The 72,089-nt window shown below is 37.6% G+C and overlaps 1 protein-coding gene across 2 annotated transcripts; it reads right to left on the bottom strand.

The window, feature by feature from the left end:
* Positions 1 to 40,430: 40,430 nt before the first annotated feature.
* On the bottom strand, positions 40,431 to 70,062 carry COQ2 (coenzyme Q2, polyprenyltransferase). Of its 2 annotated transcripts, XM_077142973.1 has the most exons (7): positions 69,772 to 70,055; positions 58,663 to 58,829; positions 52,460 to 52,581; positions 51,048 to 51,133; positions 49,221 to 49,354; positions 46,767 to 46,955; positions 40,431 to 44,758 (listed from the first exon to the last, which is right to left on the bottom strand). In XM_077142973.1, the coding sequence occupies exons 1-7, from the start codon at positions 70,031 to 70,033 to the stop codon at positions 44,594 to 44,596; spliced, it is 1,125 nt and encodes a 374-aa protein (XP_076999088.1). In that variant the 5' UTR covers positions 70,034 to 70,055; the 3' UTR covers positions 40,431 to 44,593. The 2 variants fall into 2 exon arrangements, with proteins under 2 accessions (XP_076999088.1, XP_076999089.1); XM_077142974.1 differs by lacking the exon at positions 46,767 to 46,955 and having other exon boundaries at positions 69,772 to 70,062.
* Between the last annotated feature and the right edge of the window lie 2,027 nt (positions 70,063 to 72,089).

Here is a 72,089-nt window from a genome sequence, read left to right as displayed (position 1 = left end):
AGGACCATTTGTTGAATTTTTGTTTGTTTGTTTGCTTGTTTGTTTTCTTGTTTCAAAGAAGTGCATGGACTGGGAATCAAACCCAAGTCTCCTGCATGGCAGGTGAGAATTCTACCACTGAACTGCCCTTGCACCTCCAAGTATATTACATTTATAAATGCACTTTTTAAAGTTTTGGGGTGTTTATTTCACAATTTTTGTAAATGGGACCAAACACTACTTAAGGCCCTTCAAAACAGTTATTGATATGTGCTATATTAAAAAAAAACAGTAATTCTAAGTTGAACTGAGATCTTAAGGTAAATTAAGATTTTAAATTACAACTTTAGAAAATTATATATTAATTTTTAAAAGTAAAGTAACCTCTGGATGATCTTTTTTTAGGCACAAACACACAACCTCAAGGGCCTCAAAAGACTCACACTGATTGGTGCACAGGTGGTTCAATGGTAGAATGCTCGCCTTCCATGTGGAGACCCAGGTTCAATTCCTGGACCATGCGCACCCCCCACCCAACAAAAAAAAAGAGAAGAAAAAAAAAGACTTGCACTGATGATATATATTAGAACTCTATGATGCCTAAATAATGCATGATGTATGTACTCTTCTGGCATTGGAAGGACCAGATGCAGTGGGGCTAAAATGTACTCAAATATGGAAAAAAAAATAGCATTTGTGGTTACTCTATCCCTTCAAATTCTGACTTCTCCATTTCCTCTGGTAAGAAGATGGGATGGTGGTGTGAAAGTAGAACAGGGAACAAATTCTTTCCAATTTAAGATAACCAGAGACTACACTTTTGGTTTAACTCATTTCTTTGGGTAAGTGTGCTCAGTCTTTCAGGAATTTCCCTCTCTCTCTCTTCCCCTAGAGAAGATGGTATCTGGAAGGCAGAAAACGTGTGTATTTATGTGGTAATGGGTAGAGAGGTGACTGCTCCACATTGGGTCTTTGTTCTTTCTGGTGGGCCCTTGCTGGATGCTGTTTGCAGAATCTTGTCTCCTTTGGGTCAGGGGGTTAGTCTCTGATATCTGAATCCTGAATCCTCCTGACTGAAGTGGCATCCTTGCCTTGACTCTATATCTCCACTAGGCCTTTTGCACTATCCTACTTAACCAATGCACACAGAAGGCATCCTACAAAAGGACACCTCCTTTTGTCTTAGAGACACTTCTCAGGCTCCGCATTTGAACTATTCTGTCTGTTTTGTTTATCTTCTATTCCAGAATTTTCAGTTGGGATAGAGGTCTTATCTTCTTGGACTAGGCTCCTTATAACAGGCTTAAAGCTGCCCTTATGCGGGTGGAGGGCTTAAGTCCTCTTCTACTACAACCCTTCTGCCCTGGGCCAGCCATTTCCATTTCCAAGCTGAGTCTTGGATCCTGAAACCCAAACCTCAGTCGGCACCGGGCCTCTATTTCTTGAGGTTTCAAAGCAAGAAATGTCAAATCTATGAATTACCAGGATTCTTTTTTGTTTTATTTTTTAACTTTTTAATTGTATAGTATAACATATATACAAAACAAAGAAATAATAAAAAAGCAGTAGTTTTCAAAGCACTCTTCAGCATGTAGTTACAGGACAGATCCCAGAGTTTGTCATGGGCTACCATACCATCCTCTCAGATTTTTTCCTTCTAGCTGCTCCAGAATATAGGTGGCTAGAAGGCTTATCATCACAATTGACCTTTTTTCTTTCTTTTTTTTGTGAAAAATAACATATATACAAAAAAGCAATAAATTTCAAAGCACAGCATCACAATTAGTTGTAGAACATATTTCAGGGTTTTACATGGGTTATAATTTCATAATTTTGAGTTTTTACTTCTAGCTGCTCTAAGATACTGGAGATTAAAAGAGATATCAATTTAATGATTCAGTATTCATATTCATTTGTTAAATTCTATCTTCACTGTGTAACTCCACCATCACCTCTGATCTTTGTATAAAGATATAACTTTTATAATGTGACTGTGTGATTTTGAAAACCTTGTGTCTGATGCTCTTTTTATCCATGGTATGGGCAAATGAGTTAAAAATTATGGAAAATAAATAATAAGGGGGACAAAGGGTCAATGAGAGGGAGGGGTAAGGTGTATGGTATATACAAGTTTTTTCTTTTTATTTCTTTTTCTGGAGTGATGCAAATGTTCTAAAAATGACCATGGTAATGAATACACAACTATGTGATGATATTGTGAGCCACTGAGTCTGCACCATGTGTGGAATGTATGTGTGTGAAGATTTCTCAATAAAAATATATTTAAAAAAATATGTGTTATGGGTGTCCCAGAAGGAGAAGAGAAGGGAAAAGGAGCAGAAAAACTAATGGAGGAAATAATCACTGAAAATTTCCCATCTCTTATGAAAGACATAAAATTAGAGATCCAAGAAGTGCAAGGCAACCCAGACAGAATAGATCCAAATAGACCTCCACCAAGACACTTACTAATCATATCGTCAAATGTCAAAGACAAAGAGAGAATCATGAAAGCAGCAAGAGAAAAGCAATCCATCATATACAAGGGAAACTCAATAAGATGTGTGGATTTCTAAAAAGAATCATGGAGGCAAGAAGGCAGTGGTATGATATATTTAAGATTGTGAAAGAGAAAAACTGCCAAACCAGAATTATATACCCAGAAAAACTGTCCTTTGAAAATGAGGGGGAGGATATTAGTGACAGACCCTTCCAATATGAAAAATTTAGAATTGCCATAGCCCAAACAATCCCAATAAGAGGTATGGAAATATTAAAGATGATGGTGGAATTATACATAAAAAATAGGACTTAACAAATGAATATGAATGCTGAATCATTAAATTGACATCTCTTTTAGTCTCCAGTATTTTAGAGCAGCTAGAAGTAAAAATCTAAAATTGTGAAATTGTAACCCATGTCAAAGTCTGAAATATGTTCTACAGCTAATTGTGGTGCTGCGCTTGAAAATTTATAGTTTTTTGGTATATATATTATTGTTCACAAAAAAAGGAGGGAAAAAAAGTCGATTGTGATAACAAAAAAGTATTTAAGCCCTCTAGCTTCCTATACTCTGGAGCATCTAGAAGAAAAATATGAGAGGATCATATGGTAGCCCATGACAAACTCTGGGATCTATCATTTAACCACATTTTGAAGAGTGTTTTGAAAACTATTGCTCTTTTATTTCTTTGCTTTGCATATGTGTTATACTATACAATAAAAAAAGTTAAAAAAAAAGTGAGGGGGAGGACAGTGCAATGGTGGCTCAATGGCAGAATTCTTGCCTTCCATGCCAGAGACCTGGGTTCAATTCCCGATACCTTCCCATGCAAAAAAAAAGTGAGGGGGGGGGAGATTAAAATATTTTCAGATAGTCGCTGAGAGAATTTGTGACTAAGACACTGGCTCTACAAAAAATACTGAAGGGAGCACTAAAGCAGATGGGAAGAGACAGGAGAGAGAGGTTTGGAGAAGAGTGCAGAAATGAAGACTTCAGTAAAGGTAAAAAGAGAAAAAAATTAGATATGCTATATAAAATCCAAAAGATAAAATTGTATAAGAAAGTACTGACTTTATGGTAATAACATTAAACGGTAATGGATTAAACCCCCGTTCTAGTTTGCTAGTTGCTGGGATGCAATATACCAGAAACGGAATGGCTTTTAAAAAGGGGAATTTAATAATTGCTAGTTTACAGTTCTAAGGCTATGAAATTGTCCAAATTAAAACAAGTCTATAGAAATGTCCAATCTAAGGCATCCGAGGAAAGATACCTTGATTCAAGAAGGTCAATGATGTTTAGCATTTCTCTCTCAGCTGGAAGGGCACATGGCAAACATGGTGGCATCTGCTGGCTTTCTCTCCAGGTCTCTCGCTTCATGAAGCTCCCTGGGAGGTGTTTTCCTTCTTCATCTCCAAAGATTGCTGGCTGGTGGACTCTGTGGTGCTCTTGTTCTTCTGTCATGGTCCTGCATCTCTCTCCTCATTCTCAAAAGAGACTCCAGAATGTCTCCTCTTTTATAGGATTCCAGTGAACTAATGAAGATCCATGTAGAATAGGTGGAGGCATGTCTCCATCTAATCATGTTTAGTACCCACAATTGATTGAGTCACATCTCCATGGAGATAACCTAATCAAGTTCCAGCCTATAGTGCTGAATAGGGATTAGAAGAAACTGTTACTCTTACAAGATTGATAGGATTAAGACATGCTTTTTCTGGGCACATAAATCCTTTAAACCAGTACCCCCCCTCCCAATCAAAAGACATAGACTGGCAGAATGGATTAAGAAGTAGGACCGATCTATATGCTGTCTACAGGAGACTCACTTTAGACACAAGTACAAAAATAGGTTGAAAGTGACAGGTTGGAAAAAAGATATTTCATGCAAACAGCAACCAGAAAATACGAGGGGTAGCTATACTAACATCTGACAAATTAGACTTCAAATGTAAAACAATTAAAAAAGACAAAGAAGGGTACAATTTAAGAAGAAGACACAACAATCACAATATTTATGCAGGGCTAGAGTACTCCCAAATTCATGAGGGAAACACTGACAATACTGAAAGGAGAAATAGACACCGCTACCAAGAGTTGGAGATGTCAATTCACCACTCTCATCATTGGATAATACACCCAGACAGAGGATCAATAAGGAAATAAAGCTTTTGAATAATATAATAAATGGACCAAACTTAACAGACATTTACAGATGATTACATGCCACAACAGCAGGAGATACATTTTCTCAAGTGCTCATGTATCATTCTCAAGGATAGATGATATGCTGGGTCACAAAGCAAGTTTCAGTAAATGTACAAAGATTGAAATCATACAAAACACTTTCTCAGATCATAACGGAATGAAGTTGGAATCAAATAATAGACAGAGGGCCAGAAAATTCACTCTTAAACAACCAGTGGATCAAGGAAGAAATTATAAGAGAAATCAGAAAATATCTTGAGGTGAATAAAAATGAAAACCAAACACATCAAAATTTATGGGATGTAGCAAAGGTGGTGTTGAGACAGAAATTTATTGCCTTACATGCCTATATTTCATAGGAAGAAAAAGCAAAAATCAAGGAATTAACTGTTCACATGGAAGAAGTAGAGAAAGAACAGCAAACTAACACCAAAACAAACAAAAGGGAAGAAATAACAAAGATTAAAGCAGAAAAAAATGAAAATGGTAATATGAAAACATTAGAGAAAATCAACAAAATAAGAAGTTGGTTGTTTGAGAAAATCAGTAAAACCTATTGACCCTTAACTAGGCTGACAAAAAAAGAGAGAAGATGAAAATAAATAAAATCAGAAATGGAAGAGGGGACATAATCACTGGCCCTGCAGAAATAAAGGAGGTAATGAGAGAATACTATGAGCAACTATATGCTAATCAATTAGACAGTGCAGATGAAATGGACAATTTCCTAGAAAAGCATGAACAATCAACATCAACTCAAGAAAAAATAGAATGACCTTAAGAAACCAATCATAAACAAAGAGATTGAATCAGTCATCAAGAAGGTCCCCACAAAGAAAAGTGCAGGGCCAGATGGCTTCATATGTGAATTCTACCAAGCATTCAAGAAAGAATTAGTATTAATCCTGCTCAAATTCTTCAACAAATTGAAGAGGATGGAAAGCTACCTAACTCATTCAATGAAGCCAACATCATCCTAATACACAAGAAAAAAAAATCAGAGATCAATCTCTTTAATGAATATAGAACCAAAAACCCTCAACAAACTACTTGCAAATTGAATACAGCAGCATATTAAAATAATTATACACCATGACCAAGTAGGGTTTATTCTAGCTATGTGAAGTTGGTTCAACACAAGAAAACAAATTAATGTAATACACCATGTCAATAAGTCAAAGTAGAAAAACTACATGATCATCTCAATTGATGCACAAAAGGTATTTGACAAAATCCAGCATCCCTCCTTGATGAGAACACTTCAAAGGATAGGAATAGAAGGGAAGTTCTTCAACATTTGATCAAAGGAATATATGAAAAATTCACAGCTAACATCATCCTCAATGGGGAAATACTGAAAGCTTTCCCTCTAAGATCAGGAGCAAGACAAGGATGCCCACTGTCACCATTGTTAGTCAACATTGTGCTGGAAGTTATAGCCAGAGCAATTAGACAAGAAAAAGAAATACAAGGCATCCAAATTGGAAAGGAAAAAATTGCAGATGATATGGTACCATATGTTGACACTCCCACAAAACCTACAGTAAAGCTGCCAGAACTAATAAATGAGTACAGCAAAGTGGCAGGTTGCAAGATTATTAACACCCCCAAATCAGTAGTGTTTCTATACACTAGTAATGAGCAATCTGAGGAGGAAATCAAGAAAAAAATTCCATTTACAATAGCAACCAAAAGAATAAAATAGTTAGGAATAAATTTAACTAAGGATGCAAAAGACCTATACACAAAAGGCTATAAGAAAATTGCTAAAAGAAATCATGGATGGCCTAAATAAATGGCAGGGCATACTGTGTTCATGGACTGGAAGACTAAATATAGTTAAGATGTTAATTCTACCCAAGTTGATTAATAGATTCAATGCAATACCAATTAAAATTCCAACAACTTACTTTGCAGAAATAGAAAAATCAATAACCAAATTCATTTGGAAGGGCAGGATGCCTGAATAGCTAAAAATATTTTGAGCAAATAAAATGAAGTAGGAAGTCTCATCCACTACCTAACTTTAAAGCATATTACAAAGCTACAGTTTTCAAAACAGCATGGTACTGGCATAAAAATAGATATATTGACAAATGGAATTGAATTGAGTGTTCAGATATAGACCTTCTCATTTATAGAAAATTGATCTTTGATGAGGTGGTCAAGCCAACCCAACTGGGACAGAGCAGCCTCTTCAATAAATGGTATTTGGAGAACTGGATATCCACATGCAAAAGAATGAAAAAGCACCCATATCTCACACCCTACACAAAAAATTAACACAAAATGGATCAAGGACATAAACACTAGAGCTAAGACCATAAAGCTTTTAGAAGATAGTATAGGGAAATTTCTTACAAATATTGTGATGGATGTGGTTTCCTAGACCTTACACCAAAAGCACGAGCAATGAAAAAAGAAATAGATAAATGGGATCTCCTAAAAATTAAACACTTTTGTGCATCAAAAAACTTTGTCAGAAAAGTAAAAAGGGAGCCTACACAATGGGAGACAATGTTTGGAAACCACATACTAGATAAGGGTTTAATATACAGAATATATAAAGAGAGTCTACAATTCAACAACAAAAAGACATACAACTCAATTTGGAAATGGGCAAAAGATATGAACACACATTTTTTTTCAGAAGAGGAACAACAAATGGCTAAAAGGCACATGAAAAGATGCTCAACTTCACTGGCTATTAGGGAAATGCAAATCAAAACCACAATGAGATATAAACTCATACTCACTAGAACGACCATTATAAAAAAAAAAAAAAGAAAATGACAAGTGCTGGACAGAATGTGAAGAAAGAGGCATAGTTATTCACTGTGGGTGGCAATGTAAAATGGTGCAACTGGTTCTGGAAGGTAGTTGGGTGTTTCCTCAGGAAGCTTAGAATTGCTGTATGATCCACCAATCTCATCACTAAGTATAAATTCAGGGGAACTGAAGGCAAGGACACAAATGCATGCTTGCACACCAGTGTTTATAGCAGCATTTTTGTCGATTGTCAAGAGATGGGAACAGCACAAATGTCCATCAATGGAGGAATGGCTAAAAAAGCTGTGGTATATATATATATATATACATATGATGGAATATTATGCAGCTGTAAGGCAGAATAAATTCTTGAAGCATGTAACAACATGCATAAACCTTGAAGACATTATACTGAGTGAAATTAGCCCGAAACAAAAGGACAAATACTGTGTGGTCTCACTAATATGAACTAACATTAATAAGTGAACTTTGAGAGTTAATTTTTAGAGCACAGGTTATCAGGAGATAGAGAGAGGGTAGAGATTGGGCATTTGGTACCAAAGGAATACAGAATGTGAAGCAGGACTGATTCTAAAACTTAAGAAATGGATAGCACAATACTATATGATGGTAGTACAATAATACAAGTGCACTGAATGCAGCTGAATGTGAGTATGGTTGAGGTAAAAGGGCTGGGGCCATGTATGACACCAGAATGAAAGATAGAGGATAAAGTTTAGACTGTATAACTTAGGAATGCCTAGCGTGGATAATGATGGTGATTATATGTACAAATTTATAAACGTTTTTGCGTGAGGCAGAACGAATGAATGTCAACGTTGCGCCGTGTTGGAAATGGAATCACAGACAGGAAAAAATACAATCAATGCAAGCTAGGATCTATAGTCAACAGTAAAATTGTAGTATGCTTCTACTGGATGTAACAAAGGCATTATGCCAAAACTAAATGTCAACAAGCAGGGAAGATGGAGGAGAGATATGGATTCTTTGTAGAAGAAAAGGAAATGTTTTCATATAGATTACAGTGGGAAACGCAAGAGTATTTGCTTAGGTTGGATTGTATGATATGTGATAAAACTGTTTAAAAATGAACAGAGAGAAACAAGTCTGGAGAAAATGTGTAGAAAAAGATGTACCTATTCACTGTTGGTAGGGAAGCAGAGGCGCAGTTCTTTGGAAGGCAGTGTGGTCTTTCCACAGGGGGCTAGGGGTGGGGTTGCCATATGATCCTGCAATCCTTTTGCTAGGTATATACATGGACCTGAGAGTGAGGACATGAGTGGACATTTGCACACTGGTGTTTACGGTGGCAGTGTTCCCAATTTGCAATGGATTGAGTTAGGCTAAGGGTACAACAACTGAGGAATGGAAGGAGGAACTGTGGTATATACATACAATGAACTACTGAGTGGTTGCAAGAAGGAATGAAGTTGTGAGGCATGCAACTAGGTGAATGAAATTTGAGGACAGCAGGTTAAATGAAATGTCAGAAACAAAAATACAAACATTTTCATGCCTTGCTTATATGGACTAACTATAATTTACAAACTTGGAAAACTGAAGTCGAGAGCATGGGTTATCAGGTGCAGCCTATTCTAAAGGGTCCTATATTGTAAGCTCTTATAGCATCACATATATGCAGGAGTTGTAACTGTTATTTCTAAATTCTGAAATACTGAGCTATTTGTGTATAATCTAGTCATTCCTGGAAATGACATCTGAGTCTCAGAGTTAGAGCTCTAAAGTTATTAATGTCAGCATTACTCCACACGCAACTGCTTAAAAAGTTGAAAAATGATCAGACTTTGACAAGAGGCATGAATGAAGCTGATCTGTTAAAAGCCAAGGTAAATGAGAATACAGGGTAAAGGATGATATAGTCCATATTTTATAACTTCAACTTCCATGTGAGACCAAAGCAGAGATGTTTATTTGGTGCAAAATTTATATGTGCATTATCTAATATAACTTGCACAGTCAGTTTATTTGAATACAATAATTAAATGGAATCTTGAATAGGGCATGAGATCTTGTTGGTTTGTACAGGTTAGTGTGATGCCCCAATATATACCAGAGTAATTTATGCAGAAAATAAAAAAGTATTTGCAAACTCCTTGTGGGGGGTACTGAAGAGAAAGGAGGAAATATTTAACTTCCCCATCTGGGGAATTTCTGATATTCTCACAAGAAGTTGGAACAACCAATTCAACAGGCAGCCCTTGATCTTGGGGTTTGACCCTATGTAACTTATTCCTGCAAAGAAGAAGCTAAGCCTACTTACAATTATGCTTAAGAGTCACCCCCAGAAAACCTCTTTTATGGCTCAGATGTGGCTCTCTAAGCCAACCCGGCAGGTGAACTCACTACCCTCCCCTTCCATGTGGGAAATGACTCCCAGGTGTGTAAATCTCCCTGGCAACGTGGGACAGGATTCCTGGGATGAGCCAGGACCTGGCATCAAGGGATTGAGAAAGCCTTCTTGACCAAAATGGAGAAGAGAGAAATGAGACAAAATAGTGTCAGTGACTGAGAAATTTTAAACAGAGTCAAAAGGTTATCCTGGAGATTATTCTTATGCATATACAGATATTCATTTTTAGTTTATGATATATTGGAGTGGCTGGAGAGAGTACCTGTAACTATTGAGTTGTGATCCAGTAGCTTTGATTTTTGAAGAGAATTGTATAACTTTTGATTCTTGCAGAGGATTTTATAACTTTGTATAGCTTTTACAATGTGACTGCATAATTGTGAAAACATTGTGTCTGAGACTCCTTTTACTAGGGTATGGAGAGACGATAAAAAAAATTTTTAATGAATAAATAAATAATAGGGAGATAAGTGGTAAAAAAGATTGGGTAGATTGAAATATTAGTGGTGAGTAAGAGGAAGGAATAAGGGTATGGGATGTATGAGTTTTTCTTTTTATTTCTTTTTCTGGAGTGACACAAATGCTCTAAAAATGGTCATGGTGATGAATACACAGCTATGTGATGATATTGTGAGCCATTGATTGTAAACTATTGATGGACTGTATGTGTGTGGAGATTTCCAAATAAAAATATTTAAATCACACACACAAAAAATCACATTAAAATAGTGTATTTGAAAAAGATGGAGGGACACTTCCTAGAAACATAAAAGTTCTAACACTAATTTTTTAAAAATAGAATTGCAAAATTTCTCACAATGAATTTTTTTTTCTAGTAAACATTTAAGTCTGAAATAGTTTGGAAGAAAAGCTAAGAGAAAGATCCTGGCTACTATTATCGAAATGGTACCTGTGCTGATTTGAAACTGTTACCTACCCCAGAAAAGCCATGCTGTTTTTATCCAATTTTGTGAGTACAAACTTATTGTGGATTGGATCTTTTGATTAAGTTGTTTACACGGAGATGAGACCCACCTCGTTTTACCCACCTCGTTGTGGGTGGGGCCTTTTGATTATCTGTGGAAATAATCCATGGAAATGTAGCCCACCCATTCAAGGTAGATCTTAATTAGTTACTGTTATCCTTAAATGAGCTCATGGAGAAAGAGTTCAGTGCCAACACAGAGAGAAGAGAGATGAAACCAGACACAGACATTTGGAGATGCTTGGAGAGCCAACATAGTAAACCACTTGAATCAGAAGTTAAAAGCAACGCAACCTGGGACAAAGGACCAGGAAATGCCAGCCACATGTCTTCCTAGTGACAGAGAAAACCCAGATGTGATCAGCCTTTCTTGAGTGAAGCTTTAGCAAATTGAAACAGTATGGATGAAAATTAGAGAATTTCCCTCTGAGTGGATACAGGCTTTATTAGAACTCAGCTTGGCTATGCGAAGGAGTGCAGACTAGAATTCAGTCTTGACTCAGTCTTCATCTGGTGGCCCTTGTGCAACAATCATCTTGCCTGATAGGACATGGTGGTCTGATAGAGATGAAGTTTCATGACCTTGGGCTAACACCTCAGCCCTTAAGACCTTAGATGTTTATATAACAAGTAAAGGGGTCATTACTGATCTCTAAGTCCTTTTTATCAACCAAAGCCATGCTCCAGGGAGTTTTTTTTATTATTAGGGAGCTTTCTCAGAAAGTAGAGGAAGTAGGTATCAAATGCTGACCACAAGGAACTGGTCAGAGAAGTGGAAGTGACTGGTAATCTGTGGGGAAAGTTGATTAGGTTATTCTAGAGTTCAGGGAGAGTTGGACTAGATCAGATATATATCACAGACTTTAGCAAGACAGACCTAAAACATTTTTGGTTAAATATTGAGAATCTCTGGATAGAGATTCCCAAAGGGAAAATGATAAGTATTTGGAAGAGTTGCTTCAAAATTAAATTCTAAACCTTGCAAACAAGGATGACCTCAGATAGGCAAAAAAGAGGGGAGTTATCCAAAGAGACACATTTGGCAGTTGATAAACTCGCTAGTAAACTCACATATCAAAGAACATGCACAAAAGTTGGAAGAGGTTGAAATTTCAAGTGTGACTTTAGCATGAAAAAAATTGTTAGGAAGCTTAATCCTTAGAATGAAGAGACACTTCTGAAAATTTTTAAAGGGAATTAAAAATCAAACTTACTGAGATACAATTTGCATGCAATAAAGTGCCTACATTTATGCATACAGTTTGATGAGACTTGACAAATGTATATACCTGTTAAAATATAAAATATTTCAATAACCTCAAAACTTTGCTTGTGCTTTCCCTTTTGTTGCTCAGATGTGACCTCAGTCTCTCTAAGCCTAACTCTGCAAGTGAAATCATTGCCCTCCCCGCTATGTGAGACATGACATCCAGGGGTGAAAATCTCCCTGGTGATGTGGGAGATGACTCCCAGAGATGAATCCAGACCTGGCACCATGGGATCAACAATTCCATCCTGACCAAAAGGGAGAAAAGAAATGTAATTAATAAAGTATCAGTGGCAGATAGGCATTCAGAGTCAAGAGGCTACTCTGGGGGTTGCTCTTACACAAGCTTCAGTTAGACTTTGCTACGTGTCATAACCTGCCAATCCCTAACCAGAACCATTCCAGCCAATCCTAAAGTACACCTAGGGCAATAATATAAGATCCCACAAGGGTTCCATGCACTAGAGTAACTTTTCAGAAACCTACAACCTCCAGATGGGTCCCTGGTCCAGATAAGTCCTGAAACCTAGCCCAGCCTCTCCAGAACATCAGCTAGTTCCATCTCCCCACCCCATATTAGTGACAGACCCTTACAACATGAAAATATTTAGAACTTCTATAGCCCAAACACCCCTAAAGAGAGGGATGGAAAGATCAAAGGTGATGGTGGAGTTATACAGAGAATATAGGATTTAACTAATGAATATGAATGCTAAATCATTGAATTGATATCTCTTTTAGCCTCCAGTATTTTAGAGCAGCTAGAAGTAAAAACCTAAAATTGTGGAATTGTAACCCATGTCAAACTCTGAAACATGGTCTACAACTAATTGTGGTACTATGCTTTGAAATTTATAGCTTTTTTGTATATGTTATTTTTCACAAAAAAAAAAAAGGAAAAAAAGGTCAATTTTGATGAGAAAAAAGTATTGAGCCCTGTAGCCTCCTATATTCTGGAGCAGCTAGAAGGAAAAATATGAGGGATTGTATGGTAGCCATGACAAACTCTGGATCTGTCCTGTAAAATACTTGTTGAAGAGTGCTTTGAAAACTATTGCTTTTTTATTTCTTTGCTTTGTATATATGTTATACTATACAATGAAAAATGTTAAAAAAGAAAAAAATTCCCTTGTGCTTCATGGCAGTCAGTTCTCCCCCAACTCAACCCAGTTACCCACTAATCTTGTTTTCTATTATCATGGATTAGTTTTCCCAGTTCTGGAGCTTCATGCAGATAGAATGATGCAGTAAACACACTGTTTCGGTTGTGCTAACTATGATAAAAAATACCACAAAGGGTTGGCTTGACAACAGGAATTTATTATTAGCTCACAGTTTTGAGGCTGGGAGAAGTCCAAAATCAAAGTATAAGCAAGGCAAGGAAGAGTGTGGTTAATTAAAGGGTAAAGCAAGACATGGTGAACCATCTTGAAAAACTGGACTATCTTGTCATCATGGGAACCCGGAGCTTTACCTCCAGAATATGTTATTGGAAGGGGATTGTGGGAGAGAATGGTGAATGGGAAATAGGAATTTCTAAGGTGCCTTTGGGTAGAAAGAATTTCTCTTCCAATTAGGATTTATACATGCTTGAGTATATTTGGCATGGACAATTACAAGGTGTGGATTTTACTAGATTATGATTTTTTGGGGGGGAGTGAGGCTCTTTTATTTTTGATGCTATAAAAGGCTGTACATTATTCTGCTTGCCAAATTTGCATTAGAACTTCTACATGGCATTTTCTTCCCTTGTTTACACAGTAAAGATGGGATTCTGTACCATTAACTACTACCTCCCCAGCACAAAAAACTTAAAGAAAGAAAGTTCCTCTTTACCCTCCTAAGAAAAAACAAGAAAATTTGGATTAAGGTTAGAGAACTTTTGAACAAGCTGATAGAGTAATAAATATAATATAACATGGCTGGCACCCCAAGGAGTCTAAAAATACTTAAAACAGCTTATATGCCTAAAAACCATATTAATTGGCAGAAACAGAATATTATTTACCTTATTTCAAAATTACAAATACTGAAAATTTTAATCAATTTTAGATTCTACTTGTAATAAAGCGCTGACAAATCCAGCATTCATCTGCTCTAATAGTAATTCCAAGTACTGGTTATGTTGACTTAATAATCATTGGAAGTGATTGAGACCAAGCATTTAAGTTGACATATACACTATCGGAAATGATACAAATGTAGAAATTCAATAATAAGAAGAAACTATTTTTTAAAATTTGTATGCACTTGACAAAAACTGGGATTAATATATGAACCTGTCTATGTCTCTGCTAGCTTTACCCTTTCTCCTCCCTTGTTTTAAAAAGAGGTGATTTGTAGACAAGTTTTGCAGGAATGCAACAATTACAGAGGTAATTATTTAAGTTTTTGAAGAACAGAACCTAAAGAAGCATGCCAAATATAGGATATCCTATTAAGATATATCCTATTAAGTCTTAGACAACATAGGCTTTTGTCTTAGGGAGCTTGAGCCAGCGCAAAGTGCCTTATTTTTATGAATAACCTTGAAATGTATACTAAAACACATAAGGAGGACTATTTCCAAAGAGATATTCATAAAAACTTTGCTACTGACTTACCTTTAACATATGATCTTTAGTAGTTTTCTAGAATTTCATATTTGCTTTCATTTTCTAGAGTATTAAAGACATTCCATGACTATTAAACAGTTAATCAGGTTAAGTCTAATGAGTACTTTGTCAAAGTTAAATATTCACTAAAATAAAAACTGTTGTTATGTTTGGTGTCCACACGGCATCCCTGCAGGGACCATCTCTAACATGATGAATGAGGCAGGGAATTGGTCACGAAGTCGTTCAGTAGACACACAAACTATAACCAGCTCTCAGTACCTGAGGCTCAGAGGCAAGTACCTAAGTGGACCTTGCTTTAGTTCCCCAGCTGCTAAAAAAAAAAAATACCATACAATGAGTAAGCATGAACAGCTTGAATTTTTTGGCTCAAGGTTTGAGGCTAAGAGAAATACAAAATCAATGTGTTGGCAAGGCAATGGTTTCTCTCTGAACAGTGTCGTGTTCCAGGGCTGATTGCCAGTAATCCTTGGGTCCTTGTTTTTTCCACCATAAAACAGTGCATCTGGTGATGTCTCCTTTCCTTTCTCTCTCAAGTTCCATTGACTTCTGGCTTCTTGCTTCTCCCTGTGGTTTTCTCTTTCTGTGTCCAATTCCCTTTGATATGAGAACTTCAGCCACATTGAATTAAGGCCCATCCTCATTCAGTTTGGGCATGCCTTCAACTAATAACATTTTCAAAAGTCCTCTTTATAAATGGGTTCACACCTACAGGATCAGGGCTGGGACCTGAATGTGCCTTTTGGGGGTGGGGGGCATGATTCGATCTTCAACAGGCCTCCTCTAGCAAACGGCAGCTGCAGTTTCAGAATAAAATGGGCATTGGACTTCACCTCAAGCTGGACTCATTTCTATAACTGTTACACAAAAAATGGAAGCAGCATTGAAACTGATGTACACAGTGTGCAAAGAGTGGGTAAACTGGGGCAACAGGAGTGGGGCAGTTTTCCAATATTGAAAGCCTCTTAACATTTTCTCTTTTCAGTTCATCTCCATTTAGGAGAATTATCTTCAGACCAGAAGTAACTGAAGCCCAAGTTATTATAGAAGCCAATTTGCAGTGTAACATGCCGAACAGAATTTAATTCACCAGGAAGTAAGTTCTCTAGAAAAGAGCAGTAAATTTGCTTAAAAGAAATACTTTGAAAAGCCAATAAGGGTGAAGGTTAAGACCTAAGGTCAGACCTAAGCAATAGAAGATGGTTGCAAAATTATTCTCCAACAAAGACAAGAAGTTACATTGCTCCTGAGAGGAAAAAAGAAGGAAATAAGGGAAATTGAAAGGGTAAGATAATAGGAAGAAAAGGGAGCCAGGCAGTAGAATGCAGAGCTAGGCTGCCTGCTATCATTTGTGAGGTCTGGCAGGGCTGCGCCGTAGCCTGCTTGTACTGGCTCAGTAGAGACAATTGCGCCAGCTCCATATACACTGTCATCATATTGGTAGCTTGAAATAACCCATGGTGGGAATATTTACACCATGGAAATTTAAAACACTGTAAATCAGGCTTTTTCTTCCTCTTCTCAGGAAGCCTGTTTACCATCGTAGCTTTGGGTATGGAGCCAGGAGTACAAACAGGCCACATATTACGTGTCTAAATATTTACCAGTTATAAATCAGGGTAACAAAGTGTTACATAGAATATGTTCTATCCTCCTGCCTTGAAAAGTATTTTTTTTTCCTATAATGACCTGGAAGGGCAGGTTTGAACTTAGAATCCTCAGGCTCCTCAGAGTGCCACAACGGAACATGGAAGACAGTTTGTTCCCTGGCCACCAACACCTGGCCTGTAAGGCACTTTCCCTTCTATCTCTACCCATTGCTCCATTCCATGTTGCCGAGGGTCTTGTTTGTGCATGAGTGGACACCCCAAACTGCACATCTGAGCTTTATCTATACCCTCCATAAAACGTGTGCCCTTAGCTAGCCATGGAGCCTAGGGATATGCACTCAGCTGTGTGGCCTGCCTTCGGGAGGACTGAACCAGGAGAGAGGGTGTACAGGCCCAGATATAGGCTCAAGGGTGTGTGGGTAGATACTTCTGGGGTCCTAGGTACCCAGAGCATGGTATAGAGGGGCATGGTGCAGGACCCATGTGGGCTTGTCTCCTCAGTCCCACAGACTCCTTGCCCTGTAGGGAGGTGGTATACTCAGAGAAGGGTCAAACATAAGACCCTATAGAGCATAGAATATAGGGTGAGAGCTCTTCCTGCCCAGGTCTAAGGATGGTATTGTGCTGGGAATTACACAATGAACCCCTCTCTATGATCCTCCAGATTTTCAGTAAATTCTACAAAAATTATGCAATAACTAGGTTACTAGATTTCCTTCCTGGAAACTGGAGAAGGGGTGAGTTCTAAATCATGGGTTTATACAGAACTTAACAGGAAATACACCTGGACAAGAGAGTGAGGAGCTAGGGTTTCAGCTGACCTGGAGTTTTCTAAGTATTGAGTTAAAAACATGAATCCCTTTCCCTGTGCTCTGGGTTGCTTCCCTTCCTGCTTTGATGGGGGCCTTAGTCCATCATCCATCTTCTCTTCTACATTTTCCACATTCTACTCTGATGTTTCCTTCCCACCAATAGTTAAACAATTGTTTTAGATGCCCATGGCTGCTGTAACAAAGTAACAGGCTGGGTAGTCTAAAACGATAGAAATTTACATCTCAGTTCTGGGGGCTAGTTGTCCAAATTCAAGCTGTTGTCCAAATTCAAGGTATCCGCAGGGCCGTGCTCCCTCCAGAGCCTGAAGGGAAAACCCTTCCTTGCCTCTTCCTAGCTTCTGGTGGTCTGCTGGCAATCACTGTTTTTCCTTGGCTAGTGGTAGCATAATTCCAGTCTCTGCCTGGGTCTTTCCCTGTGGGTGCCTTTGTCCAAATTTCCCTCTTCTTATAAGGACACCAGTCATATTGAATTAAGGCCCACCCCAATCTAATTTGGCCTCATCTTCACTAATTACATCTTCAAAATTCTTCTTTCCAAATAAGGTCACGAGCAGGGGATAAGGCTTAGGACTTGAAGATATCTTTTGGGGGGACACAATTCAACCCATAACAAATATACTCAAATTTCTCTCATTCAAACTCAATACAAAATAAAAACTTCCTTCAACTTGCCCTCCACTGTCATCTCCTGTCCCATTTCTTTCCTCCTATTTCTCTCTCTCTCTCTTTTTTATGCTGGGCCAGTGGGAGTCACATTTCATTATTTTCCACGTGAATATCCCATTATCGCACATCTTTAGGGCTCTGTCCTGGTTCCTTTGTTCTTCTCGCTTCATACCCTTTCCTAGGGAAATCTCCTTATGTGAATGGTTCCTAAGTCTTAACTCCAAACCAGATCTCTCTCTTGTAATTTCTAGGTTGGAATAGACTACTCTAGATCCACCCAAAAATCTTGCAGCCACCTCTAACTCAACATATTCAAACCTGAACTCATCATCTTTCCCCTTCACTTAGAAAATGTCATCCTGCCACCCAGCTGCTCAAGCCAGAAACCTGAGTCATCCTTGGTGTCCCTCTTTCTCATGAAGGGCAGACAGGCATGTTGAAAACAGATCTAAATTTATTCATCTGTTAACAACTGTCACGTTCTTGCTGGCAGATGTTAAAAGTTTCCAATAGAGGTAGATGAAGGCTTTATGTCTGTCCCTTAACCAAATTCCCTATAATTTGGCATGTTACTGTGATATCAAGCCTCAGATTGAATTCTGCCAAATTTACCATAATTAGCAAGTAGGCACTTTCTTCTTATAAACTTGGTTTAATCCATTAAGTAATTGTTCTAGTTTGCTAGCTGCTGGAATGCAACACACCAGAGATGGATTAGCTTTTAATAAAAGGGGATTTATTTTATAAGTTCTTCAGAGGAAATGCAGCTAACTTCCATCTGAGGTTCCTTCTTACATGGGAAGGCTCAGGGTAATCACTGCTGGCTTTCTCTCCAGGCCTCTGGGTTCCAGCAACTTTCCCTGGGGTGATTCCTTTCTGCATCTCCAAAAGCCTGGGTTGAGTTGCAAGTGCTGAGATGAAGTATGCCAAGCTGCTTGAGCTATGCTACATTGTGCACTCTTATTTAAACACCAGCCAAGTAAGTCAAACGTCATTCTTTGCAGCAGGCACACCTCCTAGCCGACTGCAGATGTAATCAGCAACAGATGAGGTTCATGTACCATTGACTCATGTCCACAGCAACAAAACTAGGTGCCTTCACCTGGTCATGTTGACAACTGAATCTAACTACCACATGTCCACCCCTTGTCAACTTGGCAACTACATGCATTGCCTTAAACAATATTAAGGTGCAAAAAATTCTCTTCTGGCTGTGGACCTGTAAATCTCAAAACGAACTGTCTGGTGCCAATATGCAAAGGAGGGACAGTCACAGGATCCAAAGGGAGAAATTGAAAGAAAACCTGCAGGGCAAACACCATTGGATTTCAAAGTTTGAAAGTCATTTATCCTTCAGCTTTAGAAAGTGGCAGTTCCACCCTTTCCGAGGGCCTATGCAGTGACCTGCCTCTTTCCAAATCAACCTCAGGGAACACTGAGGAGACCACCTTTTTCTTGGCTCCACTCTCTCCAGGCATCAGGGCCACCCATGGGCTCTCTGCCATTTCTGGGGCACACGCTCAACCCCTCCATGTGGTGGCAGCCAGGCTCTCCCCAGTACCCCAAGGAGCATGCGGTACCTTCTCCAAGGCCTGAGGCTGCACGACTCTTCCACTGCAATGAGGTGGGAAACTTACCCTCTCCATGTATATGGGTAAGTCTAGTCTCCTGCTGAGTTTTCTTGGCTTCAAACCTGAGCTTCCATGGTTCTTACTCTGCAAACTTCATTTTTTTCCCTTTTGTGTCCTCCTTTGTCAAGATTGGCAGTGGTTCCGTTTACACCAACAGTCTCTTCAAGCATTCCAGGACTTCTCCATCATTCTAGTCACGGTTTCTCCAAAATCTTCCCCTTAGCCATCCAAAAAACCATTCCAACATAGCTGGTATTTGCAAACCACAGCAGCAGCACCCCACTCCTGGTACCAGAATCTGTTCTAGTTTGCTAGCTGCTGGAATGCATCTGCAGAGATGGATTGGCTTTTAATAAAAGGGGATATATTTTATAAGTTCTTCAGAGGAAAGGCAGCTAACTTCCATCTGAGGTTCTTTCTTACGTGGGAAGGCCCAGGGTAATCTCTGCTGGCCTTTTCTCCAGGCTTCTGGGTTCCAACAACTTTCCCAGGGGTGATTTCTTTCTGCATCTCCAAAGGCCTGGGCTGAGCTGCAAGTGCTGAAATGAGGCATGCCAAGCTGCTTGGGCTGTGCTACATTGCATGCTCTCATTTAAGCACCAGGCAATTAAGTCAAACATCATTCATTGCAGCAGGCACACCTCCTAACCAGCTGCAGATGTAGTCAGCAACAGATGAGGTTCACATACCATTGGCTCATGTTCGCAGCAACAAAACTAGGTGCCTTCATCTGGCCAAGTTGAAAAATGAATCTAACTACCACAGTAATGTTTAAGTTTGAGTAAGGCAAAGTGGCTCTAACAGAGACCCAACAGTTGTACCGTGGTTTAAAGTAACAGTCCAAGGTGAATGTTCCCAGTTGGCAGGTGGCTCTGCTCTGTGCATTCATTGAGGGACTCAGGTTCCTTCCAACATGAAGTTCCACCATCCCCAGGACGTTTCGTTGTATACACAATCAAGGTTTTAGCCATTCATGAGCAAGAGGGAAAGAAAGCATAAAGGAGCCATATTCATGGTCTTAAGAAGTCTAGGCATATATTCTTTCACTCACATTCTATCATACAAAACAAGCCACATAACCATACCTATCTGTTAGATGACTGGAAGTGTGGTGTAGTCTTGAACCTAGAAAAAAGAGCAGAATAGGTTTTGGTGGACAACTCATTTTCTCCACAACTGGCACAGTGCCAAGTACCTTGAATGAAAGGATTAGTCAAGGCAGACGCAACAATATTCTAGAGGAAGGTTCAGCTCACTTACTAGTCAGAACTGGTAGCAGAATCCTGAGGTCCAAAACAGCCTGAGCCAAAAAGACCACTCTACCAGGTATAGGTGGCCAGGTTCATAAATTCTTATACCCCCATTTGTGAGCTAGAGGCGCCTCTACAGTATTGCCAATAAATCCATATATCTGGAACACCACTCGTTTTGCCAATTAAAAACTGTTTTTATCATATCTTAAGATTAGTAACAATTAGCATGTCAAGATAGCAATAGTTGAACCACTTGTAATTGGTCCTTTGAAATGTGGAGACCTGATAGGACATTGCAAATATATTCTAGAGAGTATATTTGATTAGGGGACTTCAGCTGGTAAATTACTGCCTTTAGATGAAAGCTAACACACACGTATTATATTGTCTATGCTCTTGAAATGCTATGAAAACATTTACACACACACACACACACACACACACACACATTGGAAGAAGACTAGGCACCAGAATTAAGATGATAATTAGCAGGCAGTGTCCATTCTGTCCAGCCATCAACATATAAATATTCCCAGAGGGATTCTATAATTAAGGATTTTATGAAGAAGACAAAAGTATTTTTTTAATCAAGACTGAGACCAGTCTGTACTTCACAAAATTCTAAAAGTCAATTTCTAGTTCCTCCACTCTCAGGAACTAGAGATAATGGTTAACCTCTGTGGCCAGGGGACTATTTCTGGAATGGCTTGGATCCTCTTTTCAGTGTCCCACGGTTCTCTCATCCCACACTATTTGGGACATCTCACTTCCTGTTTCTGGGTCTTTATTATAAATGAAAATAGTTCTTATTTTTTCATTTCAGCCTTGTCCTAAAATACAGCCTTTAAACACTGTGTCTTTTGATCATTATTGCATTATGGGCTCTGGAATCTAATCATCTAGGGCTGAATCCCAGCATCACTATCTACCACTTGTGTGACAGTGCACAAGTGTTACTCACCCTTTCTCCTCCTCAGTTTCCTCACCTGTGATATGAATTAATAGATGCAAAGTGCTTAGAACAGCACCTGATGCAGATTAAGTGCTATGTGGGTGTGGGCTATTGTCAATATTTGTTTCTGCTGATAAAACTGTGGGTTGGGGGACTTCGAATCTTCTCCACTTTATTTTTAAATTACAAAGCAAACTGTTATCAAATAAATGAACTATTAGCAAATATTTTATGCTTTAACCATCATTCCTAATATTTTATATGCAGGACCCCTTCATTAGGTAACCACAGGGACAGGGTCAGATAGCTGTTGGGATGGTTTTGAACCTTGAGATGCATAAGCCTCTGATTTCAGGATAAAAAATATATCTTTCTCTTGCCCTCTAACTTTTGTCTCTCTGTTAGACACCTAAACTGATTATAAGTCTTTCTACATAAAGGAATGAGGGGTAAAAAAAGAGAAATATTTTTTTTAAGAGAAAAATCTCGGTAGGCAGCTGCTGAAAGAAGGCCTAAAAGAGAGTTTCTTCATTGCCTGTGCATTAAATTTCTCTATATATCATCTGTTCCCTTTTAAGGCTATACATTTTCATTGGTGTTAGGCATTCTGAAAATTCTTAGGAAATTATTTTTAACTTAAGGTTGCTTACAGTGAAAATATATAATGGTCCTTATGAATTCTGAGTCATTAGGCTGCATCACATTAACTATTTATCTACTGAATTTGCTTTAAGTATTTTGCTGGTTCGAAAGGATGTATGTCCCCTAGAAAAGCCATGTTTTAATATAAATCCCATTTCATAAAGGCAGAATAATCCCTATTCAATACTGTATGTTTGAAACTGTAATCAGATCATATCCCTGGAGATGTGATTTAATCAAGAGTGGCTGTTAAATTGGATTAGGTGATGACATGTCTCCACCCATTTGGGTGGGTCTTGATAAGTTTCTGGAGTCCTATAAAACAGGAAACATTCTGGAGAAAGAAAGATTCATGGAGAGCAGAGAATGCTGCAGCACCACAAAGCAGAGAGTCCACGGGCCAGCAACCTTTGGAGATGAAGAAGGAAAATGCCTCCCAGGGAGCTTCATGAAACTGGAAACCAGGAGAAGAAGCTAACAGATGATGCCTTGCTTGCCATGTGCCTTTCCAGATGAGAGAGAAACTATGACTGTGTTCGACATGTGCCTTCTCACTTGAGAGAGAAACCCTGAACTTCATCAGCCTTCTTGACCCAAGGTATCTTTCCCTGGATGCCTTTGATTGGACATTTCTATAGACTTATTTTAATTGGAACGTTTTCTCGACCTTAGAACTGTAGACTAGCAATTTATTAAATTCCCCTTTTTAAAAGCCATTCTGTTTCTGGCATGTTGCATTCTGGCAGCTAGCAAACTAGAACAAGTATATACCATATTTTGATTAGAATCAATACTAATAGGTAAAAGATATGTAAAATTTAGAATGTACTTTATTTAAAAATTACACATAGATCAACACACTTGTTTCTATCCTGAAGTAGTGCCAAAATCAGTTAAAATTTGAGAAAATTATCTTCCAGCTTCCTGTACTCCCAGGCAAGGCAGCTGGAACAGTGATGGATTGCTGGATGATAGGTGTCCTGGTTTGCCCTGGACTTCCTTGATAGGTAGCACTGAAAGTTCCACATCATGGGAATTATCTCAGGACATTCGGTTGCCCTAACTAGGGGGTCTTGGTTTGCTATGGCCTTTTCTGATTATAACAATGAAAGGTCCTACCTCATAGGAATTGCCTCAGTCTTGGGCAAACTGGGATGGTTGGTGTGTTGGTTTGAAAGGATGTATGTACCATAGAAAAGCCATGTTTTAATCCTTATCCCATTTTGTAAAGACAGCTGTTTCTTCTAATCTGTATTCAGTACTGTATGTTGGAAATTTTAATTAGATTATCTCCATGGAGATGTGACTCAATCAATGTGGGTATTAAACTTGATTAAGTGATGTGTCTCCATTCATTCTAAGTGGGTCTTGATTAGTTTACTGGAATCCTATAAAAGAAGAAGTATTTTGGAGAAAGCTTCAGAATGCTGCAGAACCATGAAGCACAGAGTCCACCAGCTAATGAACTTTGGAGATTCTGAGAAAACAACCAGAGAATAACGAGAGAATGAGAATGCCACAGAATCACAAAGCAGAGAGTCTACCAGCCAGCGACTTTTGGAGATTAAGAAGGAAAATGCCTCCTGTGGAGCTTCATGGGGGCTGGAGAGGAAGCCAGCAGATGATGCCATGTGTGCCATGTGCCTTTCCAGATGAGAGAGAAAACCTGAACTTTATTAGCCTTCTTGAATCAAGGTATCTTTCCCTGTATGCCTTAGGTTGGATATTTCTATAGAACTTGTTTTAATTGGGACATTTTTATGTCCCAATTTTAAACTTGTAACTTATTAAATTCCCCTTTTAAACAAGCTGTTCCATTTCTGGTGTATTGCATTTTGGCAGCTAGCAAGTAGAACAGGTGGTCATCCTAGCTGGAGGCTAAGGGAGTGGTGGAGGCCTTGCATGCCAACCTAGAAAGGTCCGAGTTTACTGGAACAGCAGCAACGTGAACAAACAGGCACTAGATACTTAACGATCATCTTCTATGGCTTCCTAGGCGTCTCTTCTCCCAGAGGAAGAAAAAGGAGGAGAAGTAGCCATAATAATCGTTTTCCCTGCCCTACCTCCCCCCAAATGGCAGATTTGATATTTAGGACCTAGAGCCATACGTATTCCCCAATACCCACATCATGGTGAGTTTCAGCTGGAGTAATGTGCTATCCAGGTCAGGGTTGAGGGTGGTGCCCCATGGAGAGATAAAATATAGCAATGGTCAAGAGCGTGGGTTGGGGTCTAGACCATCTACGGTCAAATGTGTACTCTGTTCATCTAGGTGTGTAGACTTTGTAGTGTTGAATTGACTAGACTGAACTATATGTCCCAGAATTTCCCTCCCTGTGTATTTCCAGTTAGGGTGGGAAACAGGAAATTTTCTTCAGTCAAGGACTTCTGAGTCTATAAATCACTTAGGTCTCATGAAGGCTGTGACTTTCCAATATGGCACCTCAAGCCAGTTTCTTTTGGCTACCAGACCTAGAGTTTTTACTGTAGATAGACCAAGCAATGGGGTAGGTTACCCATCTATTTTCTTCTTAGGGACACTATGATCAATTACCCACTGCCAAGGATCTTTGTGAGCCAAGGTATTTTGTTTACCAATATATCCTGCTACCCTCTGCAATAGACGTGCCCGCCAACCTTGTCTTTTGTGGTTAAATAATGCCACTTGACTGCCTATGATACTTCACTATCCTATCATCCTCATTAATCAGTGAGTTCTGTAGTCATACCTGGCCTACAAAGGAGAGCAACAAAAGCTTTTAAAGAATACGGATATTAATACAAACCCGATTTCCGGAGAAGATGGCAGCTTAGTAAGACGCGCGGATCTTAGTTCCTCCTCCAGAACAGCTACTAAGGGAGTAGAAACGATACAGAACAGCTCCCGGAGCCATGACAGAGATAAAAAAGACAGCGTACCCCATCCTGGAAGGGCTGACTGGCTGAGAGAACCCGCTCCGGTGAGATCGCCGAGGGGTGCGGGCTTCCCAGGGCGGGGCGGCAAGCGGCCGGAGTCCCTCCCTTCCTCCTTCCTGGGCCAGCTGGCAGAATTGGGCAGGCGGTCCCCTCAAGCCGCGGCAGCTGGCGCCCCCACCACGCGCGACCCCCTGGACCAACTGAGAGATTTGGATCGGAAATCCCCAGACCGTGGAGAACGGTAACCAGGGGGTCCTCTTCAAACACGTGACTCCCCGGTCTGGCTGGGAACAGCGCACTCTCCCGGGCTGCGGCGGCTGGCGCCCTCCCGCCACACTTGGCGCCCAGGGCCGACTAGGAAATTTGGACGGGCGCTCTCCCGGGCTGCGGCGGCCAGCAACCCTCCCCGCGTTTGGACCCCCGGGCCGGCTGGTACTCTTCCAAGCCACTTCGGCTGGTGAACCTCCCCCACGGCGAGAGTTTTCCAAAGTTAAAGGACCCACAGCACCTTTTACTGGTGGGACCCGCAGACAAACATGTGCCACGAGCGCCACCTACTTGGCAGGATAAGAAAAACAGAACCCAGAGATTTCACAGAAAAATCTTTCAACCTGTTGGGTCCAACACCCAGGGAAATCTGACCAAATGCCCAGATGCCAGCAGAAGATAACGGATCACGCTCAGAAAATTGAAAATATGGCCCAGTCAAAGGAACAAACCAATAGTTAAAATGAGATACAGAAGCTGAGACAACTAATGCTGAATATACGAACAGAAATGGAAAACCTCTTCAAAAACGAAATCGATAAATTGAGGGAGGACATGAAGAAGACATGGGCTGAACAAGAAAAAATAGAAAAATTGAAAAAACAAATCACAGAACTTATGGAAGTGAAGGACAAAGTAGAAAAGATGGAAAAAACAATGGATACCTACAATGATAGATTTAAAGAGACAGAAGATAGAATTAGTGATTTGGAGGATGGAATATCTGAATTCCAAAAAGAAACAGAAACTACTGGGAAAAGAATGGAAAAATTTGAACAGGGTATCAGGGAACTCAAGGACAATATGAACTGCACAAATATACGTGTTGTGGGTGTCCCAGAAGGAGAAGAGAAGGGAAAAGGAAGAGAAAATTATCACTGTAATGGAAGAAATTATCACTGAAAATTTCCCAACTCTTATGAAAGACCTAAAATTACAGATCCAAGAAGTGCAGCGCACCCCAAAGAGAATAGACCCAAATGGCGTTCTCCAAGACACTTACTAGTTAGAATGTCAGAGGTCAAAGAGAAAGAGAGGATCTTGAAAGCAGCAAGAGAAAAACAATCCATCACATACAAGGGAAACCCAATAAGACTATGTGTAGATTTCTCAGCAGAAACCATGGAAGCTAGAAGACAGTGGGATGATATATTTAAATTACTAAAAGAGAAAAACTGCCAACCAAGACTCCTATATCTGGCAAAATTATCCTTCAAAAATGAGGGAGAAATTAAAACATTCTCGGACAAAAAGTCACTGAGAGAATTTGTGACCAAGAGCCCAGCTCTGCAAGAAATACTAAAGGGAGCACTAGAGTCAGATATGAAAAGACAGAAGAGAGAGGTATGGAGAAGAGTGTAGAAAGAAGGAAAGTCAGATATGATATATATAATACAAAAGGCAAAATGTTAGAGGAAAATATTATCCAAACAGTAATAACTAATTACTAATAACTAATAACTAAATGTTAATGGACTGAATTCACCAATCAAAAGACATAGACTGGCAGAATGGATTAAAAAACAGGATCCTTCTATATGCTGTCTACAGGAAACACATCTTAGACCCAAAGATAAACATAGGTTGAAAGTGAAAGGTTGGGAAAAGATATTTCATGCAAATAACAACCAGAAAAGAGCAGAAGTGGCTATACTAATATCCAACAGGTTAGACTTCAAATGTAAAACAGTTAAAAGAGACAAAGAAGGAAACTATATACTAATAAAAGGAACAATTAAACAAGAAGACATAACAATCATAAATATTTACGCATCAAACCAGAATGCCCCAAAATACATGAGGAATACACTGCAAACACTGAAAAGGGAAATAGACTCATCTACCATAATAGTTGGAGACTTCAATTCACCACTCTCATCAATGGACAGAACATCTAGACAGAGGATCAATAAAGAAATAGAGAATCTGAATATTACTATAAAGGAGCTAGACTTAACAGACATTTATAGGGCATTACATCCCACAACAGCAGGATACACCTTTTTCTCAAGTGCTCATGGATCATTCTCAAAGATAGACCATATGCTGGGTCACAAAGCATGTCTTAACAAATTTAAAAAGATTGAAATCATACACAACACTTTCTTGGATCATAAAGGAATGAAGTTGGAAATCAATAATAGGCGGAGTGCCAGAAAATTCACAAATACGTGGAGGATCAACAACACACTCTTAAACAATGAGTGGGTCAAAGAAGAAATTGCAAGAGAAATTAGTAAATACCTCGAGGCGAATGAAAATGAAAACACAACATATCAAAACTTATAGGACGCAGCAAAGGCAGTGCTAAGAGGGAAATTTATTGCCCTAAATGCCTATATCAGAAAAGAAGAAAAGGCAAAAATGCAGGAATTAACTGTCCACTTGGAAGAACTGGAGAAAGAACAGCAAACTAACCCCAAAGTAAGCAAAAGGAAAGAAATAACAAAGATTAGAGCAGAAATAAATGAAATTGAAAACATGAAAACAATAGAGAAAATCAATAAGACCAGTTGGTTCTATGAGAAAATCAATAAGATTGATGGGCCCTTATCAAGATTGAAAAAAAAAAAGAAGAGAGAGGATGTAAATAAATAAGATCAGAAATGGAAGAGGAGACATAACTACTGACCTCACAGAAATAAAGGAGGTAATAACAGGATACTATGAACAGCTTTATGCTAATAAATACAACAATTTAGATGAAATGGACGGGTTCCTGGAAAGACATGAACAACCAACTTTGACTCAAGAAGACAGATGACCTCAACGAACCAATCACAAGTAAAGAAATTGAATCAGTCATTCAAAAGCTTCCTAAAAAGAAAAGTCCAGGACCAGATGGCTTCACATGTGAATTCTATCAAACATTCCAGAAAGAATTAGTACCAACTCTCCTCAAACTCTTCAAAAAAATCGAAGCAGAGGGAAAACTACCTAATTCATTCTATGAAGCCAACATCACCCTCATACCAAAACCAGGCAAAGATATTACAAAAAAAGAAAACTACAGACCAATCTCTCTAATGAATATAGATGCAAAAATCCTCAATAAAATTCTAGCAAATCGTATCCAACAGCACATTAAAAGAATTATACATCATGACCAAGTAGGATTCATCCCAGGTATGCAAGGATGGTTCAACATAAGAAAATCAATTAATGTAATACACCATATCAACAAATCAAAGCAGAAAAATCACATGATCATCTCAATTGATGCAGAGAAGGCATTTGACAAGATTCAACATCCTTTCCTGTTGAAAACACTTCAAAAGATAGGAATACAAGGGAACTTCCTTAAAATGATAGAGGGAATATATGAAAAACCCACTGCTAATATCATCCTCAATGGGGAAAAATTGAAAACTTTCCCCCTAAGATCAGGAACAAGACAAGGATGTTCACTATCACCACTATTATTCAACATCGTGTTGGAGGTTCTAGCCAGAGCAATTAGACAAGAAAAAGAAATACAAGGCATCAAAATTGGAAAGGAAGAAGTAAAACTATCACTGTTTGCAGACGATATGATACTATACGTCGAAAACCCGGAAAAATCCACAACAAAACTACTAGAGCTAATAAATGAGTACAGCAAAGTAGCAGGTTACAAGATCAACATTCAAAAATCTGCAGCATTTCTATACACTAGTAATGAACAAGCTGAGGGGGAAATCAAGACACGAATCCCATTTACAATTGCAACTAAAAGAATAAAATACCTAGGAATAAATTTAACTAAAGAGACAAAAAACCTATATAAAGAAAACTACAAAAAACTGTTAAAAGAAATCACAGAAGACCTAAATAGATGGAAGAGCATACCGTGTTCATGGATTGGAAGACTAAATATAGTTAAGATGTCAATCCTACCTAAATTGATTTACAGATTCAATGCAATACCAATCAAAATCCCAAGAACTTATTTTTCAGAAATAGAAAAACTAATAAGCAAATTTATCTGGAAGGGCAGGGTGCCCCGAATTGCTAAAAACATCTTGAGGAAAAAAAACGAAGCTGGAGGTCTCGCGCTGCCTGACTTTAATGCATATTATGAAGCCACAGTGGTCAAAACAGCATGGTATTGACATAAAGATAGATATATCGACCAATGGAATCGAATAGAGTGCTCAGATATAGATCCTCTCATCTATGAACATTTGATCTTTGATAAGGCAGTCAAGCCAACTCACCTGGGACAGAGCAGTCTCTTCAATAAATGGTGCCTAGAGAACTGGATATCCATATGCAAAAGAATGAAAGAAGACCCATATCTCACACCCTATACAAAGTTAACTCAAAATGGATCAAAGATCTAAACATTAGGTCTAAAACCATAAAACAGTTAGAGGAAAATGTAGGGAGATATCTTATGAAACTTACAATTGGAGGCGGTTTTATGGACCTTAAACCTAAAGCAAGAGCACTGAAGAAAGAAATAAATAAATGGGAGCTCCTCAAAATTAAACACTTTTGTGCATCAAAGAACTTCATCAAGAAAGTAGAAAGACAGCCTACACAATGGGAGACAATATTTGGAAACAACATATCGGATAAAGGTCTAGTATCCAGAATTTATAAAGAGATTGTTCAACTCAACAACAAAAAGACAGCCGACCCAATTACAAAATGGGAAAAAGACTTGAACAGACACCTCTCAGAAATACAAATGGCCAAAAGGCACATGAAGAGATGCTCAATGTCCCTGGCCATTAGAGAAATGCAAATCAAAACCACAATGAGATATCATCTCACACCCACCAGAATGGCCATTATCAACAAAACAGAAAATGACAAGTGCTGGAGAGGATGTGGAGAAAGAGGCACACTTATCCACTGTTGGTGGGAATGTCAAATGGTGCAACCACTGTGGAAGGCAGTTTGGCAGTTCCTCAAAAAGCTGAATATAGTATTGCCATACAACCCAGCAATACCATTGCTGGGTATCTACTCAAAGGACTTAAGGGCAAAGACACAAATGGACATTTGCACACCAATGTTTATCGCAGCGTTATTTACAATTGCAAAGAGATGGAAACAGCCAAAATGTCCATCAACAGACGAGTGTCTAAACAAACTGTGGTATATACATACGATGGAATATTATGCAGCTTTAAGACAGACTAAACTTATGAAGCATGTAATAACATGGATGGACCTAGAGAACATTATGCTGAGTGAGTCTAGCCAAAAACTAAAGGACAAATACTGTATGGTCCCACTGATGTGAACTGACATTCGAGAATAAACTTGGAATATGTCACTGGTAATAGAGACCAGCAGGAGTTAGAAACAGGGTAAGATAATGGGTAATTGGAGCTGAAGGGATACAGACTGTGCAACAGGACTAGATACAAAAACTCAAAAATGGACAGCACAATAATACCTAAGTGTAAAGTAATCATGTTAAAACACTGAATGAAGCTGCATCTGAGCTATAGGTTTTTTGTTTTGTTTTGTTTTGTTTTTACTATTATTATTACTTTTATTTCTTTTCCCTATATTAACATTCTATATCTTTTTCTGTTGTGTTGCTAGTTCCTCTAAACCGATGCAAATGTACTAAGAAACGATGATCATGCATCTATGTGATGATGTTAAGAATTACTGATTGCATATGTAGAATGGTATGATTTCTAAATGTTGGGTTAATTTCTTTTTTTCCATTAATTAATAAAAAAAAAGAATGCGGATATTCTCATCACTAATAATTTAGCAATGGGAATATCTACTGGGCTTTGTGTTGGAATGTACCTAGAAGGTAGGGGGAGGTGAGTGTGCAGTTTACATAGAATTCCAGTCTAACATCCCTATCTCTCTAAACCTTTGGATGCCTTCAATAAAAGGGGATTTACTTCATAGTTCTTCAGAGGAAAGGCTGCTAACTTTCAATTGAGGTTCTTTTTTATGTGGGAAGGCACAGGGGTGATCTCTGCTGGCCTTCTCTCCAGGCCTCTGGGTTCCAACAACTTTCCCTGGGGTGATTTCTTTCGCAACAGGCACGCCTCCTAGCCAACTGCAGATATAATCAGAAACAGATGAGGTTCACGTATCATTGGCTCATAGTCACAGCAACAGAACTAGGTACCTTCACCTGGCCAAGATGACAACTGAATCTAACTACCACACCTTCCTTTTCATTAAGGCAGGAAACCTCTCTAATAAGTACACCCACATCAATAATTTTGGTCTGAGTTATTATACTCTACTCTTCTTGTCCTAACTTCTCTAAAACACACTCCCATATATGTTCTCCAGGCTTCTGATGATATACATTAGAAAAGTGTTACAATTCTTTTGATATATAAATTATTTTCTCTTGGGTTAGTGTGTACCAAAAGTGTACTTTTCTGCTGGAACATACTGAAAATTGACCCTAGTTTTGTGTCTAATTGAAATAGGGATGGGTGTGGTGTATCTTGAAGAGAATAAACAAACCAGGTTGTACTTCCCAGGTGAGTTTAACACAGGATATTTAAGCAAAGGAAGGCTAGTCTTCTATTAGAGGGCAAGCTACTTCCACATAAAAGCAAGGCTCAAAAACAGTGAATTCAACTGTTATTGTAATACAGTAACTCAAACAATTAAAATTTATTTTGAAATTTCAGCAATATCAGCCTCTGGCTATAGAAATAAGGGATTTTTTAGAGATGTCATGGGAGCTCTCTGGTTTGCCAACTGTGACAAGCTGAGAGGAAGAGGATTTGAGCTTGTCAGGTTCTTCTTTCTGCAAGTACTCATGTGTGCTCAGAAAAATCTGCCTCATACCACAATCATTATTATTGCCATTACAGTCAAGTGCAGTGGCCACTTGGGTTCTGAAGGCACTTGCTTCAGTTGGTACTTGCGTGCTATGGATTGCTAGCTTCCATTTCCTATTGGGAAGGAGCTCAGCACTGTCCTCAAGCCCAGAAGCATGACCAAATCAATCCCAAAGTCTTATCTTTGCAGGTGTGTCTCCCGGGATCACTCTCAGAACCAATTATGTATCAGTGAGAGCCCAAGTATAAATTCAACAGAGAACATTTAATATAAAGAATTATTAACTATAATAGAGGTAGACAATTCTAAAGAATATACTAGAGTTGAAGAAAAGAACCCAAAGAAGGAATAAACTCAGAAGGGGGTCCCTCTCCCCAAGGCTGAGTTTCAAACCTTTATAAAGGGTCAGGAGCTCGACCCCAGTGGGGTGGAAAGATCCCCCCGGCCCATGAAAAACGCGTGGTAATGGGTACAGGATGTGGGGATTACACAAACATGTTTTTGCAAAATCTAATGGCATTAATGGAGATAAACTTGCTTGCTTACAGCTGCAAAACCAGGATGTGGTTCTGTGAAACTAACGCCCCTTTTCTGCTTCTGTGTATAAGCTTGCGGTTTCAGCCTTTATAAGCCCACCTTGCAAGCACCACGGGGCTGCTCGCTGAATCTTCCTTCTTGGGGTTTCTGAGGCAGTCGCCGGCGGGCTAATAAAGACTGCATACTGGCTTGTAGTTTTTGAATTTTGTGGTCTCTCTTTCGGTGCGCCCCACAACACTTGTGGAGAAAGCGTGGTTGTAGTACACTGGATGGTAGAGAAGTTTTCTGGGTTGCCTCAGATCAAAGATGATCCAGACACTTAGGAAACCAGAGGAAAGATAAAGAATAAAGTAAGAATAAAGATAAAGAATAAAGTATAACGTAGGAATGCCTAGAGTGGACAATGATGGTGATTAAATGCACAACTAAAAAACATTTTTGCACAAGGGAGAACAAATGAATGTCAACATTGCAAGGTGTTGAAATGGATGGTATACTAGAAAAATACAACCGACACAAGCTAGGGTCTACAGTCACTAGTAACATTGTAATAAGCTTTCACTGAATGTCACAAAGGCATTACACTAAAACTAAATGTCAACAAGCAAGGGCATGGGGGAGGGGTATGGATTCTTTGTGAAAGAAAAGGAAATGTTTTCATATAGATTATAGTGGCTGCAGTGAAATGGTTACTGGGCATGCTGGGGTTAAAAGTTTACTGAGGGGATTGTGCACTATATACACACAGCTGGGGAAGAGTTGGAAGTCTCGGTGTTACACACACCACTGGCAGTCACATGTAGGAGACAGAAGAAGCAAATGGAAGCGTATCTGAAACAGCGAGAGGCCCCTTCCTACTAAAGTGTCCCTCCAGCGCCCTCTACAGACAAAAACCAATGTGCTTTTTGAAAAAGTGAAATGCTTATAGGGTCCAGCTTTATTATTGCAGAGTGATAATGAAAACTGGATTTGGAGCTGTGAGGCAAAACACTGAACCAGCACACCAGATTGTCAGCTTTCTCAGCATTTCTGCGAGCTTCCAGATGCCCTCTGAATAAATTTTTTTCTGCCTAAATCAGTCAGTTTGCAACTAAAAAGACAAACTGATATACTTTGTTTTGTTTGATTTCTCATTTTTTCTTTTGAAAATAGTTGTGCATTATTGTGCCTCCAAATTGTAGTTTTGGGACGGATAGTCCAAAATTTCCTGGTATTTGAAAGTTTTTATAAGTATGAGTTAAAATTATCTGAACAAATTATATGTTATGCTTATGGACTATAGATACAAGACTAGCCATTTGGCTTTGCTACTCTTCCTTGACTGTGTTTGGCTTAGTACTATTTCAAGGCTTATATATTCGCTGTTCGTTCTTTGTGGAACATTCTCCCCCCAGATACTCAAATCATTCCTTTTCATCACATCATTTAAGGCTCTGTCCAACTGTATTTAAAATCCCTTCACTAGCACCCTATCTAAAATAGTCTTCCATAACTCTCACTATAACCAGCTTTATTTTTTCTTCATAGAATCTTACAACTATGCCAAATTATATTAATTCAAATAATACATTAATTTGCCTTCTCATTTTTTCATTTATTCGCTATTGAAATGTAAACTCTACAAAATCAGGGACATATTTTGTTTTAGTTATCTTCAGAGTCTAGGACGAAGCATGGCACATAGTAGGCATTCAATAAATATTGACTAAGTATGGAAAGGGAATGGCTCTTCTGGAACATAAGTCCACATGTAGGCAGATCTATAGAAATAGAATTTTACCTCAACTTCGGTAGCATGACAACAACTCTTATGTTTTGGTTATTCTCATCCAACTTGATGAAATTTCTTTTTATTGTGTGTATTAGTTTCCTGTGGCTGCTGAAAACAATAGAATTTTATTTCCCATTAGTTCTGGAGGCCAGAAGGTCAAAATGAGTTTTACAGGACTAAAACCAAGATGTCAATAGGGCCATGCTCCCTCTGCAGGCTCTAGAGAAGAACCTGTTTCCTTACTTTTTTCCAGGATCTAGAGCTCAACTCCTTGCATTCCTTGGTTCATAGTCTTTTCCTGAATTTTCAGAGTCAGTGGCATAACGTCTTCTCTCTGTTAACTCTGCTTCCCTCTTCTCCTGTCACCTGACCTTCTTCTCTTCTGTCTTAATCTTCCTCTGCCTCCCACTTATAAATACACTTGTGATTACATTTGGGGCCCACCAGAGGAATTCAGGATAATCTCCCCATCTCAAGATCCTAATCACAAATGGAAAGTCTTTGCCACATAAAGTAAAGTTCATAGGTTCTAAGGATTAGGATGAGCACATCTTGAGGGGCCACCAATACTCAGTCTACTACATTGTGGTTTAATTTAAGTGCAATAAACCCACCTTTTTTGGTTTATAGCTCTATTAGTTTTGATAAATACATACAGTTGTGTAAAACTATTGCAATAAAATATATCAAAAATTTCCTTGTGCCCTTTTGTAGTCAACCCTTCCTTACAATCTCCAACCCCTGGCAACCACTGGTCTATTTTCTGTATCTATAGTTTTGCTTTTCCCAGGATACCATATGTCTTAGTTTCTCTGCTGCTATGACAAATACCACAAAATAAGTTGGCTGAAACAATGGGAATTTATTGTCTCATAGTTTTGGAGACTAGAAGTTTTGTTTCTCCTGGGCTTAGTGGTATTCTGGTAGGCTGCCAATCCTTGAGTTCCTTGGCTTTCCTATCACATGGTGATGTTTTGTCTTTCTCTTCCAGGCTCCAGCTGACTTCTGGCTTCCCTGTGGACCTCTCCTTATGAGACCTCCAGTAATTGGATTAAGACCCATCCTGATTCAATTGACCACACCTCATTAACTAAAAATAACATCTTCAAAGATCCTATTTACGATGGGTTCACACCCACAGGAATGGGATTTAGATTGAGTATGTTATTTCTGGGGTACAAAATTCAACCTACCATATGATATAAGTAGAGACTTACAGTTTGTAGTCTTTTGAGTGTGGTGTCTTTCACCTAGCATACATGCATATTGTTGCAAGCATCAGTAGTGTGTTCCTTTTAGTAGTCCATTATATGGATGTACCACAGTTCATCCTTTCACCAGTTAAAGGACATTTGGTTGTTTCGAGTTTGGGGTGACTTTGAATCAAGCTACTGTCAATACTCATATACAGGTTATTGCGTGAATGTAAGTGTTCACTTCTTTTGAATACTACCTTGGGGTAGTATTGCTAGGACTTAGGGTAAGTGTATGGTTGATTACAAGAAACTGTCAAACTTTTCAAAGTAGCAATGTCATTTTGCTGTTCCACTAGCAACTTATGAGGGCTACAGGTGTTCTGCATACTCATTAGCACTTGTGATGATAATTCCACACTGGAATAAAGGACAAAAACACACATATGCCTAACTAGCTAAAAGCAAAAAGAAGAAATCCAGAAACATGAAAGAATAAATGGGGAACAATTATAAAAGCACATCCCTATTTCCTACATTCTTCCAGTTATCCTGAGGTATTAACAAATTTTCATTAGTAATGAAATTTGTGATGAAACTATCATATTTGTAATGTATTTTCAAGTAAATTTGTTTAAAGTATACGGAGTGTGTGCTTTCATATTAAAATAACTGATCAGTGGCATAAACTTACCTTGGATTTTAAAGTGTTAACGCTGTCTTTATTTCTCTTCAAGGAAATAATGTAAACTGAAAGCAATTTGTGTTGATGAGGTATTCCCTCAATAGAACCTGACCTCTGATTCCAGTAACTCTCTCAGAGACACTGTGTCCATGTTTCTGTTGTCAACAAGTATGAAGTAAGAGTCATGGTAATTTCGCCTTTTGTTACAATGCTCAATGCTGCCTAAAGAAAAAACTAGGAACTTTAACTTTTAGAAGATTAAAGAGTTTTAAACTGATAAGTAAACAAGTAGAAGTATAGTTAATATTTGCATAATTTATATTTCTTTACATTGGACTTATACTCTATTAATGAATAGAAAATCCCTTTTACAATTCATCCATAATTTTAACAAATTCTCATTTTTCTATTCTACCTACCCACATCCCCACTACACTGAAACCATTTAGGAAACTCAGCCTTAGGAATAAATGTTAACACTCTTTTGCTAAAATAGAACCTTAGAATCAGTTCTTCATAAGTGAAGAGTTTCAAATAAATGACTTTCAGCAAAAGAGATACTTAAAAAGGAGAAAGAATTCTAAAAATGCCTTTAAACAATACTTGCTGAGCACATACCATAAGCCAGGTGCTGCTTGAAAGCTTTACATACATTATTTATTCAACAAATACTGAGCACTTACTATGTATGCACTAGATGCTCTTCCAGGTGCTGGAGATACAGCACTGATCAAAGCAGAAAACATCTGTGCCTCATGGAGCTAAGATTCTAATTGATGGAGACAGACAATACGTAAGGAAATTAGTGCAGAAAAGTAAGTCAGGGAGAACAGCAAGGAAGTTCATCTATAGGAGTGCATGCTGATTTAGAAAGAGAGCACAAAGAGTTTCATTGAGATGGTGGCCTCTGAGCAATGACTGAAGGAGGTGAAGGGGCGGCTGTGAAGATATCTGTGGATGAGGAACTGCAACAAGGTCAGTATGGCTGGTGCTGTATTAGCAAAGAAGAGAGTGGTACAAGAGTCAGGAGATAACAGATCTTACAGGATCCTGGGCCATGTTAAGAACTTTGTCTCCACTTTGAGAGAAATTGGGAGCCAATTGTGAGCAGAGGCAAGACACGCGCTGGCTTATGTTTTAACAGGATCACCCTGGCTCTTATGGTAAGAATAGACTGAAAGGGGAGAAGGGCAGAAGGAGGGAGACTGGTTAGGAATTGATTACACTAGTATATAGGAGAGAGGATGGGGACTTGGACCAAGCATTGGAGGTGGTAACAAAAGATCAGATTCTGAATATACTTAGAATGTATTGTCAAGAAAGTATGTCCTGGATTTGGAATGGGAGAGAAAGAGAAGCACTGTGGATGAGGCCAAGGTTTTGGAACTGGAAGAGTGGAGTTGCCATTAGTGAGATAGAGAGGTGGCTGGGAGGAGGAAGTTTGAGGGGCAAGTTCAGTTTTGTACATTTTAGGTTGGATTTACCTATTTTGTTATCAAGTACAAAGATTATGTAGGAAGCTCACTTTTCAATTGTGCTAAGTTCAAGGGGAGTTTTTGAGGTACATATTTGGAATTTTTCAATGAACAGATGACATGTGGCAAAGAAAATATTACAGTGGACAATATTAAACAGGCAAGGATGACTTATTCAAAAGATGATTTTATTCATATGCAGTAGAGAAAAGAGACCGAAGGCTATAGTGACAAGGGAAAAGCTCCAGAACGAAATCTGAACTCAGTTCCACTGAAGCAGAGGTCAGAAAGGCTTTATTTTTAAGGACTGGGGTGAGCTAGTGGAAAAGTATTGGGATTGTTAGGGGGAGGTAAGCAGTGGGTGGGTTAATTAGATGGAATTATCTCCTGAGTTTACTATTGCGGCCAGGTGGTGAACATGCTCCATCTGGAGTGCGTAAGGACCAGGGCTAAAAGTATTCTCCTTTGTTGATTGTAGATGTAATCAGCCATAGATGCAATCAACTGACTAACTTAACTATTAATAAAACGTTGATCGTTTAAAACGAAAACGCAGTCTAAGCATGTCTAATATCAGATCTTGGGGATAAGATCCACAAGGCAGCGTTATCAACAACAACAATAAACAGATGGGCAACAACATGTAGGTAATTCACAAAAGAAGAAACAGAAGGGTTCTATAAACATTTTGAAAAATACTCAACTACATTAGTCATCACAGAAATGTGGAAAAACATGTTATTCTTGCCTATGTAATTTGGTAAAGATAAAAAAGTTACGCCTTAATGTTTGTAACGGTCTAAGGAAAGAAGTATTCATGCACTGCTGGTAGAAATTAAATTTGTCTGGAGAGTAAATTGAGAAAATGTCTCTAAAACTTAAAAGTGTACCTACCACTATGCCCATTCTACAATCCCTGGAAATATGCATACAGAGACGTTCTGCTTCTAGGGATTCATCCCATAGAAATAATCAAGAGATATACCCAAAGATTAATTTATTTGCAGCACTATTGTTTGTGAGGAAAAAAATGTAAAAGTCCTAAGTGTCCAATAATAGCATTAATTAAATTATAGTACATACATATGATAAAAACTTAAGCAGCCAACACACACTCATATTTTGAAAGAACATTTAATAAAAGAACAAGAAAATAAATTAAGTGAAAAAAATTTTTGAAAAATGAGTACAGTGGGTCTCAATTTTGTTAAAAACATGCTTACATATCTATTAGAAGCCAAGAAGACTATTAGTCTGATAACAATGCATTGTCCTTGGGTAATGACTTATTAATGATTTTGTTTTCTTCCTTTGTGCTTTTCTGCATTTTAAACTTACCACGATACACATGTTAGTTTTGCATTAGGAAAAAAAATGCAGTAAATATGATTTTTAAAAGATAGGAGGGGGTGGGCAATGGTAGCTCATGGCAGAATTCTTTGCCATGCCAGAGACCTGGGTTTGATTCCTGGAGCATGCCCATAATGCAAAAAAAAAAAAAGGAAGACAGCTTTGGGTAACTACTTTTCATTTCATGTCCTTTATCAATTGCTATTTCTGAGAATAAGCAAGGTGGAATTGCTATTCCAAAAAATGTTTCTGATAAGGAGCAAGGTGTGGCAACATATTACCCAACATTGCAGGAAGCCTTTGGATATCACTGATAAAGAAGCTGTGCTGGCTCCTTAGTGAGAGGGGTTTATGACTGTTTTACAATGTGACTTACTGGTAGTTCAAGGTATGTATCAACTTGGGCACCATGTTGGCATTTGTTTTAGTTTCTTAGCTACTAAAACAAATACCATACAATGAGTTGACTTAACAATAGGAATTTATTGTCTTAGGGTTTCAGAGGCTAAAGGCTTGCCCCCTCTTAGGGTCAGTATCTCTACTATCTGGCAATCTTTGCGGTTCCTTGGCTTTTCTATAACATGCATGGGCATATGGTGACTTCTCTGTTTTCTTCTGGCTGCTCCCTGTGACTGACTCCTCTTATTGCTAAAAGCATTCTCTTTTGTTGATTATAGATGCAATCTGCCATATAGATGCAATCAACTAATGATTTACATCCATGAAATACCTCACAATAACAATCAAGTCAGTGCTTGCTTCACCAAACTGGACAACATAAGCTAGCCAAAGTGATGTGAAATTAGCCACCACAGGATTTATCTTTGTGCTTAGAACTGTAATTCTTTTTCAGATGTAGGCAAAGATTATGCTCAGAAGAAGACAGAGAAGTCTGAGGTTGCAGTTATAGGTCTTTCTCTGGTACTCAATCCTATCTTTTATTTTGGAAAGAACTTTATAAATAATAATAATCCCTTTTCCTTTGTTTTGTGGGGGTTACATTTAAGTTATCTTGAAGTTCATTTTTAAAAGGTAAACATTAAAAAGTATGAATAGGATTAGAAGAGTTAAAGGTTAAATTCTTAGGCTAGCTTTAAACATGGAATTTAGAACCTATGCCTTTCAATTTTTATTACAAAGCCATATAATCACATCATTCATAACTATTTTCATTTTTCTTCCTTTAATCATAACACACATTTTTACATAGTTTTAATTATACATGCTTGAAAAATCTGTATTTTTATTATGGTGCTTCAGATTGTGAACTTTTTAATATATTGTTGAATGGCATTAATATTTTCCAGTGATTGTAACCAACACTGGATCTGGCAAGTAACTTAAGATGTTAGCTCACTTGGATTACAATAAATTACAAATATTTACTGAGTGCCTATAGTGTGGTGAATTGGAGATATTGCACTGAATGAGACCAACAAGGTGTTGTTTATCATGGAATTTCCATTCTAAAAAGTGGAGACATAATTTTTATACTCACAATAATGGTATTATTATAAATCCTATTTGAGGAAACAAACCTCAGAGAATTCAGGTAACTTATCCAAGATCATTCAACTGATAGGTGTTAAAGCAGAGATTCTGACCCAGGAAGACTATCTCCAGGAATTGTGTTCTTAGCTACTGCTTCACTGGTACAACAAAAGCTCTGAGGGTTCAGAGAACAGGCCATTCAAAGCTAGAATTGCATTAACTTCCTTGTTGCTGCTGTAACAAATTACCACAAAATTAGCAGAGTTAGGATTCAATCCAGGCCTGTTAGTTTCAAAGTCTAAGCTCTCACCATGGTACCAGCTCCAGGGAGGACAGCTGTGATGGCAGAGAGGTACAGGTGAGTGTCATCTGTGGACAGTGAAGATACTAGCCCAAAGGGTAAGCAGTGGAGGTGATAGTTTGAAACTGTATGTACTGTAAGAAAACATTCTTAATCTATTCTTATGGGTATAAGCCTATTGTAAGTAAGATATTTTGATGAGGCTACTTTAGTTGAGGTGTGGCTCACCTCAATTAGGATAGATTTTAATCCTATTACTGGAATCTTTTATAAGAGAATGAAATTCAGACAAAGAAAGAGAAAGCCACAGAAGCATGAAGCTGAAATTAACAAAATCTGAAAGAGAAGGAAAAGACCAGCAGATGCTGCCCTGTGCCTTGCCACTGGCAGAGGGGCCAATGATTGCTGACTGCTGGCCTTTGAGTATCATCGCCTTGATGATGCCTTGATTTGGACATTTTCTAGACCTCAAAACTATAAGCTAATAAATTCTCATTGTTTAAGCAACCCATGTTATGGTATTTACTTTGAGCAGCCTAGGAAAGTAAAACAGTATATGCTGAGATGGAGAAAAATAGTAGGTTGCAGCTTGATTGTGGAAGTCCTTACAGTCTGGAAAAGGCAGTGAGCAATTTAGCAAAGAAATCAAGAAAAAGGGAGAGGCAGTGTTAGTGATGTGCTTTTGAGACCCTGCTGTCAGGTTTCCTGAAGCTCCCACCTCAATTCTACCCCAACTCTATCTCACATAATCTTATGCGAGATAACCACTCACAATTGACAAAGCCCATAATTTTCACAGGTATTCTTAAGAAACTCACAGTGACATCAAAGCTAAGGTTAGGGTAAGAACCCTCACCACTAAGACAAATTCCCAAGGCAAGACTTTGGTAATTTTAACTATCATGAGAAGTTACTCACAATACCCCTCACAACTATACTGATCACAGACAACCCTGATACTAGATGACTGCTGCAATTCTTTCCAACCCTGATTGGCTATAAATCAATGATTCGAGAGGCCAATAATCTATTTTAACTTTTTTTCCCTCCCAATTTACTTCTTACACATTTTTACTGCTTGTTCTAGTTTGCTAGCTGCCAGAATGCAATATACCAGAAACAGAATGGCCTTTAAAAGGGGAATTTAATAAGTTGCTAGTTTACAGTTCTAAGGCTGAGAAAATGTCCCAATTAAAACAAGTCTATAGAAATGTCCAATCTGAGGCATCCATGGAAAGAGACCTTGGTTCAAGAAGACCGATGAAGTTCAGGGTTTCTCTCTCAAGTGAGAAGGCACATGGTGAACACAGTCACAGTTTCTCTCTTGGCTGGAAGGGCACATGGTGAGCAAGGTGTCATCTGCTAGCTTTCTCTCCTGGCTTCCTGTTTCATGAAGCTCCCGGGAAGGTGTTTTCCTTCTTCATCTCCAAAGGTCGCTGGCTTGTGGACGCTCTGCTTCTCATAGCTATGTCATTCTCTGCTCTCTCTGAATCTCCACTCTCCAAAATGTTTCCTCTTTTATAGGACTTCAGAAACTTATCAAGACCCACCCAAATAAGTGGAGACACACCTTTACCTAATCCAGTTTAACAACCACTCTCGATTAAATCACATTTCCGGGAAGATGATCTAATTACAGTTTCAAAGACACAATATGGAACAGGGATTAGAAGAAACGGCTACCTTTACAAAATGGGATTAGGATTAAAACACGGCTTTTCTAGGGTCCATACATCAGTTCAAACCAGCACACTACTCTTTTGGCTTTTCAGCCTGGGAGGAGGAACGATAAATGAAAAAGAATTAAATTCAATTAAGTTTAAGCAGCTTTTTGAGAAGAAGAGAACCCAGGAATTATTTTTACCTTATATTCTGTCCCCATGTATGACAAAGGGCTATAGGATTTTTATTGATTCTAATGTTTGTACCATTTTATCTTTCATTGATTGACTTAGGAAAATGAAAACGAAATATAATGTACTTGCTTTCCTCTAACTGGAATCAGTTCTAATGGGTTAAGATATCTAAACATTCCAAAATACAGGGTGATATTTATAAAAAAACACAATTATAAAAGATTGTAAATTACCCATTCTATCTAGCCTAATGCAGCATCAAAATTAGATAAAATCAAAGCCAATCATGTTTCCCTTAAGTAGGGGTTGAAGTCCCTTTTTATTCTGTCCTTCAACTCATTGCTACTATAGCAGAGAAGCTACAATTACTACTACTGCCTAAACACTCAGTCTCAGTGACTCATTATTTGTTGAACCAACAGTTAAATAAATTCATCTATGATTATTTATGAGTGCCTGGCATATGCAAGCTAGCTATAATGTTAGCTGCATTCTTATATAATCCTGCATTTACTGCTGCCTATAACTCATATTTACAATGACTGCTGTATCTAAGCACCGATGTCCATAAAAGCCACCAAATCAAGTAAAATATATTTCAGCTGACATAAGCACTGAAGAGAAAAAACAATATAGAATAGGGGATAAGAATTGTGGAGTAGTGATTATATGTGAAATTTTAGACACAGTGGCAAGGAAAAGCTTCTTTGACAAGGTGATATTTAAGAAAAGACCTGAAATGAAGAATTAAAAGATACTGACATTTGGGAAGCGCATTCTGGCCACAGGGAATAATGAATTCAAAGGCCCTGAGACAGGAGTCTGCTCAGCATATGTGAGGAATAATGAGGCTGGCATGGATACTGCCTGCTGCGCAGAGTTGTTGGAAGACAAGGCTAGATCATATAATACCTGGTAAGCGAAAGGACTTTCAATTTTTTATTGAGCAACATGGGAAGATCCTGAAGGGTTTGAACCAGGCAGTCTAGCTCTAGAGTCCATACTTTTAATCAATATTCCAGAGTTTACCACTTTCCTATATAACTGAATGATGGGAGTTTAGGCACTTCAAAAAAAAAACAGATGCATATTTTACGTAAATAAATGTGTCAATAGAAAAATGGACTCCTTTTTAAGGGGAAAATGAAAGTTAGGGCTTATTGTTCTTTATTATGACCTCTGCATGCTACCGAAAACTTCTAATTCAGGAAATCATTCTGCTCCTCATGTTTTGGGAGAATTTAAATAAGCATATAGAATTTTTACCAAGTATATGTATGTTCTGTCATTGCTTCCAGTGCTACCATCTGTGTGAGAGATCTGGTCTTCGTGCACAGCCATGTAGAACACTTCTTGTTCTAGTCACCAGAGACTGCCTACTTATTTTTTTAAGTGTCTAAACTCCCATCATATCAAGTAAGAATTATGATGAGGAGAAAGCACTGACTTCAACATTCAAGGTCAATTCAGAAATTGAAGAGCCTCTGGTTTCTGAGAGAGGGGAAGAATTTTGCTAGTAAATAGTTGAACTAAAATCTAGGCAAACAGTCTCCAAATCCTATCTTCTGGTTCTTAATTCTTTAACCTATTGTAAGATTATTTACTCAAATCTAATTATGTGGTACTAATACCTGAGAGTATTTTATAAAAATTTGTTTTAAAAATTCCTAAATTACATTTGCTAATTTTCTAATTTACTATCTACATTTTTCTTCTTTCCTTCTGTTTTGTTTTCTTTCCACAGATTTCCAAGGACAATCCCTATAAATATTATTAGTCCTATTGTTCGGTTTGAGGCAAATTTATTCCAACAATCTTCAGGTCTGTGGATGTCTAGAGTGTAAATCTGTAAAAGAATAACATAATGTTTCATTAATACCCAGTATGGCATGAATGCAAATGACTTTTTGGCATCACAAATGAACATAAGAAACAGTATCTCATTACAGAACGTTAAACAATGGGAAGTCCCTTAATGTAGCCCAAACTGTATCCCAGTGTGGAAAAATCTACCACATCTCTCATTGGGGAACAGTCAAGTCGTGTCATAACAACTTCAAGTACAGGGATACCTGAATGTTTGGAGAGTAAACCTTGCTATTTTAGTCCTATTTGAAAAACTCTTTCTCACACTGACTGATCTAAAATCTGCTTCACTACAATTCCTACCCTTTGGTGCTAGATTTATTCTTTGGGCCAATGATTTGCAACAGGAGAACAAGTCACATTTGGGGCAGGACAACTCTCTATTGTTCAGGGTTGTCTGGTACATTGAAAGATGTTTAATATACCTGGCCCTCACCCATTAAATACCTGTAGTGCCTCCTCTCCAGTTTATTATAAAAACCCAAAATGGCTTCCCCTACCATGTTCAAATCTTTGTACCCTCACACAGAGAGGAGGTGATGAAAACTCCTGCTAGTGACTTGGAACAAATGCACCCTTTTTGCCCTGTGGTAGCCCCACAAATACATCAAGAAAGTCTCATGTCTCTTTTCTTTTCTAGATTTCAGCATCCCTCATTTCCCAAACTCTATTATATGGTCTGCAGACTTCCATTCTTCAAATACTAGAACACTATGTCCATCCTAAATGCTGCATTAAGGACTGGATAGAGGATCACAAGTGGAATTTATAATATAAAGGGAATATGAGATATTTCTTATAATATTTGTGACTGTCCTCATAATTTTTGCCTTTTTCTGCTAGTATTCTAGCTCTTTAAATGTTGCTATGCATCAATTATCCTAACCAGACAATGGTTATGACAACTGTGATTCTGCAGCAAAAATTGCTAAAACACTCATGGACCTGAGTTATGAACAAAAGGAGATGCTGAGAAATTCTGCAGTGGGAAATGGTAGAAACCTGGAGAATCATCATTTTATATTTTGTAGCTTTCTCAGTAAGGAAAACAATATAAAGTGATACAGCACTTGATTTGTTTTATGGACACCAGATTTCAGTTTCATTCATACTATATTGTGTAAGTCTTCCCTATAACAATATTAACTTGTAACAATCTGTACTAAAAAATGATCTAAATATAGGCTTACTAAAATCTTTTGGATTCAGCTAAATGAAAATATAATACTGATACAAAAACTACAGAACATTTCTAGAAATCTATTTCATTAAGGTTAGATTTCATTCATTTTACAAAAGTCAATAATGTAGACTGACTTTTTTTTTTGCATGGGCAGGTACCGGAAATCGGACCTGGGTCTCTGATATGGCAGGTGGAGAACTCTGCCTGCTGAGTCACTGTGGCCCACCCCTGTAGATTAACTTTTACAGAAGTTAATAATGTAGAATCTCAATGTAAACCCTGTGGGGTTTGGGGGATGGGGGCTAGATGAATACCCTGAAATGACAGTTTCACGTTGTTTAGGCAGAACTCTGACAAGTCTGACATTCCGTTTATCTGGTGTTGGTCTCTATGTTAGTAGGACCCAAACTGATGAATGATTAGTTTAACATCACTAGAAGCCCCCATTTTTCAAAAACAGCTTTGTTGATCAGTTTACTTTTATTCAACTCAACCCACAACATTCAGAAATGGCTGAAATTTTTCCAGACATGCATCAAAAGTAATTCCAAGAAAATTAGAAAATATTATCAGGGGAAAATACAGGTGTAGGTTTCTATTATTTTTCTGAAATAATACAGCTAGCTTTTTTTTAAATATATATATAAGTTGGAGCAGGGGAGGGGATGGTGCAGGGCAGTACAAGCAGAGTTATTCATGACAAGAAGTATCTTGCTTGGTAAACCCAGAGGGTGTTATATTTAAATAGCTTTTCTAATTTCTACCAAGGACAAAAATGAAGTGAAAAATAAGAAAACTGTCCAACCTGGTGAGCCAGGTGGGCTCCGACAGCAGCCAAGGCAATGTAGTAGGGAGCAGTTTGGTCACAGTTCACTCCCACCAGGCTCAGCATCCCCAGCATTGCCAGACTGAAGCCACTGAGCCACTGCTTAGTATTTTCATTGAACCTCAGTGCTGTTGATTTCAGTCCAATGAGAGCATCGTCTCTTTTATCCTAATATCAGAAAGTAATGAGAGTTTTTAAAAAATGAGATCTAATTTACATACCATAACATTCACCATTTTAACGTGAACAATTTGGGGGCTTTTAGTGTGTTCACAAGGCTGTGCAACCATCACCACTATCTGATTCCAGAAGATAACTTCGATTTGGCTTGCATATTCTTTACTGATCACTGTGTTTCTGAGTTATTGAAACTCAGAAACACATGATCATGAAAGGTGACAGTAACTCAGAAACACAGTGATCAGTAAAGAACATGCAAGCCAAATCGAAGTTAAATGTTACTGCTAAAATTATCTTCCAGCTCTATTTTTACTCACCATTATATTTCTTATAACCCTATAATGACTCTTAACTATACTTTGTAAAATTAGAATCAAAACTCAACTCAAATTCTTCATAGAAGTCTTTTCTACCTCAGAGTTCTCAAATCTCAATAGTTTCTTGTAGATTTTACTAAAATCACAGATGTAGAAAATCACTCACTTGCCACTTTAATAACCACATCCATTCACATTTCACCTGTTTTTCCTTTCATAGTGCAAGTTCCTTCAGGGTGTAAACTACATCTTTAATTATGTAAACCACAAAAATGTCAAGGAGTACATGGTACTTTACTGAAGAAGATAATCTAATTGGAGTACAACTGTCCTAACCACTAGTTCTAGACCTTACTGCAAAAAGTATAGCTCACATAAGAATGCTGAATTTTCTACATGTTTTTTCTGTAAACCTATAACTTCTCTTATTAAAAAATTAAAAAAAAAAAAGTATAAGCCTCTTTCCTAAACTGTGTCCATTAAGCTTCACTTAGGGAAATCAGGTTGGTTACAGATTTGGTGAAATTTTTTGTGGTAATAACAACTACGGTATGCGGAGGAAGAGATTGATTAATGCGGGAAAAAGTAGGATGAAATCTGGATAGATATATTAGATAAAACCTTAAAACTCGTATTCATGAAGCTGGACATGATTAAAACAGTATTATTCATAATTGTGAAAATTCAGACCCCAAAACTCAAATGGCCAAAATAGACAAATGGTTAAACAATAAAAGTTACAGCATATCAAATCATGGACTGTTTATGCAGTTTTAAAGTGACAATAACTAGGAATAAGTAAAAACATGGGAAGATGTTTATCTCATATTAACTGTAGTAGGCTGAATTTTGTACCCCAACAAACATATGTTCTTAATCTTAAATCCTTGTCTCTGTGGATGTGCGCCCATCGTAGAGATTATTTGAAGATACTACTATTTTTAGTTAAGATATGGCCAAGTGAATGAGAGCTGCTCTTAATCAATGTTAGAGAAGGCCTTATAAAGAGAACTTAAAAGTTACAGAAGCCAGAGAGGAGAGGACATCATCCTGCAATGGAAGACAGAGATACAAGCTAAGGAACCCCAAAGGACTGCCAGCAGCCATCACCAGAACGCTACAGACACTGGGAGAAAACAAGCCTTGTTGATATTTTGATTTTGGACTCCTACTTCTGACTCTGTTAGCCAATTAATTCCTGTTTTTAAGCCAAAACCTTAAGTTGACAGCGACTCTGGTAAACTAAGACACTAAGGAAAAAAGCAGCATAACACAATGACTGAGGGCATAAACAGAGAGGTAGTAGAGGGTACTGGTTAAAAGTACAGACTCTGGAGAGTCTCAACTCCACCACTCACCAGCTGTGAGTCACCGATGAGTTATTTCTCTGTGTCTGTTTGCTTATCTGTAAAATGGGAATAACAATAGTACCTTTCTCTCAGTTGTTATGAGAATTAAATTAGTGTTTGTTAAGTACTTTAAAAAGGGCTTGATATACAGTAAGTACTATTTAAATGCTTTTAAATAGAATTAAATAAGTTGAGCTCTATAATAATACAAATAAACATGGAACAAAAATATTTTGTTAGAAAAGGATTGTACAACACAGTGAACCCTATTGTAAATGATGGGCAACATTTTTATAATTATAAAAATTATAATTTTTATAAATTTATAAAAAAATTTTCATGAATTATAACAAATATACCAGGCTAATGAAGGTGTTAAAAATAGGGTGATATTTGGGAACCCTGTATTTTATGCAAGATTTTTCTGTAAACCTACAACTTCTCTAATAAAATTTTTTTTTGTTTGAGCCAAGGAATTATGATTTTAAGAAAACATACTTTTTCCTTACTTTGATTATTTTAAAATTTTTTAAAAAAAGAAAATGAACTTCTAAACCAAAATTAAGAAAAACATAAAATTTCCTTACCTGATGTGCATAAATAGTATCATATATTAGTGTCCACATAATTCCAGAAAAATAAAGAGGCAGACAAACAGATGGATCACAGGAGCCCTTGACAGCAGACCATCCAAGTAATGCTCCCCAATTAAAAGTCAACCCTACAGTTAGTAACACAAAGAGAGGGAAATAAGACTAAATATAGTGTAGAATTCTAAAGGAAAGGAGAGGAGCACCAGTACGTGCTAAGTGCATGCTTTGTCTTAGGCTCTGTGTATGGTGTTTTCTATGTGTTCCTTCATTAAATCCTCTCAGCTGCTACAGTAGTTATTAGCTCCATTTTCTATTTAAGGAAACAAGCTCAGAAGGGTTAACTAATTAAAATAACACAGCTAAATTTTAACGAGAACAACACTTACCCAAATGTGGTGCCTGGCACAGGCAATATGTAGCTAATGCTGGGGTTGAATTCAGACCTATCTGATTAAAAAAACTTACATTCTGTCCATTACCACTCTATCTCCCCTACAAGCTACAGAAACAAGATAAATAATAAACATTTATTTACTCTACAATCCTCTCTGAGGACTGAAAACACCTAAATTTTGGAGATCTGGCATCCCTGAATCTCTATTTGCAAGTCTGATCTTTTCCTTAAGCTTTGGACTAGATACTGAACTGCCTGCTGGACATCTGTACCTGCACATCCATCAGGTGCCTCAAACTCAATGCACCCCAAACCCCTTTTTCCTCCCATAGTATTGTCTATTTCCACTTAGAATGCCCCCTCCTCAACTGATTAAAGGTCTCTCCTTTGTGGTTCCATAGCACTTAAGTTTGCCACATAGTAATTATTTATTGTCTCCTTCTCCAACCGATGGAGAATGTGTCTCAGCAATTTTTCTTTTCCTAGTATGTGGTGCTGTTCCTGGCAGAAAGTAGAGGTTCAATAAATGTTTGAAGTAGATATATTATCTAGTAGATAGGAAATGCTTATGTTCCTCTCACCAAAAGATCAGTTGAGAAAATAATTTCCTACCTTTTTTAATAATGAAAAGAAAGGCAATGCTGAATGAGATCTTAGAAAAAAGATAAATATTCTATCCCTTTTCCACTAATCAGGCTTGCATCAACTTCTTGATTCATTTTTATTTGCTAGGAAAACAGTTCAAAGAAGTAAGAACAAAAAAAAAAAAGGAAAAAAAAAGAATTAAGAACAGAATAGAATAATAGATTTAGACTCACCTACTTATCTACCTTCCTTTCTTTCTACCAACAAATATTAATTGAATACCTGTGATGTGCCAGGTGCTATGCTAGATGTTGGGCAAGACATAAAGAATGCTTTATCTCTGAGTAATGTACAATTTATTGATGTGGAGAGAAAGAAGTTCTCAACATATTCTTGTTAGTTTAATGTGGAAATGAGTAAGTGCTACGGAGTGCTATGGAAGCCCAGAAGGGTAGACTGGCTAATTTTCCTCCTGGAAGTTGTAAAGAGAGCTGGTGGAAAAAGAGCTATGACACACTTTCAACTCTTGTTTTCCTGCCAATTCCTGAGAGCATTCAGATCAGCTACCTGAAGAGAAGGTTAGGGTGATGGTTGCTCTTTTTTTTTTAAAACCTAGATTTTAAAAAAGAGCACTTCAGAAAACAGTGATGATGATGATACTCTTAATAAGTATGCAGATTTTTATCTAATAAAAATGGCTAACTGCCCTTCTTTAAAATGTGAAAATCTTTTCTTGATTTGGAAAATTACATGACTGACGACATTTTATCTCTGCCACATTATCAAGAAAATGTATAGTTTGAAAGTACCAAAGGAAATACTTATAGTTATTTCAAGCTCACCCAAGGCTAATTGAGGCCAGTATGTAATTCTTTTCATCAGTGGGTAGGTGATGACAAGAAGTAGGGATGCTGCTCCCAGAGCTATACTGAAATCAGGAAAAAATATTAAAAATATTAATGTTACTATCCATCAGAAATCAACAAATACTTTAAGACAACAATAGCAACATTAATTGGAAAATATTTATTTACTTATGTTTTTGTTATATAAAATTCTCTTCCTAGACTTTGACATTTCCTATTATAATGGATACTTAGTAAATATTTGAAATGTTACAGAAAAACCAAACAAAATGACAATAGCTAACACATACAGTGCTTTCATGTATTAGGCACTATTTAAGTGCTTTTCATATGTGACCTCATATTAGCCTTCACAACTCAAAACAACAACTCAAAGAGGTAGGTAGTTTTATTCTCCTTGTTTTATAGATTAGGAAACTAGAGCATAAAGAAATGAAGCATTTCTTTTCTAAGTGTCATATAACCTGTCAGTAGCAGAGCTAGGATTCAAGGCAGTCTGGCTCCAGAGTCCATCCTATAACAATAAATTCTATTCCCTCTCTGAATTATGTTTGCAAATATTAAGGCATCCAGTAAACTGAGACATCTTAACAGAGAACAGACCTTTCCCGATATACATGACAGTAGAGGTATTATTTCTTTAGAAAAGGATGAGGTCACAAAGAGTCTATGAAAAGATGGGAACACAAGATGCTCTGACATACCTCAGGCTTTCCTAACCACATCCCTCCAGGAATCACCTTCCCAAGTATTTTCATGTTACTCTTGCTATCAGGACAAGGTATGTAATTTTCATCTCTATAAAGTTGCATTAATTTGCTGAACTCCTCCACTGTTTTTGTCTTTTTCCTTCTCACTGAAGCTCTTTGTAAGCAGCCATTTGATTCATAAAAGTTTAATTTAGTCTCTAAGAGATGTAGGAATTAGTTCGCTTACTTTTTCTTCTGTCATTGATTGGTAAGAAGCATGATTCTGGAAAAGTGAGTATAATCACTTCTGTTTTTATGTACTTCAGAGATACTGTCAGCATAAATAAAATTATACATAGACATGTGAGTGTATATACAACAAACACACATGTCTACACTTACACAAATATATGAAAGCAATTTATGTCCCTTAGGAAACATGCAGTGAAAATAACGAAGGTGATGCAGAATAAATTAAATTCTGATCTCTTAATTCCTTTGGTTGAAAACATTCTTGAAGCAGATTTTACGATGTGTGGTGACTTATTTATACTTATAAATTTAGAGATGCTCAATGTGTATCCAATAAACAACTCTCTGAAAAATATAATTCAATTTTACTTTACTCCAATTTCCTCTATTTCAGAGGAGAAATTTTATATGATCATAATTAATTATAAATGACTATGATTAATATACCTGTAGTAATTCAGACATAGAAGAACACCCAGTGCCAAGGTCAGCTGCCCCCCGAGAAAAACAAAGGATTTAAAAGTTGAAATATCTCCAGCAGCTATTGGGCGATTTGCTGTTCTTGTAACCTTAACACATAAAAAACAGATACTTTAGCTTCATATAATGGTTCACTCATTTATTTAGACATTTAATCAAGAGACTATCCCTTGGTAGGCACACAAGGATACAAATATGAGTAAAGGTAAAATCAACATTTGAAGTACTGACAAGAATCAAAACTTCAGATTTAAAATTGTTTTGAAAAGAATAAAAATTCCCACCATTCCTCTTTCTCCTAACAAACAAAACAAAGCAACTTTTTTATCTAGCTACCCAGCTGTGCAAGTATATGTTCAATTTCCATAGAGAAAAGAATAGGAAAATTTCCAGGAAACATGGGAAGAGGAAAGTGCAGTAGATATTGAATAAAGCTGATATATGAATGTTTTGATCATGGGAAGCAATGATATCAGAAGTCAGATGTGAAGAAAGACAAGACATAATCTGGAACTATAAACGGGAGCGCTTTTGCTAGGCTATTTAGGAATGAGTCTATAATCTTATATTGATTCAAGTCCTCACCCGAAGGGCAAACTCATAGAGTGAGAACAGGGCTGTTATATAGACAAACAATATACCTTAGGTGTTCTTTTCCTTCCGACTGATCATGAAATGTGACCATTTTATACTCAACCACAGATGACAACATAACCAAATTTCTAACATTGCCAGAAGTTAAGAACTCAGAATCTGGGAACAGAGAGGCCAGATTTGAATCCAACTCCATTGTTTATTAAGCTGTGTGACTATGGGTAAGTTACGTAACATCTCTCAGCCTTAGGTTACTTCCCTGTTAAAGAAAAAGGAGAAAAAAAATAGTGCCTAGTTCATAGAGTAAATGCAGTACTCAAGGCATATAAGTACACAATAAATGCTATGTATTAATTTAACATATTTTTGTATGAGTCAGCAAACTATGTCCTGTGAGCCAAATCCAGCCTGCCACCTGGTTGTGTATGGCTCATGAGCTAATAGTAGTTTTTGCTGTTTTTTTGGGGGGATGGTGCATGGCCGGAAATCAAACCTGGGTCTCCTACATGGCAGGAGAGAATTCTACCACTGAACCACCTGTGCACCCGGCTTTTACATTTTTAAATAGTTAAAAACAAATCAAAAGAAGGATAATGTACTGTGACACATAAAAATTATATGAAATTCAAATTACAGTGTTTACAAAAAGCTTCACTGGAATACAGTCATGCCCATTTGTTTACATATTGTCTATGGCTGCTTTCAGGGTCCAGTGAAGACTGAGTAGTTTTTACAGAGACCTTATGGCCTATAAACCCTAAAATATTTGTCACTGGTCTATTATAGAAAGTCTGCTGACCCAATTCATGTCATGCATCACTGCGCAATAAAATAACTTGTCAAAAACTATGAATAATGACTCATCCTGGTAGAACGCCAAAACTGGATCTTTCATCCCTAATTTAGTTTGAAATTAGAAATAATATTTAACTTTTATATTTGTTTCAGTCATGCTAGTATTATTGAGTGGTTACAATATGCCACTATTTTAAGTGCTATATATTTATCACATCACCAAACTCTTATAACATTCCTGTCTTTCAGCCATTTACAAGATCTTGCCATTTCTAACTTTTATGACACTGAGGCACAGAAAGGCTTAGTAACTTTCCAAGGTCACAAAGTGTTAAGTGGTTGCACAGTTAATCCATCTACAGACCATATATTATTAACCATAAAATTATACTGCCTCTTTGGGGTTCCTCAAAAAGCTAAATATAGAATTGCCATATGTCCCAGCAAGACCGTTGCTAGGTATCTACTCAGAAGACATGAGGGCAAGGACACAAACGGACATTTGCATACCAATGTTTATAGCAGCATTATTTTTAATTGCGAATAGCTGTAAACAGCCAAAATGTCCATCAACAGAAGAGTGGCTAAACAAATTGTGGTATATACATACGATGGAATATTATGCAGCTGTAAGACAGAATAAAGTTATGAAGAATGTAACAACATGGATAGGCCTTAAGCACATTATGCTGAGTGAGGTTAGCCAGAAACAAAAGAACAAATACTGTATGGTCTCACCGATATGAACTGATGTTAGTGAATAAACTTGGAGAATTTTGTTGGTAACAGAGACCATCAGGAGATAGAAATAGGATAAGATATTGGGTAATTGGAACTGAAGGGATACATATTGTGCAAAAGGACTGAATGTAAAAACTCAAAAATGGACAGCACAATACTACCTAACTGTAATATAATTATGTTAAAACACTGAATGAAGCTGAATGTGAGAATGATAGAGGGAGGAGGGCTGGGGGCACAAATGAAATCAGAAAGAAAGACAGACGATAAAGACTGAGATGGTATAATCTAGGAATGCCTAGAGTGTATAACGATAGTGACTAAATGTACAAATTTAAAAGATGTTTTTGCATGAGGAAGAACAAAGGAATGCCAATACTGCAGGGTGTTGAACATAAATGGCAATTAATATCTTAAAATTTCAACTTATGTGTGAGACTAAAGCAAAAAATGTTTATTTGGTACAAAATTTATATTTTGACTAGTGCATTTCCTAATATAAACTATGTAGACAGCTTAATTGAACACCATAAGTACATGGAACCTTGAGTAGGACATAAGATTTTGTGGGTTTGTCCAGAGTGACGCCCCCATAAATCCCAGAGTGATTTGAACAGTGAATAAAAAAGTATTTGCAAAGTCCCCTTCAGGGAATGGTGAAAACAGGGGAAAATTCAACTCCCCCAAGTTGAATTCTTGATATTCTCACAAGCAGTGTGGACAACCAAAGTTATAGGCTGAGCCCCCAGTCTTGGGGTTTGTTCATATGAAACTTAACCCCACAAAGGATGGGTCAAGTCTACTTAAAATTAGGCCTAAGAGTCACCCCCAGAAGAACCTCTTTTGTTGCTCAGATGTGGCCTCTCTCTCCAGCCAACACAACAAGTAAACTCACCACCCTCCCCTTGTCTACGTGGGACATGACTCCCAGGGGTATGGACCTTCCTGGCAACATGAGACAGAAATCCTAGAATGAGCTGAGACTCAGCATCAAGGGATTGAGAAAACCTTCCTGACTAAAAGGGAAAAGAGTGAAATGAGACAAAATAAAGTGTCAATGGCTGAGAGATTCCAAACAGAGTTGACAGGTTATCCTGGAGGTTATTCTTACACATTAAGTAGATATCACCTTGTTAGTCAAGATGTAATGGAGAGGCTGGAGGGAACTGCCTGAAAATGTAGAGCTGCGTTCCAGTAGCCATGTTTCTTGAAGATGATTGTATAATGATACAGCTTTCACAATGTGACTATGTGATTGTGAAAACCCTGTGTTTGATGCTCCTTTTATCTACCATGTCAACAGATGAGTAGAACATATGGAATAAAAATAAATAATAGGGGGAACAAATGTTAAATTTAGTTTGAAATGCTAGTGATCAATGAAAGGGAGAGGTAAGGGGGATGGTATGTACAAATTTATTTTTCTCTTTTTGTTTTATTTCTTTTTCTGAATAGATGCAAATGTTACAAGAAATTATCATGCTGATGAATATGCAACTATGTGATGATATTGTGAATTACTGATTATATATGTAGAACAGAATGATCAAAGGTGAAGAATGTTTGGTGCTTTTTGGTATTTAAAAAAATTTTAAAAATTATAAAAAAAAAATCTACAAATAAACTCCTAGGACTAAAAAAAAAAATTACACTGCCTCTGTGGTAAATTTACCTAGCTAAATTTGAAAGCTTGAAAATAAACAAGCACTCTGTCAAAAAACTAAAACAACATGATAAAACACATTCTATGAAACCAGCATACTCACAGTTTACAAAACCAAATCATTAATAGTTGAGTGTTGAGACTATTTCAGTGTTTTTGGACCTAATGCTTATCAGTTGATCATACGGCTAGATTATACGGAACATCAACAAAACACACAACCCATATACACGAACTGCAATTCACTCATCATTTAATGTTACCATTTTACTAATTTATTACTATTGATAATTACTAACTTACTAATGCATTAGGAATTACCATGTAATGTATCAAGTAAAACCCTGAGCCATAAATACGTCCTTAATAATATAAACCTTTAAGAAACTGTGAGGTAAGCATTATAAATTGGCCAAGATTTTTAATTCATCTTTTAAAAGAGATGCATATAATATTTAAAAATTCATGTTAGCAAAACCATCTCAGTAGTATAAAACACTCATTCATACTTCATTCTATGTCAGTATAGAATTTAGATTCTTCTAATCATGGAAAAATACATGAAGAAGATTTAAAGTATCTAATCAGTTCTCTTTTATTTATGGAGAAAATCACTTAGAGGGGCACCAAACAGGTAATACTTAGTTCATTAAAAAAAGGAAAAAGCTGGTTGGCTTGAATATATTATACTACATTACAGACATAATATTGGTCTATTTAAGATGCGTAATTACTTTTTTTAATTAAATTTTTTCTTTTGAGATAATTATAAATTCACATGCAGTTATAAGAAATAATACAGAGATCCTATGTAGCATTTACCCAATTTCCCTCATTAGTAATCTGTTGCAAAACTGTAATACAAAACGACAACCAAGACTTTGACACTAATATCATTAAGATATAGAACATTTTCACCACCACAAGCATCCTACATGCTGCCCTTTCACAGCCACATCTACTTATCACCTACTTCATCCCTTCCTTAACTCCTGGCAACTAATCTTCTTTCCATTTCTCTAATTTTGTCATACAAGAATGTTATATAAATGGAAACATACAGTATTAACTTTTTTTGCATTCAGCTTTTTTCTCTCAGCATAATTCTCTGGAGATTGACCCAGGATGCTATGTTTATCAATAGTTCATTCCTTTATATTACTGAGTAGCTTTCCAAGGTATAGATAGTTTACACTTTGTTTAACCAATTACTTTGTTTAACCAATCACAATGTCTAACTGAAGCTTGTGTAAGAGCAACCTCCAAAGTAGCCTCTCAACTTCATCTGAACTCTCTCAGCCACTGATATTTTACTAGCTATACTTCTTTCCCCCCTCTAGGATGGAATTGTTGATCCCACAGTGCCAGGGGCTGGACTCATCCCTAGGAGTCATCTCCCACGCCTCCAGGGAGACTTTTACCACTGGATATCATGTTCCATGGAGTGGGGAGGGCAATTATTTCACTTACAGAGCTGGGCTTAGAGAGAGTGAGGTCACATCTGAGCAAAAAAAAAAAAGAGTTCCTCTAGAAGTAACTCTTAGGCATACCTATAGCTAGGCTAAGCTTCTCTGTTACCTACATAAGCTTCACAAGAGTATAACTTGACTATTTACTCAAGCATTTAATGATCTTGTACTTGTTATGGCACTGGTACTAGGATAAAGGGGGAAAAGATGGCCCCCTCCCTTGAAAACATAACTATTTCTTAAGGAACAAAGAAATAATTAAACATATGCATTAGCATAAAAAGAAAATAATTCAGAGGAATATAATACATCAAACTGCTAAATGAAATTAGGGGGGTTGAGGAAGGGTATTAGGGGGATTCATTTACAATCTTCTACATTTCTGAACTGTGTAAATTTTTTGAATAAGTGTGTACTATTTTTCTAAGGAAAACATAAAGAATAAAATATTACTCTTTAAAGACACAAGACAGTAAATGCTATTAAGGCTGCCTTGGTTAATTTAAATTAAGGTTTGATTTACTAAGAATAGTTATGGCTCCAAAAATATATTCCAAGGGAAGGGATAACAGTTCTTTTCAACACTCACAGGTTTGGGATGGATTTTTCACTTTCACTCCTAATATCCTTACCCTCCAAATTCTTAATTCATTTTTCTCAATGAGTAAATTTTACTCAGTTGAGTAAAAATGAATTAAGAGGATCCAATGGCCATTCTTATGTTGAGATAAGATTTTACTGCACTTTGTAACACCAGCCATTCAACTGATACCAACACTGCTTATGTTGGATTTCAATGAAGATATTAAATAATCTTTTGGTTTATGTGGCATTCAAAAGTGATGCCACCTTATTACACTGCAGAATTGAGAGGTGGCTCTCTCTGTTTCTTTACAGGAAGAAACTACCTTTTTATCATAGTTCCGGTCCCACATGTCATTGATAGTACAGCCTGCTCCACGCATCAGAACAGCTCCAGTACCAAAGAGGGATAACATGTACCAGTCTGGAAAACAACCCGGTTCAGCTGCCAAGCTAATGCTCCAGGTACATGGCAGATACAGCAGCCAGGTTCCTAAGCAAAAATAAAAAACAAAAAAGGTACAAATTGAAATTTGTTAACTGTCTTCGTTTGTTTAAATGCCACATTCAAAAGAAGTAAAGAAAACGATAAAGTAAAAAAAACACATGGCAAACTGGTAAACTTGCAACTCACACACAAAGGAATATTTTTCCTCATATGTAAAAAGTTCTTAGAAATTGAGAAGAGATCAATAATCCATTTTAAAAATGGACAATATATATATAAAAGGTTCACAGAAAAAAGAAATACAAATGACTCATATATAATGGAAATATACTCAAATTTGAGAAAAACACATTAAAGCTACACTAACGTAACATTTTCCCTCTCAAATCTCAAAAGTCTGTTAATATACTGTGGAGAGTCAGGCACCCTTATATATTTCTGATAGAATTACAGAATGGCCCAACTATTACGGAGTCCATTTAAAAACTTTTCACCCAAATTACAAGTGTATAAACTTGTTGACCCATAAATTCTTCCTCTTTAAGTATAAACTTCTTTATAAGGTACATATTTGACATTTGTAATAGTAAAAGACTGTAAACATAATAAATGTACACCAATAGTGGATGATTAAATAAATTATGGTATATCCAATAAGAGAATTATAATGCAGCCATTAAAATATTCAACATGTGACATAAAACATACCCTGGAAAAGTCTTCCCTCAGAATCAGCTAATAAAAGGACAATTTCTACTTTCTTAGAACTTTGGAGGACATTAGACACAGGAGAAGGACTAGCAAACTCTGAATTGAAGAAAAAGAAAATAACCCACAGAAGCAGGTAGGAAATTTCCATCCAGACCTACTGGTCCTTCCCACTTCCCCTGACTGGGTCCCATACAACTTGGGAGTCTTGTAGATAGGGCATGGTCTGGATCCCTCCTGTCAGGGACACAGACTTTACAGCCACTCAGAGCAGCAAGATACAACCCCATGCACATCCATGCACAGGGACTCAAATCCACAGAGACCCAAGGCAGAAGACAAGTTGTTAAGCCCTGCCACATATAAAGGGTACCTAGGATAGATAGGTTAGACACACAGACAGACAGATAGATAGACAGATAGATAGATGATAGAGATAAAGATAGAGAGAGACACTGCAGTAGAATTGTTGACAAGAGGCATGCTTATCAAATGCAGTTCCTATTGGCTAGACCACTTAAATGCAAAACAGATTCTGGAGTAACTTCATCTGACTCCCTGGGGTGGGATACCATAAAGGGGAAGAAACCAGAGACAGAAAAATCTCCCAGAAAAAAAGGGGTGGTGGGAGTGGTTCAAAATGAACTCTTGTAAGGAGGATCCCAGAACTAAAAAAGTGTAAGGAAAAGGGGTTACTGAGTAAGGGGGAGAATTTAAACAAATTATAGAATTCAGGGAGAAAACCTATATGCAAAAAAAAAAAGAAAGAAAAGATCAAGATTCCCACAGAAGTGCAGAAGAGAGGAAGCTTTCTCCTGTAAGTGAAATAGTTGCACAAAAAATACAAAATCATAAAAATTGCCTGCATGTTCAGGACGATAATAAGATGAAGAGCTAAGAAAATCTGCACAGTTAAACACAGGCTACTCTAAAAAGGCCTATAATAAGTTGGACCAAGTGTCAAAGAAGAGCCTCAACACAAAGTCAATCAATAATAAAACTGGAGACAAGAGGGAAAAACTGACCATCACAGTTAACTCATAAACAAAATCAGATACCCAGACATCAGCAAAATATAACAAACCATAGTAAGAAACAAATGTGGCTGAGTAAAGGGAACAAATTAAAACTTCAGAAGAAACACATTTGATAAATGATACATGAACTAGACCTAACCCACACATACAGAACATTGCACCCCAAAACAGCAGGATATAGGTTCTTCTCAAGTGTATATAGATCATTCTCCAGGACAGACCACATTTTGGGTCAAAAGACAAATTTCAATAAATTTGAATTGAATGAAATTATACAGAGCATCTTCTCTGACCACAACAGAATGAAGATGAAAATTAATAACAGGCAGAGAACTGGAAAATTTAATATACATGTAAGATAAATTATACATTCTTAGGCAATCAGTGGGTCAAAGAAGAAATTACAAGAAAAATAATCAATAAATATCTTGAGAGGAATGTGCTAAATCATTATATTGATATTTCTTTTAGTCTACAGTATTTTGGAGCAACTACAATGAAAAACCTAAAATTGTGGTGCTGTAACCCATACTGGACTCTGAAATCTGTTCTATAACTAATTGTTACAGTGTGCTTTGAAACTTATTGGGCTTTTTTTTGTACACATTTTTTGATTCACAAAAAAAAAAAAGAAAAAAGTTGATTGTGATGATAAATGCACAGCTATATGATGAAAAAATTAATGTAATCATGTACTGCATTAAAGAATAAAGATTTAAAATCTTAAAAAAAACAATAGCAAGTATTAAATATAACATAAACTGGTTCCTTGAAAAGATTAATAAAACTGACAGAGCCTTAGCTAAACTGACAAAGAAACAAAGAGAGAAGACACAAATAAATAAAATCAGAAATTAGAGAGTGAGGACATTACTACTGACCCCACAGAAATAAAAAGGATCATTAAGAGGATACTATGCTCAACTACATACAAATAAATTAGACAACATAGATGAAATGGACAAATTTCTAAAGATATGATCAACCTACATTGACTCTAGAAGAAATAGAAGATCTCAACAGACCAATTATAAGTGATTGAATCAGTCATCAAAAACCTCCCATCAAAGAAAAGCCCAGGATCAGATATTACACAGGTGAATTCTACCAAACCATCCAAGAAGAATTAAATCCTATCCTGCTCAAATTGTTCCAAAAAAATGTAAGAGGAGGGGACACTATATAACTCTATGAGTCCAAGATCACCTTAATACCAAAGCTGGATAAAGATACTACAATAAAAGAAAAGTATAGACCAATTTCTCTCGTGAATACAGATGCAAAACTCCTCAACAAAAATAGTTGGAAATTGTATACAAAAACACAGCAAAAGAGGGCGGGCCACGGTGGCTCAGCAGGCAAGAATGCTTGCCTGCCATGCCAGAGGACCCCGGTTCATTTCCCGGTGCCTGCCCATGTGAAAAAAAAAAACACAGCAAAAGAATTATTCACCATGATCCTGTGGGTGGTTATCCCAGGTATGCAAGGGTGGCAATTAATGTAATACAAAACATTAACAAAATGAAGGGAAAAACTATTCAATCATCTCTATTTACACAGAAAAGGCATTTGACAAACTCCACTATACTCTCTTGATAAAAAAAACTCTTCAAAAAGTAGGAATAGAAGAAAACTTCCTCAACAAGATAAAGGGTATATATGAAAAACTCACAGCTAACAACATACTCAGGGGTGAGAGACTGAAAGTGTTTCCCCTAAGAGGTGAAACAAGGATGCCCCCTATTACTGCTGTTATTCAACACTGTATTGGAAGTTCAGGCAAGAAAAGTTAGGCGACAAAAAGAAATAAAAGGAATCTAGATTGGAAAGGAAATAGTAAAGTTTCACTAAATGGAGAAAACATGATCTTATTTATAGAAAGTCCTCAAAAATCTACAACAAAGTTCTTAGAGTTAATAAACCAATTTAGCAAAGTGGAGGCATACAAGATCAACAGACAAAACCAGTAATGTTTCTATACACTAGTAATGAGTTAGCAAAGGAGGAAATAAAGAAAAAAAAATTCCATTTACAATAGCCACTAAAAGAATTATCTAGAAATAAATTTAACCAAGGATGCAAAGACTTGTAAACAGAAAACCACAAAACACTGCTAAAAGAAAACAAAGGAGACCTAAATAAATGGAAGGACATTCTGTGTTCATGGATTGAAAGGCTAAATATCATAAAGATGTCAATTCTACCCAAAATGATTCACACATTCAATGCACTACTAATTAAAATTCCAATAGACTACTGTGCAGAATTAGAAAAGCCAATTATCAAATGTATCTGGAATGGTGAGAGGGCTTGAATAGCCAAAAACATCTTGAAGAAGACCACAATTGAAAGACTTACACTTCCTGACTTTAAGGCATATTGCAAAGCTACACTGGTCAAAAAAGTAGGCACAAGAATAGATATAACAACCAATGTAATCAAATGAGAGTTCAGAAACAGACCTTCATATCTATGGTTAATTGATTTTTTTAAAATTTATGTTATTTATTTTCTAAACTTTTTTATTGTGAAATAAAACATGTATGCAGAAAAGTAATAAATTTTGAAGTACAGTATAACAAGTAGTAATAGAGGAAATATCCAAGGATGGTATGGGTTCCAGTTCCACAGTTTCAGGTGTTTCCTTCTAATTGCTCCAATTGCTAAATCTTATTGTCTCTTATAACTCCCCCCTTTCATTTGATCATTTTCTCAATCTTCAGGGATATTTAGGCAATGACCATTCTAACTTCTTCATGTTGAAAAAGGGTATTTACATCATGGGATAGGGAAATGCAATTGGATGATGTTCTTGGAGAGACCAGTACCTCTGAGTTTCTGTGCTTACCTAGCATAGGATCAATCTGGAGGTTTTAAGTTTCTGAAAAATAAACTTAATAAGTGAAAATTCAGAGTCCCAGATAAAGGCCTGGATATTCTTTAGGGTTTTGAGTAATATTATTGGTTGGGGCTTGGCATACCATGGCAAGCTGAAGCTTCCATAAGGGTAACCTACAAGATATCTTCTTGACTTCATTTGAAGCTAACTGATTTTTGACAAGGCTGCCAAGACCACTGAGTTAGGAAAGATAGTCTCTTCAACAGATGGTTCTGGGAGAACCAGATACTGATACACAAAAGAACCTCTCATCACACACAAGAATGAACTTAAAATGGATCAAAGACCTACAATAAGGACCAGGACTATAAAATTCCTAGAAGAAAATATAGGAAAGCATGTTTAGGATCTTATGTTAAGCAATGGTTTCTTAGACTCTACACCCAAAGTAAAAAAAGCAATGAAAACAAAAATAAATGGGTCCTCAACAAAACTGAAAACTTTTGCACATCAAAAGACTGTATCACAAACATGAAAAGACAACCTATCCAATAAGAGGAAATAGTTGGAAACTATATATCTGATAATGGTTTAATACCCAGAATGTATAAAGAAATCCTACAACTCAACAATAAAGACACAAACAGCCCAATTTTTAAAATGTGCAAAATACTTGAATAGGTATTTCTCCAAAGAGGATGATATACAAATGGCTAAAAAGCCATGAAATGGTGCGCAACATCACTATCCATCAGAGAAATGCAAATCAGAACCACAATGAGATATAATTGACCCCTACTAGAATGCCTACTATTAAAAAAAAATTATACGTGCTTTGGAGAAGATGTAGACAAATAGCGACACTCATTCATTGCTGGTAGAAATGTATAATGGTGCAAGCACTAAGGATAGTTTGACACTTCCTCAGAAAGTTAAGTATAGAGCTACTATACGACCCAGCACTCTCTCTACTAGGTATATATCCCAAAAAATTGAAAGCAGGGACTCAGATACTTTTACACTGATGTTCACAGTGGCATTATTCACCATTGCCAAAAGATGGAAACAATCCAAGTGTCCATCAAGTGATGCAGAGATAAGCAAAATGTGGTATATACATAAATGGATATTATTCAGCCATAAAAAGGAATGATGTTCTGACAGATACATGCTACAACATGGATGAACCTTGAGGGCATTTTATTGAATGACACAAGCCAGACACAAAAGGACAAATATTATATAATCTCATGGATATGAAATAATTAGATAATAATTAGAATAAGCAAACTCATGGAGTTAGGATCTAGAATATAGGTTACCAGGGGCTGGTTTGGGGTGGGAATGAGGAATTAATGTTTAATTGGTACGGAATTTCTATTTATGTTGATTGCAAAGTTTTGGATATGGATGGTGGTGATGGTAGCACATTATTATCAGTACAATTAACAGCATTGAAATATATATGTGAATGAGATTAAAAGAGGATATTTTTGTTTGTATATATGTTACAAGACTAAAAAGTAAAAGATAAAACATAAGGCTGTATAACACACTGAACCCTTGTGGTTACGATGAACTATAGTTAAAAGTACAAGTATCAAAATGTTCTCTCATGAATTATAACAAATGTACCACACTAATACAAGATGTTCATAAAAGGGTGGAACATGGGGAAAATACACCTAATGTAAACTATGGACTATAATTAATAATACAATTTAAAATTCTTTCTTCAATTGTAACAAAGGTACCACACTAAATCAAAGTTTCAAAACAGGGCATGTATGGGAATGCTGTAGCTTTTACATGATTTTTCTATAAATCCACAATGTCTCTAATTAAAAATACATAATTTTTCTAAAAAAAATTAGGCAACTCTTTATATATGTACTAATATGGAGTGATCAGCAAAGAACAATGCTAATTGATAACAAGCTAAGAATAAAACAGCCTGTGTAGTACCTACCATTTGTGTTAGGGAGTGGGGGTAATACAGACATAGTTATAGATATACATATACATATATTTGAATGTTTATATATACACATAAAGAATGATACATTAGAAATTGACAATAACGGTTGCCTCTGGGAGGGTAACTGAGTGGTTGGGGGACAGGGTTAGGAGACTTTTTTACTTTTAACTCTACACCATTGCACCTTCCAAAATTTGTATCATGTACATACATTACCTACTCAAAAAAGTTTTAAAAAAAGCAACTTCTTTTACTGCTGTTAGTAGGATAAACTAGAATGGTCTTTTGGTGGAGGACTTATAATCTTAAAATTTTTGTTATTTCATATTGAATATTTTGCAACTACATGCATAAATGGGATCAGCTCTTGGTATTTAGTCTATAAATTAGATGAAATTGTAAGGGATCAGGAGCTCGACCCCAGCTGAGTGGAAAATCCCGCCCCCGGCCCATGAAGAACATCCGGTAATGGGGCCAGGATGTGGGAATCACACAAACCTGTTTTTGCAAAAGTTAATAGCACTCTTTGCTTCTGTAGATAAGCTTGACTGCTTACAGCTGCAAAACCAGGATGTGGGTCTGTGAAAGTAATGCCACTTCTCTGCTTCTGTGATAAAGCTTGCGATTTCAGCCTTTATAAGCCCACCCTGCAAGCCCCACGATGCTGCTCTCTGAATCCTCCTTCTTGGGATTTCTGAGGCAGCTGCTGGCTAGCTAATAAAGACTCCAAATTGGCTTGCAGTTTTGGAATTTCTGGTCTCTCTTTCGGTGTGCCCCACAACAAAATTAAGCTAAAATCAAGTAATTATATGGATAGTTGACTTTACAACATAAGCTTTAACAGATGTTCTACTTCCAAAAGAAAGTCTTCCAACTACTGCTTGGACATGGTGCCTATTAGATAAGTTCTGAGCATTCCTCCCCTATTTAGGAATAAGAGAAAAAAGAACATGGGGCTAAAGAAAAATCAGATGCTACAGAAAAAAATGTCCAAATGACAAAAGCCTTTATAATCATGTTTAAGCTTCATTAAGTTGAAGCTTTGTTCATTTACAAATATTCATAAAGTATGTATTTTGTGCACGGAACTGGGAATACAATGGTGACTAAGAAAGAGCTGGTCTCTGCCTTTACCTAGCTTATAAATGCAAAAGAAGAAACACAGTTAAACAAGCAATAACAATAAAGCAGATTAATTCAACAACAGTGTAAATGCTGCTACATAGTCCTACAATGACATAAAACAGGATCACCCAACTTAATTGGGGGTAAGTTGGGGAGGAAATCAGGAAGGAGTTTGCGAAGGAAAAACGCTTTGTGGGAGCTTAAATTCCCACAAGCAGAAAAGGAAAGGAGAGGCTAGAAACTTGAGTGAAGGCCAGTCCAGACCTGAATTCAGGTTGTAATGGACAGACTCATGTTTCGTGTGCTCCACCTAATAGGATAACAACAGCTAACACGTATTGAATGTTCAATAAATGTCAACATTGTTAAAAATGCTTCTATATGTATAAATTCATCTAGTCTTCAACAATACTCTTATAAAGTGGAACTAATACTATCCTTATTTTACAGATGATGAAATAGATGCACATAGAGGTTAAGTAAAACACAATGAGTTCAACTGCTATTTCCTTTTCTTTGGAGCTACCAGAACAGCTCACAAGGACAGAGTAGTAACTGATCCTGCCCTGCTGGGCTCGAGAACAAAGAGTATCACTTCACAACAATTAGAACTGAAAATTCAAAATCAGAAGGATTCTGGAGAGAAAGCTGTGTAACTACCTACAGCGCTTTTCTCATTATTGTTGTCGTTTTTTGGCATGGGCCAAAATTTGCCAAAACTGTTTGTTGAATGAATTATAACATAGTACTATAAATAAGTTGCCTGAAAATTACTGCAATCAGTAGGCTGGCACGCTGGCAACTTCTTAACATACATAATAACAATGAACACAATCTTCTCTAATCCCTACTTCTTAAGTAAGAATGGGTAACAGTTCTTAAGCACTTACTACAGGCACTGTTATAAGCACTTAAGATAAATTAATGAATTCTTATGAACACACTATGCAGTCAGCGTTATTAGTATCTTCATTTATGGATGAGAAATGAAGGCCCAGAGAAGTGAAGTAATGTAACAAGGTCCCTCAAATGGGCAGAGTAGAGACTCATACCAAAAGAGTCCACTGTCTATAGGGGAAAAGCTTGGACTCTTTGCTGGGCATCAAAATGCTTCCTAGTCAGACTCTAACCTGATATTGTGGCACTAATTTCAGTGCAGTCCTTGTCCACTCACTGATCTTGTGCCTCTCTTGACCAAGCTGTCTTCTTTGTCACTAACTGTTTCTGAAATAATGTCCTTTCTCCATTTTGGTTACCCAACTGTATCCAACCTTCAAGGAGCCATTCTTTGTCCCATCTCCTACAAAGTCTTCCTTGACTACTTCAAAGAGCCACAATAATTTTTACCCACTCAACTTCAGGCCATGTTGTTGACTCCATAACTCATATTTACTCACATTTGATGCTGTGATATTTCATTTTGACCTGTTAACTTTAAATTTCCATCCTGTTCATTCAATAAATTCCACAAATATATATTGAATTCCAAGGTAGAACAAGATTGTCTTTAAGTATTATATTGTTTCTTATAATTATATTATATTTCAATAATTTCTGAGATTTCACTTGTTTCACTTGCTTACTGACAAGTAAAAAGATACTTATAGTAAACTTTGTGATAAAAGAAGTATTCATGCACATAGCAGGGGGAAGTTAATACAGCCTGGGAGTTCAGAAAAGGAAAAACAAAAGATAATCTCTAGGGGTTTGGCTCCAGAAATTTACTCATAATCCCTCTATAACCTCTTGCTATGTGGTTATATGCCCTAGCACTAAGGTAGAAGCCAGAAGTTATTTGTGAAACTGGGAATAATGGCAGCTATTGATGTCTTGGATGCCTGAAAGTCTGAACTGGCAACCCTGTGATGCAGAGGCCAGAAAAGAATTACAGTCAGGCATTGGATTAGAATTGAGCTTGGAAATTTATGCTTATCAATCTGTACCTGGCCCCCAAATGCAAGGCATCATATGCAGTCCTACTAATAATGGCTGGGCTTTCCTATCATTTCATTTGCTTTTATATATTAGTGGCTGATTTTGTTATAACTCTTAGGGTTCTGATCCCAAATAGGTTAGCGCATATATTCAGATACCAAAAGCCAGTTTAGGGATCTGGGCTGGGCAAAGGTGGAGTGAAGGTGTCTAAGTATTTGAATGTATTTCCATGCACTGCAATGAGAAATGTTATCATCTAGATTAGTTGGAGTTCAGACTCCACCACCCCTCCCATGGTCCATCCTTCTTTAGTTCAATGCTTATCTCACCTTGTCTCGGACTACTTTCTATGCCTACCTGGTATTCCATGTCAGGCTCATCCCTTAATGTTTCAACACCCTAGACCTGGGTGTTTGCAAAGATGTTTCCCTACCAAGATCTCTTCCCTCCTCTGCAAAACCTACTTGTCCTTTGAGGTACAATTTCTTCTTGAAACTTTTTCCACAAATGGGAGATCCACGGTAATTTCTTTTTTCTGGCATCACTTGCTATCTGTACCATTCATATTTGATTCCACACTTTCCCAGCTCACCAAATAGTCTGCATTTTTTAATTAGACTGGAAGATCTCTGAAAGCAGTTTCCACAGTTTATCCCTAAGGCTAAGCGAGGTGGAAGGAATTTACTGATTCATTTAAGACTACTATAGCTAGGCACTGCTATAGGCACTAGATGAAAAATTCCTATCTGTGGAATTTGCATTGTATTGGAGGAGTCAATCAACCAATATGTACAAAAGTTAGTTACTGTTGAATAATGACTAGAAAAATGGAGAGTAAAGGGATAGAGTGAAGAGATGTTACTTTAGATAGGAAGGTCAGGGAAATCCTCCCTCAGGAGGTGACAGTGAGCTGAAAGGCAGTTCATAAGCACTCTACCCGCTGTGCTCAAATGAATTAAATCTTTATCTTAAGGATGTTGCAGGGGGAAAACGCCTGGCATTCGCATAAAAGCACCGGGTTCTTAGAGTCTGGCTCTGTGAGGAGCCTTAATGTGAAGATCAACATTATAATGAATGTGGAAGTGCTTCAAATACCGTAAATCTATGCAAACGAAGGAAAACCAGAATGGAATGTTCTGCCTGATTCATCACTTTAAACAAGTGTTTGTGGAAATAAGCGAATTTACTCCGCTCTTCGGAGGATCCAAAGGGAGTGAGAGCCCGCAGGTCCCTAAGCACGAAGTTCGGACTCGGGTAACCCGAGGTGACTCGCCCGAGGGAATGCGGCGCCTGACGACAAAGACCAGGCTTTCCCGCTCTCTGATTTCTATCACGCCCGCGGTCACCTCGCGCCCCCGCACTCACCAATGGGCTTGTCCAACCGCGCGAGGCGCAGGTACGGCTGCAGGGGGCGGGGCGCCGAGTTCACCACCGCCGCCGCCACGCTGAGCGTTCGGCCGCGCCGCCCCGGCCCGGGTCCTGGCCATACTGAGGGCTGCCAGTCGCCCGCGCGGAATGCGCCGGCCGCGCGCGCCAGAGACAGGGAAGGGCGCCGGTCGGCCTGCAGCAAGGTCTGCGTCACGGCCCGCAGTCCCTGTGCGAATCCCGCGCCGCGCGAGGCTAGCATGGCGCTCGCAGGGCGTGGCCCGACCCGGGCCTGACGTAAGTTCCCTAGCGTCAGTTCCCGGGCGTCTGGCCTCGGCAGGCATGCGCAGTAGCGTCTGCGGGAGCCGCTCCTGGCAAGAGCCCCCGGGTTCACTGTCTTAGCTTTCTGAGTGAGCTTGTCAAATAGGTATTACCGCGGTCACGTTTTCTTGTGAGGGGTCCCCGCCTTACTGAGTTGCAGTTCGTTGGGAGGCCGAATGTGGCCCGACTCACTTGCCTGGTGCTTACTTGAGGCTGTCCCCAAATTAATTCTGAAAGCACAACTGTGAATTTGTTATTCTGCCTAGCTTACCTCAGTGGCACCCCATGACTTACCAAATTAGATGCAAATTCCCCAGCTTGGCATTTGAGGCCTTTGACCTCTCCTTGTTTTTCCAAACTTTGCCTCCACTACTTCTCTGCGGTATAAGCTTGTTCTCCAGGTAACAAAGATGCTTGGCTGTACCCCACACATGACACTTTCGTACCTGCATATTATTTCAGGCTGTCTGGGTTTGGATCACAGTATCCTCTGCTTGAGAGCCCATCTAGAGTTCAAAAGATATTGTAAATACTTTGTCTACCTTGGAAAAAAAGGTGATAAAACAGTTTTAATTTTTTTAAATGATCACCAAAGTACTATATATCCATATATTATAAACAGAAATAAATCCTGTCCGGAGATTTTGAGGTCCATTTTCGTAGTTGATACAAATTGCAGTTTTCTCTTATTTAGGAATTAGAAACAAATGTTTGATGCAATTTGAGTCCCCAGGAAAGGAAATCAACTGACAAGTGAAAGGAGCCGTTAAAATTCATTGTGCCCAATTTTCATTCCAATCCTAGAGACATTCAGTAAAATTATGTTAGGTAACTGTAGGGGGTCCCCAAGACCACCCCCAGGTTTGGTGATACACTAGGAGTACTCTTAGGACTCAGCATATAGCCCTATTCACTATGCTTTGTTCCAATGAAAGAAGACAAAACAAAAGTAGCAAAGAGAATAAGCAAATGGGCAAAATCTAGAGGAAACCAGGTGCAAGCTTCCAAGAGCCTCTACCAGTGGAGTAACACAGGACAAGCTTAAACTCCTCCAGTAATGAATTGTGACAACATGTGTGAAATGTTGCCTACCAGAGAACTAGGAATGCTCACCCAGATGCCCTCTGCCTGGCGCATGCCAAAATTTCAAGCTCTAAGAAGGAAAGCAGATGCTCAGCATAAGCAATATTGTTTGTGCAGATGGTTTAGGTACTGCAAGCCAGCACTGTGAGCCACTCGATCAGTTCTAGGAATGGTAGGAACCATCCCAAAATTTATGTTTCCACATGACAGCTAAAAGCCAAACATACAAGCAGGCGTTTCTAACAATTGCAGTCTCAGACTAATTATGTTAACTTTCTCCTGTATACTAACACTGTATGCATGCAAAATTGTAAACATGCAACAAAGCAATGAAGCTCAAAACTTCTATTCTGTTATAGAATAGAATATATAGTATAGAATATAACATATACTTTACAGATAAACCTTTGGGCTGCTGTTCTAGTTTGCTAGCTGCCAGAATGCGATATTCCAGAAACGGAATGGCTTTTAAAAGGGGGAAATTTATTAAGTTTCAAGCTAGCAGTTTTAAGACCATGAAAATGTTCCAATTAAAGAAAGTCTATAAAAATATCCAAATTAAGGCACCAACAAGAGATTACCTTCATTCAAGAAAGGCTGATGAAGTTCAGGGTTTCTCTGTCAACTGGAAAGTCACATGGTGATGTCAGCTAGCTTTCTCTCCATGCTTCTTCTTTCATGAAGCTCTCCCAGGGGCATTTTCCTTCTTCATCTCTAAAGGTCTCTGGCTGGTGGACTCTCTCTCATGAATCTGTCATGGCTCTGCTCTTTCGGCACCTCAAGCCTTTTCCAAAATGCTTCCTCTTTTAAAGAATCCTAGTAAACTAATCAAGACCCACCTGGAATGGGTGAAGCCATATCTGCATGAAGGTAATCTAATGAAGTTTCCAATTTACAGTACAGAATAGGGTTTA

Source organism: Tamandua tetradactyla, chromosome 24, assembly GCF_023851605.1.
Source record: "Tamandua tetradactyla isolate mTamTet1 chromosome 24, mTamTet1.pri, whole genome shotgun sequence".
NCBI classification, from domain to species: domain Eukaryota; kingdom Metazoa; phylum Chordata; class Mammalia; order Pilosa; family Myrmecophagidae; genus Tamandua; species Tamandua tetradactyla.
This window is presented reverse-complemented; position numbering and strand designations above follow the sequence as displayed.

Coding starts and splice junctions, on each gene's coding strand:
- COQ2 (XM_077142973.1), bottom strand. CDS start 70,033: ATGCTAGCCTCGCGCGGCGCGGGATTCGCACAGGGACTGCGGGCCGTG. Junction 58,830..69,771: donor GCGGTTGGACAAGCCCATTG/GTGAGTGCGGGG, acceptor ATTTTTGCTTAG/GAACCTGGCTGCTGTATCTG. Junction 46,956..49,220: donor ATACTATTTATGCACATCAG/GTAAGGAAATTT, acceptor TTCTGATATTAG/GATAAAAGAGACGATGCTCT.